Here is a 69,544-nt window from a genome sequence, read left to right as displayed (position 1 = left end):
CAGAACATATAGGTGGGTATACATTGCAGCTTAGATATACTCAGTAGGTATCTGAGTATTTATGCTCGACAACTGGTAGACTCCCCACATTGGTGGCTATGATGAAAGAAGGGGCCAAGCAGAAGACACTAGAACTGTGTCCACATACTAAAATGGTAAACAAAAACCAGGATCACATTTCTGGAAGCACTGAAAAGATTAATGCCACCAATGAGGTCTTGAAAGAAACAGGGGTGGTGATTCCTACCATAGCCCCGCTCAAATCACCTATTTGTCTATCAGAAGTCTGATGGGCCTTGGAGAATGACATGGATTATCGAAAACTTGGTGGTTTTCCAGTTGCAGCTACAGTACTAGCTATGATTTCTTTGCTAAAGCAAATCAACATATCCCATGGCACTTGTTTGCTATGGTCCTGGCTGGTGCTTTTCACTCTATGCCTTTTAGAAAAGACCACTCCATGCCATTTTCTTTTAGTTGGCCAGGCCAGCAATCCACCTTCCCTGATTTACCCCAGGGCTCTATCAACTCCCCAGCCTCCTCATAATCTAACCTTTGCCTTTCACCTGAATGCAAGTTGGTTCTGCTTATTGGCAGGATGTCTCAGTTCTGCAATACATATCACTCTCTACAGAGATGCTTGCATGTCCTTGAAACATTGGGGGGGGGCCGTGTTTCCCAGAGCCATCTAAGAGCAACATGGTCAACGTCTTCTATGATGAAGTCTCAAGGTCACACACTATCACTTCAACATACTGACCTAATACCTATTGGTCCCACAGGTCAGCGCTGTTGAATGGGGGTAGAGACTCCCTAGGGCCATGAATACCTGGAGGCAGAGATTATTGGGGGCCATCCTGGAGGCTGGCTACCATACTCATGAAACCTATGAAAGTTCTTTGTTCTGTCTATCCAACTTTTCACAGTTTGGAATTGTTTCACAATAGGAATGTATTTTTTATATGCTCTATCCAGGCAAATTCTATTATTATTCATATCATTCACTGAGTAGATCAAGTCATAGGCAGAAGACAAGGACCCTGGCTTTAGTTCCTGCATCTGATGCTGCCTCGGGGCGGGTCCTTGAGCATTTTTTTCTCTTCACATCTTTGGACCTTTATTTCTCTGTGGGTAAAATAAAGAACAAATTCCTCCCCTTCCTTCCTCCCCCAAAGAGGTTTGTAAAAGTGCTTTCAGTTGTTAAATTTACCTTAGAGGTCAATCCTATAAAGTCCTTCATTTTTACAATGAAGACCTGTGGAATCTGGTCTCCAGAGAAGCGGAGAGGTTTACCTGGGATCACAAGGCTGGTTAGTGACAGAGCCAGAATTAGAGCCCTGGGCTCTTCAATCTCTAGTGCTGGCCCTGCTATGTTTCCTCTGCCTTAGAAGAAAAGTGCTTGGAAAACTCTGAAAAGAATTTTCACGTTATTTGTGACAACTTATAGAGTAGGGACTGGGCATCAGCCCAGAGGAGTATCTCTAATGTTGTGGTCCTTAACCTTTGTGTTCTCAGGATTCCTTTACACTCTTAAAAATTGTTGAGGACCCTCAAGAACTTTTGTATATGTAGGTCATTTCTATGAACATTTAGTGTATTAGAAATTAAAATTAATAAATATCATAAAAGCCATCTATGAAAAACCCACAGTGAATATCATTCTCAATGGGGAAAAACTGAGAGCTCTCCCCCTACGGTCAGGAATGCAGCAGGGATGTCGACTATCACCACTGCTATTCAACATAGTATTAGAAGTCCTAGGCTCAGCAATCAGACAACAAAAAGAAATAAGAGGCATCCGAATTGGCAAAGAAGAAGCCAAACTCTCACTCTTTGCAGATGATATGATACTTTATATGGAAAACCCAAAAGACTCCACCCCAAAACTGCTAGAACTCATACAGGAATTCAGTAAAGTGGCAGGATATAAAATCAATGCACAGAAATCAGTTGCATTTTTATACACCAACAACAAGACAGGAGAAAGAGAAATTAAGGAGTCAGTCCCATTTACAATTGCACCCAAAACCATAAGATACCTAGAAAAAATCTAACCAAAGAGGCAAAGAATCTGTACTCAGAAAACTATAAAATACTCATGAAAGAATTGAGGAAGACACAAAGAAATGGAAAAATGTTCCATGCTCATGGATTGGAAGAACAAATATTGTGAAGATGTCAATGCTACCTAAAGTAATCTACACATTCAATGCAATCCCCATCAAAATACCATCCACTTTTTTTCAAAGAAATGGAACAAATAATCCTAAAATTTGTTTGGAACCTGAAAAGACCCCGAATAGCCAGAGAAATGTTGAAAAAGAAAAGCAAAGCTGGTGGCATCACAATTCTAGACTTCCAGCCCTATTACAAAGGTGTCATCATCAAGACAGTATGGTACTGGCACAAAAACAGAAACATAGATCAATGGAACAGAATAGAGAGCCCAGAAATGGACCCTCAACTCTATGGTCAACTCATCTTCGACAAAGCAGGAAAGAATGTCCAATGGAAAAAAGACCGTCTCTTCAACAAATGGTGTTGGGAAAATTGGACAGCCACGTGCAGAAGAATGAAACTGGACCATTTCCTTACACCACACACAAAAATAGACTCCAAATGGATGAAAGACCTGAATGTGAGACAGGAGTCCGTCAAAATCCTAGAGGAGAACACAGGCAGCAACCTCTTCGACCTCAGCTGCAGCAACTTCTTCCTAGACGCATTGCCAAAGGGCAGGGGAAGCAAGGGCAAAAATGAACTATTGGGACTTCATCAAGATAAAAAGCTTTTGCACATCAAAGGAAACAGTTAACAAAACCAAAAGACAACCAACAGAATGGGAGAAGATATTTTGCAAATGACATATCAGATAAAGGGCTAGTATCCAAAATCTATAAAGAACTTATTAAACTCAACACCCAAAGAACAAATAATCCAATCAAGAAATGGGCAGAAGACATGAACAGACATTTTTCCAAAGAAGACATCCAAATGGCCAACAGACACATGAAAAAGTGCTCAACATCGCTCGGCATCAGGGAAATCCAAATCAAAACCTCAATGAGATACCACCTCACACCAGTCAGAATGGCTAAAATTAACAAGTCAGGAAACGACAGATGTTGGCAGGGATGCAGAGAAAGGGGAACCCTCCTACACTGTTGGTGGGAATGCACGCTGGTGCGGCCACTCTGGAAAACAGTATGGAGGTTCCTCAAAAAGTTGAAAATAGAGCTACCATACGACCAAGCAATTGCACTACTGGATATTTACCCCAAAGATACAAATGTAGGGATCCCAAGGGGTATGTGCACCCCGATGTTTATAGCAGCAATGTCCACAATAGCCAAACTGTGGAAAGAGCCAAGATGTCCATCAACAGATGAATGGATAAAGAAGATGTGGTATATATATACAATGGAATATTATGCAGCCGTCAAAAGAATGAAATCTTGCCATTTGCAACGACGTGGCTAGAACTGGAGAGTGTTATGCTGAGCGAAATAAGTCAATCAGAGAAAGACATGTATCATATGATCTCACCGATATGAGGAATTCCTAATCTCAGGAAACAAACTGAAGGCTGCTGGAGTGGGAAGGGGTGGGAGGGCTGGGGTGGCTGAGTGATGGACACTGGGGAGGGTATGTGCTATGGTGAGCGCTGTGAATTGTGTAAGACTGATGAATCACAGACCTGTACCTCTGAAACAAATAATACATTATATGTTAAAAAAAGAAAAAAAAAGAAGATAGTAGGAAGGGAAAAGTGAAAGGGGGGAATTGGAGGGGGAGATGAACCCTGAGAGACTATGGACCCTGAGAAACAAACTGAGGGTTTTAGAGGGGAGGAGGGTGGTGGGATGAGTTAGCCCGGTGATGGGTATTAAGGAGGGCACGTTCTGCATGGAGCACTGGGTGTTATACGCAAACAATGAATCATGGAACACTACATCAAAAACTAATGATGTAATGTATGGCGATTAACATAACATAATAAAAAAAAGAAATTAAAATTAATAAAAAAGTTACATGCTTTATTTATTGCTTTAAAAATGCCAGTAATAAACCTATTGCATGTGAACATAACCTTTTTTAATGAAAAATAACTATTTTCCAAAAGGAAAAAAAAGTGGGGGAAAGCATGGCTCTGGTTTATTTTTTTAAAGATTTTATTTATTTTTTGACAGAGAGAGAGAGACAGCGAGAGAGGGAACACAAGCAGGGGGAGTGGGAGAGGGAGAAGCAGGCTTCCCGCCGAGCAGGGAGCCCGATGTGGGGCTCGATCCCAGGACCCTGGGATCATGACCTGAGCCGAAGGCAGACGCTTAACGACTGAGCCACCCAGGCGCCCCTGGTTTCTATTTTTGCAAATCCCTTTAACGTCTGGCTCATAGAAGACAGCTAGTTTCTCATAACTGCTTCTGCATGATCTATTGCAATATCACACATCATGTAGCCTCCGGATAACTCCATAGTTCATTTGTAATAAAACGAGAGTGAAAAAGACATTTTAGCATTATTTTGAAAATAGTTTTCATCTCACAGACCCTCTGAGAGGGTCTCTGGGAACCCTAGGATTCCCAGGCCACACTTTGAGAACCCCTGTTACAGCATTATGCCACAAGGCTCTGTTTTGCCCTACTTCCCATTTTAACTACCAATGAATTTCTGTAGTTATTTTTCACTAACTACAAAGTAATTAGTGCTCATCAGTTTCACAGATGATAGAGAGATAGAAGGGAAAGGATTACAAAGGGTGACAGAATAAAAAACTAACATTACTTCAGCAGACCAGAATCAAACAAAATTACAGGTGGAATGACCTGCACTCACATTTTGCTTTATTTTTAATCGGCTGCACGAGTACTAGGAACAGCCTCGGAAGAAGTGGCCTGACAGCAGTTTGTATGAAAGAGATCTGGCCTGGGGCACCCGGGGTGGCTCAGTTGCTTACGCCTCTGACTCTTGAGCTCAGCTCAGGCCTTGGTCTCAGGGTTGTGAGTTTGGGGCCCCCTGTTGGGCTCCACACTGAATGTAGAGCCCACCTATGAAAAGAAAGAAAGAAAAAGATCTGGCCATCTATGTTAACCACAAGCTAAATAGGTACCAATAGCTCAAACATAACATGAAGGAGCATCAGTAGAAGTGTAAGCACTGAGGGGGGCAGCCAGGCAGGGTTACTGATTTGGAGGAGAGGTGGGAGGGCCCCCACCTGGATTCTCCGGAAGCGCAAGAGGAGTGCATTAGGGGCCATGCATGCAGTGTTCGTGCTCTGCTAACAACTCCACTTGAAAAGTTTAAATAAAAGAAAGCTATGCTGTGCTGCACACCCGAAACCAGTGTAACACTGTGTGTCACCTACACTTCCAAAGCCAGAAGGGAGCTAAATCCACAAACGAAAAGTTCTCTTAAGTCCTAGCGGCGGCCTTCACAGCCAAAAGAACAAGGACATCCTGCTATGTGGAATCGGCAGCTCGTCACTACCGGTGTCCAGCCCCAGTCTGCACCAAGAGGCAGGCCTATCCAGGACAGCGCTGCAGGCTGCCAGCATGGCCTCCTCTCCGATTTCCTCTAGCTCTCCAAACACAGCTTCCCTCAGCAGTTCGCTCTGGCCAGAGGCCTCTGTCCGGTGGGCCGTATGCTTCTTCGAGAAGGTCTGGCTATCTCAGCGTCGCCTGAAAGCCTTCCCCAACATCGCCCCTCTGAACTTGATTTGGTCACCTGGACCTCAACTCTTCCTGGCCTGACCCAGAGGAAAAAAGGGCTTTGGCTCCTTCCTATCGGCTGCACCTTCGTGGCCTCATTGTGAAGCGTTCCATCCATTCTTTCCCCGGTGAAGAAGCAAGTCCCTCCAAAAGTCGGCAAGGATGGCCCCAGTTGGCACATACTTCACAGAAGCTGATGGTTTCTCCTGCTCTGCTCCAGTCTGAGTCAATCTTTTTTTTTTTTTTAAGATTTTATTTATTTATTTGCAAGAGAGAGAATGAGAGACAGAGAGCATGAGAGGGAGGAGGGTCAGAGGGAGAAGCAGACTCCCCGCCGAGCAGGGAGCCCGATGCGGGACTCGATCCCAGGACTCCAGGATCATGACCTGAGCCGAAGGCAGTCGCTTAACCAACTGAGCCACCCAGGCGCCCTCAGTCTGAGTCAATCTTGAGGATGGCCTTCTAGTCTGGGCTCTCCATGTTAGGGGGTCATTAATGACACCTGGAAGAATCCCAGAGGCTGATAGAGGTAGATACAGGCTCTGGAGTCAGTCGTAGGTTCAAATCCCAGCTCTGCCGCTTGCTGTTGGCACCACCTCTGTATAAGTTACTTAAACTCTCAACCTCAGTTTCCCCAGTTATAGAATAAAAATTGTAGGGGCGCCTGGGTGGCTCAGGTGGTTAAGCACCTGCCCTCAGCTCAGGTCACAATCTCAGGGTCCTGGGATCGAGCCCCCCTCTCGGGCTCCCTGTTCAGTGGGGAGTCTGCTTCTTCCTCTCCCTCTGCTGCTCCCCCCACCCTGCCCGTGCTCACGCATGCGCGCGCTCTCTCAAACAAATAAATAAAATCCTTTTTAAAAAAAAAGAATAAAAATTATAATATTGTATATTATGATGATCGAATGAGATAATCCATGTAAAGTCCTTTGCTTAGTACCTGGCACATGATAATTGTTCATTAAATATTATTATATAAAGTGTATTTTATATCAGATTTCTTAAAAGGGAAACAGCATCTGAAGACGACTTTCTGCCTCCAACATAGGCTACTGCCTTGCTTTCACCAGAGGAGGGGAGCTCCTGGGCCACCGGTCATAGGCAGCTCCATTTCAGAAGAGGAGCTCTGCTCTACATTTGCATAACTAAAAGTCCCTTCGAGAGGCTTTTCTAGAATGAAGATGAATTAATGTTTGCTTTGAATGACAGGTGTTTTGTTTTTTGTTTTTTGTTTTTCCATTTCCTCGCCATGCCTATCAAAGCTTCAAAGATGTTCCGGTCAGTTGTCAGCTCCAACGGTCTGTGTGTGTCCTCATGCTCTATCCTATCAGGGGAAGGAGGGCTCAGCCCCCAGGAAGCTCACGATCCATCCATTCAGCCCCGCCTGCCCCTGACAGAGCCAGACCCAGGGCAAGAGTGTAGGTTCAAATCCCAGCTCTGCCACTTGGTATTCGCACTATGTCTGTATAAGTTACTTAAACTCTCCACCTCAGTTTCTCCCTACCCCCCTTCTTGTGCGTGCTCTTTCTCTCTGTCAATAAATAAATAAAATCTTAAAAATAATAATAAAGATTTATTTATTTATTTTAGGGGGAGAGTGGGGGAGAGGGAGAGGGAGTTTTTTTTTTTTTTAAAGATTTTATTTATTCATTTGAGAGAGAGAATGAGATAGAGAGAGAGAGCATGAGAGGGGGGAGGGTCAGAGGGAGAAGCAGACTCCCTGCTGAGCAGGGAGCCCGACGCGGGACTCGATCCTGGGACTGCAGGATCATGACCTGAGCCGAAGGCAGTCGCTTAACCAACTGAGCCACCCAGGCGCCCAAGGGAGAGAGTCTTAAGCAGACTCTGCCCTGAGGGCGGAGCCTGACGTGAGGCTCCATCCCACGACCCTGAGATCATGACCTGAGCTGAAACCAGGAGTCCCACACTCAACCCACTGCGCCACCCAGGGGCCCCATTCAACAAATATTTTGAAGCATCTACTATGTGCCATACATATGGGAGGCACAGGGAAAATGACACATGGTGAATAAAAACACAGTCCCTCTCCTGACTCCTGGAGCTTATTACAAATGCCGAGGTATGCTTCTGGATTGTCTATTTGGCGCCACTGGTGTTTCTACGACTCTGTGTCCCAGGGCCACGGTAGTTATCATTGTACTTGCCATTCAGCTGGTCAGAGCTAGGCATTATGCCAGGCGCTTTACACACAATATTTCATGTTAACACTCGTGACGGGGCCATCAGTGGTATTCTTTTTCCCGCTACTGAATGTGGAATCTGAAGATCTTTCCCAGGGCGACTCTCATCGTCCACTCAGGCCGCCATTACCAAATACCACCGACCATGCGGCCTACGCAGTTGAAATTATTTTCTCACAGTCCTGGAGGCTGGAAAGTCCAAGATCAAGGTTCTGATGTTCCGGAAGGGTTTGGTTTCTGGTGAGAGCTCTGTCCTTGGCTTGTAGATGGTTGCTCTGTGTCTCTGTTCTCACACAGCCTTTCCTTTGCGGTCATGTAGCAAGTGGCGGGGGGGTGTGGGGGGGTGGAGATCCATTTCCAAATACAGTCACACTGAACATGAAGGCTTCAGCATGTAAATCTGGGGGGACACAATTCAGTCTATACCAGTGACATGTCCAGGAAGTAGTGGGGTCACAGTCAAACTTCCTCCAGACCCGAATATTCTAATGTAACACTATTTCTAACAGGGAAAATCCCATCTAATTATGTTTACTTTCTTTAAAAACAACAACATTCTTACCTGTTAATCGTTTCAGATGAACTGTTCACAAATCACCTTGACACGGTCCACTTTGGTGAGAATGGGTGTCTTCACACCACCCATCTGTCCCATCCAAGAACACGCGACACGTGGTCACAAGCCACGTGAGGAAAGTCACCAGCTTCCCCTCATCCGGGTCTCACATACATTTCTTATGAAGGGTTTTCTGAGGTATTTCTTTTAGTTTAGTGCTTCTCAAATTTTAACATACAATCAGCTGGGGATCTTCTTAACAAGCAGACTCAGCCGCCTGGGGTGGAGGCCGGGACCCTGCATTGCTAACCAGCTCTCAGGCTATGGCAATGCTCAGGAGTGCACTTGGAAAAGTAAGCTTGTAGTTGTGCTGGTCTGAATGAGATGGTTTAGTCTAATATTTCAGAACTAGCTATTGTCATTATCTAGAAAAGCTACTCATTTTTATTTGACCAGTTTTGCATACCATTTCCTTCCCGAACCTAGCAGGTTTGCTCGCTGCCGCGGAGACCAGGTGGTGCCGCCAGGACCAGGGTCTGGGGAGAGGGGACGATCATGCAGGTGCTAACGAGGTACTCTGGCATATCCATGCCTAGAAGTCCGGGCAACCAGGGAGTAGCACCCTGCCCACCCTTGCCCTTATGATGTTACCGTTCTGCATGATTTAGACTCAGACCCAGGGCTTTGCACATCTTAGCCTAGAGTAGATGCTCAATAAACACTTGCTGGGTAAATGAGTCTAGAGCAATCCGCCCCCCAACAAATTGTTCTGGCACTTGGGGAAACTGAGGCCCAGAGAGGAAGCCTCTCTGTTGGAACTGAGTTATGGGCCTGGTGGGAATGAGATCGCAGGTTTCCTGCCTTCTACTCATAGGTCCACCTGGTGCTATGCCTTGAGAGAGACATCAAAGGAACACAGCTCAAGATGAGGGAGGCTCCAGAACCACAGAGCATTAGACCCGGGAGGAGACCTTAAGACCACCTTATCCAGGGTTTCTCAACCAAGGTGTGTGCCAGAACTACCATACACATGCCTGGGCCTCACCCTAGAAGAGTCGGATTCGGTAGGTCTGCTGTGGGAGAGGCAGGATCCAAACCACCCCAAGGTGGGTGATTCAGACATGCAGCCAGCTTTGGGCACCACTGTCCTGACCCGATCTGCTTGTTTTACTGAAGACAGAAGTGAGGCTGGGAAGGGTGGCAGCTTGCTGATGGCCACACAGAACCATTCCCCGGGACTAGCTTAAGACCTGAGCTTCCAGAAGTTGGGAATCCCATCTAGTCATGGGCTTCCTGACCAGGAGAGGGGGAAGGAGAGGGGTGGCAGAGGCTGCGTTTGACTTGGCAGCTAGACCTGGCATCCCATCTCTCTGAGCATAGTGACGGGCCAGAAAAGTCTTGTGTGTGAGTAGGAAAGGCAGTTGAATAAGGGCTGTAATTTGAGAGACGTAGCAGGCTTTCTCCCCATCTTTTTTTTTTTTTTAAAGATTTTATTTATTCATTTGAGAGAGAATGAGATAGAGAGAGCATGAGAGGGGGGATGGTCAGAGGGAGAAGCAGACTCCCCGCCGAGCAGGGAGCCCGACGCGGGACTCGATCCCGGGACTCCAGGATCATGACCTGAGCTGAAGGCAGTTGCCCAACCAACTGAGCCACCCAGGCGCCCTTTCTCCCCATCTTTAAAAATGTTGTGCAGGTCACATGGCAGAGTGATTAACAAAGCAGAGACCTCTCAGAGAGTCATCGAGAGAGTTCTCATTCCAGCTCTGCTGCCTAGCAAATTACTTCACCTAAGCCTCAGTTTCCCCACCTGTAAAATGTGGGCAGCAACAGGACTCACCCCTATAACCTAGAGGCAAAGCACATGACACTTGGAGCCAGACTGGCTGGTGCAAATCCCAGTTCTGCTTCTTGTTGGCGATGTGGCTTTTGGCAAGTGAACCTCTTTTCATGCCTCAATTTCATGACTTGTAAGATGAAGACATTAAAAGTAATTTCCTCAGGGCATGAGGTCATGCCTTCGGCTCAGGTCATGATCCTGGAGTCCCAGGATCGAGTCCCGCATCGGGCTCCCTGCTCGGCGGGGAGTCTGCTTCTCCCTCTGACCCTCCCCCCCTCCTGCTCTCTCTCTCTCATTCTCTCTCTCAAATAAATAAATAAATAAAATCTTAAAAAAAAAATTAAAAAAAAAAAAGTAATTTCCTCAGAAGGTTGTTGTAAGCATTAATGAAGGAGGAGAGGTCCTTAACCTCCGAACCCTGGTATGCCTTAGGCCACAGTCTGTCTCCTCTCTTCCTGGGCTGTAAATACCACCTGACTAATGCCATATGTGAATCTTGAGCTCCTTCTTCTCCTCTGAACTCTACATCTGAATATCCAACTGCCTGATAGACAGCTCCTCACTCGGCTCACCTCAGAAGCAAAATTAGATGCATGGAAATTTGTGCAGGCTGGTCTGGGTCTCCTTCTTCCCCATTCCCAGGCACTCCCCAGGCACTCTCTTTCCCCACCCCCCAGCGCTAAGAGTCCTCTCTTTGCAGCTGACCAGGGCTCAGCCCTTCATACCAATCTTCAGGACAGTGTCCAATTTCCACACACTGGGCTGGTTTGTCGGGCTCAGCGTATTGGGGCTTTCTCCCCTCTACCCCAGGCCTGCGAGGGCAAAAAAGCCCCAGTTCATTTCTGGGGCAGCCATCCAGAAAACGATGATAACCTCTCTCTTAACTCTTGCTCTGGGGCACCTCCTTAGCACCCAGCTGAGGGGGCCTGGAGCAGCACGGGGCTGGATCACCTGTCCAGAGGAAGAACATTAGTAAGAGTGACAGCTCATGTTCATTTAGTTTCCAGAGCACCTTGCTTACTTGCAAGTAGGATTTTAAACTCCAGAGACCATTGACTCAATGACCATGCATATGTTCATCCACCCAGTCACCGGACCTCTGTGGATTGCTGACTCTGACCTACGTGCCTGACACCGTGTGAGGTTATAATCTAGCAGGAAGGAATCTACAATGTCTCTACCATGAAGAATAAGGCAAATGCCCACCTGACTTCTGCTCCCACCTAAAATAAAAGGCTAAAACATGACTCTCACTTGGATAACTAGTAAACAAACTTTACTGAGCATTTACTAGGTACTGGGTGTTTTCGATCACATATTGATTCTCACAATAATCTTTTGAGGTAGGTCTTATATAATTCACGCATGAGGAAGAAGACAGAGACTTGCCCAAGGTCACGCAGCTACTGAATACCAAAGCTGAGAGTCAAAGCCTGTGTTCTTTCTCCTGATCTTGCGGGCAGGCCCAGGAGAAGCACTGCATGCTCAGGCCACAGAAAGCCACGAAGGAGAGCCGGATTCCCCTGGGCCTGACCCCAGACTTCCCATCACTTCTCCACTGACCCCTACCCTCATTCCCTCTTCAGTCAGTCAGTCGGTCAGTCAAAGACAATTATCGAGCACCTTCTGGTGCAAAGCTCTTGGGAAAGAATGAATTATGTATGATGATTGTCACGGAAAGCTCTCGGCCTAATAGAGTACATAAGTAACTACAGTGCAAGGTAAAAGTAAGGAATACAGGTAAAGGGCTAGATTAATTCAAGGGCAGAAACAATTACTTTGATTCAGGGGCATCTTGAGGAGGAAGGGGCACCAAGACGGGCCTTGAGAATGTTTAGGTATGGGTCGGGCTGCGATTCAGGGAAAGAGCTGCTGAGGTTCAGGAAAGGTGTCGGGGGGAGTAGGGAAGAGCAGAGGAGTCCCCCGGGTTGGAGGCAAGTGAACCTGAAAGGAAGTAGCAGGAAATTAAGTTTGGAAACACCCGGTGAACATTCTATAAATATTTATCCACCTGGAAAACCAAAACCGTGCATCTGGGCCACATCACAGGGGCCTAAAACACCAAGCTTCGGAGTCTGGCACCTGTTGCCTGGCTTACAGGGAACCACTGGTGTGATTTCCCAATGTCCCCCTTGGGCAGGTAAGGGGAAGTGGCGGCTCCTTATCAGCCTCTCCCGGCCTCCTCTCCAGAGCTGGTCCCACAGTGTCAGCAACCCTGTCCCCCACTGCTGTGTCATCATTTATTCCCTTTCAAGTGCCTGGCCCACACCCAGCAGCCCCCACACTGCAGCCCAGAAAGCTTCCTTCCTGGGGCAGCGCAGCCGAGTCATTTGGAAACCTCTCTCTGATGAGCTTCGTGATCAAGGTGCTGATACGGCAGGTGGGCCGGCCTCACCGTGTCCCCAGTCGCAGAGGTGAATGCGGTGGTGAGTTTCATTGGCCCATCACCTCCGCCTTGGGCCTGGTACACTTTCACTGCCGGAGATGGGTGTGGATGCCTTTGACAAATGTCATGTCACCATCCTGCTTCAGCCGTTTCCTGCCTTTGCCTGTCAAGACTGCTCTGTCCTGTGGGCCCCCCTCTGGGTCATCCAGTGCCAGGCGTCCAACCCATCCCCCTCCCTGCTGACCACAGCTCCTCCCTCAAAGAGGCTCTGAGGACGTGGACATGGAGGAGATGAACTTTTTGCCATTTTACTTGACATCTCGTCTATGACAAGCAGGCTAAGTGGCCCACCAGAGGCCAACTCATCTCTTGTCCGTGGAGGGCAGAGCGCAGGGTCTGGTCTCAGAACTGACTGAGCTTCCTTTCCAACTGGATAGACTCCGGTCGCTTGTACGACCTGCTGAGCCTTGGTTTCCTTATAAATAAAAGAAGCTAAGAAACCCTGGTTGGCTTCCTCCATGGGCTCGAGATGACGTCTTCCTGAGGCAAAGAATGAGAAAGGACTTCATATGCTATAAATTAATCTGGGAGTATTACAGTTGTGGTTATTAGTTTGTAAAGATTGAGTTCACGTTATTATACTCTCTCGGGGCACCCTGTTCTTTTTCTTTGTAGCACTTTCAGATTTTTAGAATTGTGAGGTATCATTATTCCTGGGCACGTAAGCCTGTCTAATGCCTACCTCCCCTCCAGGCTGTAAACTACAAGAGGCCAGCAGTCGTGTTTAGTTTTGCTTCTCGTTGCTTTCCCAGCGTCTAGTTCAGTGCCTGGCATGCAGTGGAGGCTTAAGGAATAATTCACTGGTAAGTTATCTGAGGACCCCCCACCTGTCCTCACTAGAGACATCCACTAGGCTAGCCTGTCTTGTTCACTGCTAAACCCGGGCACGTAGTAGGCGACAGATAAATGTTTTTTGGAAGTTTGAAATGAACAAAACTCCTTAAATACCCATTTCGTGGTGAAGGTCTGTTCATTCTGAGGACTCCGCTGTGTTTTGCAGCGGCTCTGTCTGCAACCCAAAGGCCCAGATGGGCTCTCTGTGCCGCTCGGCACTCGCTGTCCTTGCCTCTTGTCCTCTTCCCACGTTCTCCTCTGCTCCAATCTTCTCCCCAGCAAATATATGCTGGTACCGTCTGCAGGCCTCTGCTAGGCCTGAGGCCTTCCCCTTTTCCTTCCCTCAAAGTTCTGCCTAAACGTCCTTCCTTCCCAAGCCTTTTAAAAAGCACGTGTGTGGGGACCCCTGGGTGGCTCAGTCAGTTAAGCATCTGCCTTCATCTGCCTTTGGCTCAGGTCAGGATCCTCATCGGGCTCCCTGCTCAGCGGGGAGCCTGCTTCTCCCTCTGCCTGCCGCTCCCCCTGCTTGTGCTCGCTCTCTCTCTGCCAAATAAATAAATAAATAAAATCTTTTAAAAATATATATTTTATTTATTTATTTGGCAGAGAGAGGCAGTGAGAGAGGGAACACAAGCAGGCGGAGTGGGAGAGGGAGAAGCAGGCTTCTCGCGGAGCAGGGAGCCCGATGCGGGGCTCAATCCCAGAACCCTGGGATCATGACCTGAGCCGAAGGCAGACGCTTAACGACTGAGCCACCCAGGTGCCCCAATAAATAAAATCTTAAAAAAAAATTAAAAGCAGGTGTGTGTGTGTCTAATCCCACTTTGTAGCCATGGAAGATTTCTATCTGGAAAAGACTTTTGCATGCATGATATCATTCAAGAAGACAAACAGCAGCAAGATTGGCAGTGTAGGCCTCTTATAAGTGTACAGATTAGGAAACTAAAGGCTCAGAGAAGTTTTTAATTTTTGGAGGGGGAGGGGCGGATGGAGAGAAGCAGACTCCCCGCTGAGCGCGGGCCCGATGTGGGGTCCATCCCACGACCCCGAGATCATGACCTGAGTCAAAATCAATAATTGGACGCTCCACCAACCGAGCCACTCAGGCGCCGCCCCTCAAAGAAGCTTTATTTGTAATTTATATAGCTGGGATTGTGACTTATTTGTGGATCCAGGAAAAGAATTTGGTTGAGCGACCTCCATTAAAGAAAGAAACAGACTGGGTGCCTGGGTGGCTCAGTCGTTAAGCGTCTGCCTTTGGCTCAGGTCATGATCCCAGGGTCCTGGGATCGAGTCCCACATCAGGCTCCCTGCCCGGCAGGAAGCCTGTTTCTCCCTCTCCCACTCTCCGGGCTTGTGTTCCTGCTCTGTGTCTCTGTCAAATAAATAAATAAAATCTTTAACAAAAAAAAAAGACAGACTGAGGGAGAGAGAGAGGTAAACGAAGGGTATACAAGATGACTAGTTCACACATACTAGGAGTATTATTTGTGAAATGTGTGTGTGTACACACATGCCAGCAAGGTTGTGATGTAAAACCTCTTTCTTTCTGGGGGCCATGGTCAAAGTGACTGGGTCACAGGGCAGGTGGGAGGTTACCTGGCAGAGCGTAGGCACCGCCGGTCGCAGCAGAAGCCGAGACCAAGCAGAGAGGCGCCAGGGCTGGGAGCCAGCCGAGCAGCCGGATCTAAATCTCAGCAGCCCCAGCGTGGGCCCCAGGGAGGCTGGACGGTCCCGCAGCAGCCGGCTGCGGGTTGCGGTGCGGGCTGTGTGCGGGGTTGTCGGTTGTCCGAGAGAGGCGTCCTCTCGGTAGCATTTGTGGGGAGAGGCTGAGAGCGGTGCAGGCCTGGGTCGGGAGCTCCAGGGTGGGATGCCCGCTGCATCAGGGTGAGCCAGCTCTGCCTACCAATCCTGCGTAGCCTAGGGGATGGTTCTCAAAGTGTGTTCCCAGGTGGGTAACATCAGCATCACCTGGACCCTTGTTAGAGCTGAGAATTCTCAGGTCCCACCCCAGCCCTCCAGAATCAGAAACTCTGAGGGAAGGCCCAGCAACCTGTGTTTAACAAGCCCTCCAGCTGATTCTGAGGCGTAACATCTGAGAACCATTTTCCTAGCGACGCTGTTCCGCATTCTGTGTTTGGCGTGTCTTAAGAGCTAGGCAGGGTCCCGGCTAAAAACAACCTTGTTGGAAAACAGAAGCGCTGGGTCTCCGATTCGGGCTTTTTGGTATAAATCCAGGGTTCTTTCACAGTCTATGTGGCACATTCATGCACTGCACTCGTGTGTGGGGGAACGCTGGGTTTATCCTTTTTTTTTTAAAGATTTTATTTATTTATTTGAGACAGAGCACGAGAGGGGGGAGGGTCAGAGGCAGAAGCAGACCCCCCGCCGAGCAGGGAGCCCGATGCGGGACTCGATCCCCGGACTCCAGGATCACGAGCTGAGCCGAAGGCAGTCGCTTAACCGGCTGAGCCACCCAGGCGCCCCTATCCTTTTTTTTAAATTTGTTTTTTTGGGGTTTATCTGTCTTGCTCAGTTGCTTTCCGCACTGCTGGACGCGGTCCGCACTGGGTTCATTGGTACGGTACGTTCATACCTACCACTTTGAAAATGTTCTCAAGGTGCGTGTGTTTATGAGTGTGCGAACTTGCGCCCATGTATCTGTCCCAGCCTTCTCTCTTAGACAACGTGCTCCCAGGACAGAGCCCGAATCCTGCCACCCTTGATCTTCACGCTTTCCCTCTGGCAGAGGTTCAGCCGCTACTCAGTATGCAAACACCTGATCGAGCACCTGCCTCTCAAACTCTGGCCACACAGCCTACCCCTGCGTCCCCGTTCCCCAGCGCACTCATGGCCCCTATAACCTTGAGGTAACCTTGATGTGCCTACCAGCACCTGCAGCCCATTTCCTCCCTGCAGGGACTCCTACCTATTACCTAATAAGAGAGGAGCTATGCGTGGGTGCCGGCTCCCCGCACTGAGAACCTTTACCACCCCACTTCCTGTGTTGATTTGTATTGTACTTTTGGGTCCCTGGTGCCTGAGTGAGCTGTTAACACTCACAACTACTTCCTACTACTGCCTGAAGCTCAGTTTCCACCTGTGTGATAATGTGATAAAAATACCTAACACAAGACTCTTCAGAGGAAGGAAGGAAATAATGTGTGTGGATTTCGCACACTTCATGGCACGTAGTGAGTACCTGATGAGCAGACCGTGAAGAGCGTAGGCAGTTTTCCCCTTGGATAGCCAGATTGTGTGCCTGTTCTTTGCAAAAACAATCCCTGAGAGAAGGTGGTGTGGTCTGGGAGAGAGATCCTCGGGCTCGCTGTCCACGGAGTTGGCTTCCGACCCTCACTCCGCCAATTACTGTCTCTGTTTCTTCATCCCCCCACCCTGCCCCAAAATATGGTCAGGGATGATGCCAATATCTTCCACGCAAGGTGTTTTGAGGATTAAATAGGATTAAATGTGAAATCAAGTTAAATACAAAGTAAAATTAAATGTCAAAATTGCAGAGCTTTGTACATCAGTAAATGCCATTGTTCTTCTTTGGTGCCTAGAGAGATGCCCAACACCACCCCCCCCCCCCCCCCCCCCCCCCCCCCCCCCCCCGGCCGACTTGCTAGGTGGGGACCTATGGAGCTCTGTTCTGAACAGTTAGGAAAAACTCAGAGAAAGAAGACAAGATCTCTGCCCAGATCAGAATAGAGCATCTCAGGTTAGTGGAAGAACAGGGAAAAAACCCCAACCCATTCCCTGCACCTAGCATTCTGCAGAACAGCTTAATTTTTCTGTGGGATGTGGGAAATGAACTCCAAGACAAGTGATTGTATCTGGTATCCGGAATAAATAGAAATTTAATCTAACCCATGAACTGTGAAGTAAAATTATTGAGAAAATTCACCTGAGCTAATTGATGCTAAGCAGCTACTCCCAAAGGCAGACACAAACCCACTCTTGGCAGAACCACCAGCAGTCATTTCGATGAGAAGCCTGGGAAACAATTCAGCCTCGGGTAGGCTGCCCGTGGTGTGGGGATTGGGAAACCACATAGTAGAAATATAAACAAGTGGCACGTTGAAATAAAATTTGGGCTGCATGATCTGGAAGCTCTCCTCCCCCGCCCCCCCGCCCCCCGCAGCTGATTATCACACACAGTTGGAACCCCTGCTATCTCATCTTTAAAGTCAAGGGATCACAGCCTAGGCATTTACCTCTCTATTGGGGGTGGGATAGTCTGGCTTTATAGGTTTGAAAGTCACAAGATCATCTTTTCTACCAGAGGCAGTTACTCCCTGAACCTTCTAAGGCAACATTAGAATTCATGGTCAGGAGGTATTTATCCATTTAAGGCAAATTGAGTTGACCATCGAAGGTCAGTGGCTGGGACAAGAGGGCCCTGGGGACCTACAGTATGTCTCAGCATCTGGAGAGACGGGAAGGAACATCTGAATGGGTCCATGGTGCCAGAAGCATCAGGAAGTCAAGGGCCGGGAAAGGAGTTTGGGTGACAGTCACAGGTTCCTCTGCTCCATAAAACCCAGGTCAGCCATTGAGAAGCTCGTAGACAGCTCGCTGCCCAGCACCATCATAGCCGTAGCCTGCTGCTACACCTAAGAAGTAGTCCTGAGCCTCCTCCTGGACCCCTCTTCTGGGCCTGCAATGCATCAAGGGAAATGGGCAACTGTGAGAGAAGGCTGCAAGAGCAATTCCTAACTTGTCCAGTGCACACTGCAACTGCCTCCTGCCTCCTCCTGCTGCACCCCAACATCATCATCATCATCATCATCACTACCATAATCACACCCCCGTACATTGAGTAATTCTTTCCACATATTTTTTCATGCAATCCTCATTATCTCGTAACCATGCCTACCATGCACCCTCCCTTCCAGGCACATCAGATCTTCGGTCTACCCAAACCTTTAATGTCCAGCTCATGTCCTACTTCTTCCATGAAGTCTTCCCTGGCCTTTGAGAACAGTGGGTCTCTAACAGCAGGAAGCAGAGCTCTGTTTTTGGCATTGTCCTGCCAATATTTTCCATCAGGACCAGGATAGATTGAAGAATGGCACGCTTATCTAAGTTGTTACCACAGCACAGATGACTGAACCAGGATTTCAGAAGTTCCCCTTCATAGGCTGAGATGATGCTCTAAAACCGTCAGAATGAAGTCTGTTAGGCATGTTGTCAAGGGGAGTGGGAGCCCACAGGAAAGAGCATTTTAATCACAGTTATGTACGTATGGAGTCTTGAACAAGGAAATTCTTATCTTTGTATGTTTTGTCCTAGTCAAAAAATAATTTTGCCCTAGTCAAATAAATAATAGTCAAAAAAATCTGGTTTGTCCTTACCCAGAAGAGGGACTCCTACCCATTGTCCTGAGGTTCTTCCTCCTTGAAAGCCATTGCTGAAGCCAGTGACTGAATGAAGAGGGGAAAGACGGGCCCCGACAGCCCGAACAGAGGCCAAGAACTCCTCAAGTTGTTGAAACCCAAGAAAGCTGTATCTGTTGGGAGTCCAGTGGGGGTTATAAGCAAGGTGTGTAAGAGAGAAAGATGGGGGATGAATATGGAGGAAAAGATGAAGGAAGACACTCGAAAGGGGAGAATCCCAGCAAATGGTAATTTGGCTGGAAGGGAAGATGATGACAAGAGCAAAGAAGCAGCACGTCCCGTGTGGGTGCCCTGGTGTGCTGTCATTATTTTTATGTTGTTGTGGACCAAGAGAGGCCATGCCCTCTCCTGGAAGAAAAGGCACAAAGAGGGGACATGGAAGGGACAGTGATCAATGCCTACAAAGGGGCTTCTTAAAGGAAGGGGTCCTTAGAGAGGATAGAGTTGAGGGAAAGGAGAGGGTTGCATGAGCCCGTGAGAATGGCAGCCTGGTGTGGAGAAAACACTGAATATGCCGTCAGGAAAGCTAGCTTTGAGGCCCAGCTCTGCCACTGGTTAGCTGTGGGTCCTGGGGATGTTCCTCTCCCATTCTGAACCCCGGGGTCCTCCTGAGTAAGACTCTACTCCAGCTGGGTAGTCTCTGATGTTAATAATTAGGTGCCAACCAAGTTCATTTGTAGCTAGAAGATCATTCTTTTTTGAGTCAGAAGATGACTCTGTGACTACTTATATTTTTCTGCTGGTAATTTGGGTAATTTCATTTTTGACTTCCAGTAATGTTTTAGTGTTGTTCCCTTTGAAAATTTCTAACCTTTCTCTCCTGAACTTGAGCTGGAAAGGGAAGGGGTTTTGCCCCTGCCTGGGCAAAAGGATGGTAGCAAGTAGGGTGACCAAGTGTCCCCATTTGCCTGGGAGTGAGGGGTTTCCCAGGACAAGGGACTTTCAGTCTGGGGTGAACCGGATGAGCGATCTCCCTAGTGGTGAGAAAGGTGAAGATTTGAAGGTGGCTTGGAGAAGAGGTCCTGGAAGGGCTCTCCTCCTGTTCCCTTTCTATGCGGAGTTTCCCTTGTTGCCCCACCAACTGGTGTGGTGGTTTTCATTATAAGGTACGACTCCCTTTTGGGGAGGTGCAGGTCGGAGAAGCCAGGGGCAGCCTTCACACCAGTCACAAGCCCCATTGAGACAACCATTGCCAGGAAAGAGGCTGAAATGCTTGACTAGCACTGATGCTGTGGGGATTTTCCCTTTTTCTTCAAAAAAAAAAAAAAAAAAAAACAACAGAAAAGACCCAGTGGAAAAAAAAGTGATGAGCTGTGAGGCAGACAGCGGGTCCTACACAGCCCCAGGAGACAGTGCGCAGCTCATTTGTTTAAATTTGCAGCTGACGGCTGCCACCTCTCTATAGGCACCACAGAGACTCTCAACATCAGTCAGTGACCAGTCTGGTTGACATACGGCTACAAGCATGAACTACCCCCTAACCCTGGACATGGACCTTATGAACTACAACCTGGAAGATGTGGTGAGTAGAGACAGCTGGTCGCCCAGGCCCTCCTTGGAATTCTAGATATTCTGTGCCCAGGGCCCAGGGAAGAGGGGCTAGCTGTGGAGTCCCCTCCCACTGTGGATTGGCAGAATCGAGGCAGACCCAATGGTTCTTGCTTTTTAAGACTGTATTTTCCCATTCCATGGAGGAAGGAGATAAGTAGAGCTGTTGCTTGAAATAGACATTCTTTCGGGGGAATTGGAAGTATGGGTTCCGGTCTGCATCCTCCCTGACTTGCTACGTGACCTGGAACAAGTCACTTTGCCTCTCCATTCTTCAAAAGAAGATCCTCTCCTTATCTCTTCAGGGTGGAATAAGGGCCCAGATGGGAAAATACTTAGGAGGTTTTCTTACTGTTGGGAACCTAGCATTGCTCCAGTATATTTATTCATCTCTGGCTTTACGATTCTATCATTGGGGTACTACATTCTATGTAGGATGGAGAAGTTGAGGCTTTGGTTCTGGCCCTCAAATAGCTTACAGTCTACCCACAAAGGAAAAAAAACCCCACTCACTGGTAGCTCTTAGACAATAATTGTGTGCTGAAGGAATGAAGCATGAGAGCAGGTGGTCAGTAAGGAAGAGGACCACATACTGGGTCAGAGTCCAGGGGCACAGGGATGCCAAGTTGGTGGGAGAACTCTGTGTTAATCCTAGGAATTTTTTAAAGCATGTTGTGATCCCCCTCCAAAGACTGGAATCTCTAGAGATAAGGTATTCTTGGATGGGCTAAGAAAATGGTCCCCAGCATCACACTCTGCCACCCACCCAAGTCCCTCCTGTGAACCAGAGTGGTTCAGTTGACCAGGCTCCCAAAGGATGTGTGTAGGGAACAGCTCACCAGAACCCTGGGGCTCCTGTATATAGGCAGGAGGGGCTGTTTATGAGGATCTTTGGGGAACTTTTTTCCTCCTTTCCTCCTTTTTCCCCATGGCCAATGGTACTTCTAAGGAAAGGACTTCTCTTTCAGCTGCACTCTGGGCTGGATCATAAAGGATCCAAATCCTTTCTCCTGTACCCACTAGCTCTCGACCCTAAACTCACCCTGAGATGTTCCCCAACACCTTCTAGCTCCACCGGCTGGAGTCTCTACTAGAACTCTACCAACCATGTTCTCAGACTTGCTTGGAAAATTCTGCCTCTCGCTTGTCCAGATCCCAAAGCTTGGACCTCTAAGTAGAACAAGGGGAGAAGGAGGGGGGAAGAGCTAATTACCCATAGTCGGGCCTTTCAGATCCAATCCCCAGATAAAAGCAGAGCCAGAACCATCCGTCTAATCAGACCTGCTGCCTCACCTGTGGGACCCAACGCAAAATGAAAATGCAGGGCCCCTTCTTCAAAAATTATTAAGAATTTCAAGACAGCAACAGCAGAGCACTAAACCAAGCATGGAGCTCTTCTAAGTGTAGGGTCATGTGCCCATGAAGTTGACCCTGAGAGTAATCACAGAGTCTGGGCAATACCCTAGACCAGACTAAAACTCCACCGCCCTGACAAGGCACCACGAGCCCACCTTGGCTCCCTGTCCTGGCCCCTGACCTCACCTGATTAGGTCAGTGGGTGTTTTCTTCTGCCCACAGCTTCGAGCTGACCACGAGCCCTGACCCAGTTGGATAACATCATAACCAACCCAAGACCTGGCCGATCCTGGCTTCTGAGAAATCTCAAGAGTTTCCCCTAACTGTATGCCTCACTCTGCTGCGTGACCTACTAGAGACAGGTGGTGGTAGAGGGCAGGGGACAACAGGGTATGTCCCATATATGAAAGAAAACCGGCAGCCCAGGGAGACAGACTTGGCTACTTGTTGCATGTCACAACGCACATAAGTGGTCTTGGGCCAGTCATGCCAGCACGCCCGACCTCCCTCGATCAGAGTCTAGTCGGGAGCCCAGGAGTCCTGGGACCATTCAGGTTCTGGAGTTCTTCTTCCACCAGCTCCCCATGCCTCATCTTGCCCTCCCTTGCTCCCTGTACATGCTCTCTCTCCGGGGCTGTTGCCCCCTCAGGAGCACAGACCCTCTCCCTCCACCCCACTCACTCAGAGCAGGGCTGCGCGCAGTTTTAATAGCGGCCTCGACAGTGTCTCGTGGAACAGAGGCCCTAGGATGGCAGAGTAGAAGAAAGGTCTTGCACGTAGTAGCTTCTCAATACGTATTTATTGACTTGTGATGTATTAAAAGTCCTAGCCCATTTCTCTCTGAAGTTAGTCTCACTTCTATGCTTTTTTACTTCCTATCCCCTTTCTGTCCTTGTCCAAACCAAGTATTGGTTCACTTTCCTAGAAGAAGGGTTTTACACTCTAACGTTAGATTAAGAACTGAGGGCCCTTGGTCATAGTCAAGTGTTGGTCATCCTGTCTTCCCTTCCACCTCCTGAATTCTAAGATCAACTCTAGCCACTTAAAATGCCCATTTTTAAAAGATGAGCTGCTAATTCCCATGAGTGGAGGATCCAAACAAAAACTCTAGATGGCTAAGCACAAGGAATAAGGAGCCAGGTCCCTGGGGTGGGACCCATCCTGCTAGGAAGGCAGATCTAGGCAGACCTAGAGAAGTCTCTGTCCACAGGAACCTTGATCTGGGAGTGCCGAGCCCCCTCTTGACAGCACTGGGGCCTGGGCTGGGGTACCTAGAGGGGCTGGGCAGAAACGGCACCTCCAGCCCCACCCTACACACGAGCCTGGAGAGGAAGCTGCTGGAGAGCAGGGCAAATCTGGTCCGGTCCCAGGACCTGGCTCCCCCTAACTCCTCCTCAGTGATGATCCGCCAAAACCATTTCACTGTGATCAGAGCATCACCATCTCATTTCATCAAGAAGGGGTAAGGAAGAGGAACTAAAACCAGGCCGTTTCTGGGCTATGCCTCGGGGGAGGGAAGGAGCCCCCCTCAAAATAGGTCAAAAGTCCCAGAGGCATCCCAGGGGAGAAGGCCCCAACTGGGGGGTGACCTGAGGGGTGAGAGATGAGGGAGAGACCCAGGGCCAGCCTGGGGAGAGGTCAGTGTTGAGGTGAATCTGGGCTCAGGCGTACGGACCACAGTGTCCATCAGGAATTCTTGCCTTCCTTAAGGACACAGATCCCATCCCTCTGGCAGAATGTCATAAAAAGTGGCCATGGATACGGTGCTGAGAATCAAGAGACAAGACTGAGTAGTCTTTCAGGAATGACAGGACGAAATATTTCAAGTAGGTTCGCTCCTGAAGGGGGGAGGGGAAGCAAGGGGGTGATGTGACAAGTGGCAAGCCAGAGTCTCAGACGGTCTTTTGGGAGTGTGGACCCTCAAAAGGAAGAGTGGGGTTAGGGACACAGACCCCCATTTGCACCCTTAGCCCAGTCTCAATCCTCCAGATGTCCTCCCCCCTCAAGCCCCTGAGGGCTGGAAGGAGAGCCTGCCCGGCTGGCCCCATTCACAGCTCCTGACTCTTGGTTGGGAATGTCCAGACAGGGACCTGAAAGGAGATGGAGCCTGCGTGTGCTTCCTATGGCCAGAGCAACGACCTGCATCTGTGTGCAGAGGCCTCCTACAGCCAGGATGACTCAGGCCCCCGGAGTCCTGGGGTTCTGGCTGAATGAGCTCCACACTCAGCAGCCCTGCCTTCTCCTGGGGGCTGAGCCGCAAGGTCAGTCTGGGGCATTCTCTGGCTACGCCACAGACGAGCTAGGGCAACAAAGCTCCCACGCAGGTGCTGAGCTCGATGAATTTCATGCTGAGAACCGGTTCAGCCCTGGGCAGAGCATGACCGCCAGAGAATCGGAGCATCTGGGAGCTGTGCGTGAGGGGGCATTTGAGGGCAGGGCCCAGCCTCCTGTCCAGGGCAGGAATCCCTCCCCGCACACCTGAGCTCAGACATTCCTCTTCCTCCCAGCGGCCCCCCAACCCCCTGTTGGAGAGTTCTGCCCGGGAGAAGGTTCTTTCTCCTTTGATGGAAACACCCCGTGCCCCAACCTCTGCCCATTCCTCCCAGTCTGCCCTCTAGGGCTTCCCGGTAAGCCGTGCTGCCCTCTTGCCCACGGTAGCTCTTCTAGGCCTCGAAGAAGGCAGCTCTCTTGGACTCCAGTCTTCTTCTGCCTAGACTCCTCGAGCCAGGATCTGAAAACTTCCTCCCAGTGTGGGGATTTCCAGACCCCTCAGCAAACTGGTCACCCTTGTCCAGACCAAACAAACCGGGGTGGTGTCAGCTGCCCACCTACAGGTTTCTGTTCACCTAGGGTATGGTGACAGTAGCCACATCACCCTGTGACTCATCTGAAGCTGGCGATCAACACATTCTCAGGTCTTTTTCTCATCAACTGTCAGTAAGCCAGGTCTTCCCTAACTTGTCCCCAGACGGTTGAAATTTTAAACGCTGGTCTCGGTCTCTCCGTTGTTCCCTACCAATTCCATCTGGTCAGTTTGGGCCTCTAGTTCCAGGCTGTGGGGAACTCTGCATTGTGGACGTGCTCCCCAGCCGTGTCACCCGAGATGGGGTGGAGAGGATCGAAGAGGAGGGGGTCCAGGGCAGACCCCCGAGGAATACCCCTGTCAGCCCCGTCCCACCTGCTCACACAGAACCCCGGTTTGCTGGTCTTCCCACTGGCCAGTGCAGGCCTGTGAGGCCCTGGTCCCCCGCCCCCCGCCCGTCCTCTCTCCTCCTCAATACCGGGACCCGGAATGTTCTCCTTCTCCTCCCCTATCCCCAGTGCTCACAGCAATCTTCTACCTAGATTCCTGGCTCAGCGCTCAGCTGCAACCCACTCGTGTTTGCTTGCCTTCTTTGGGTAACGAGTCCCTGGCTTCTGTGCTTGCTCTTTTCTGCTGGGTACCTGCCTAGGCCGCATGCTGTCGTGACTCGACCTGGGCACGTGGCTGTGTCTATACTGGGTGCCGTCAGAGCAGGTGTGTGCATGAGGGCCTTGGGCCCCTGAGGCTTTTGATGTCAAAGAATGAGTAAGCACTCGGCCAGATCGTCGGCACTGAGCTCCCTGTGGGTATGAGTCTTGGAGGGGTCCCTTTTGCGCCCCACTCCCCACGCTATAGAGGATTCATGATCCCTCCACTTCCCACCAGACCAGAACTAACCTTGCTTCACTACCTCCCTCCACGGTTTGGGGAGGGGTGGAGGTGACTGACCCCCTAGGTATGGGAAGTGGCTTTGACATGTACCACTCCCAAGCCCCCAAAATGTCTGTTTGACACCTCCTGCTGAGACATACTCACAGCTCCCAGCACCCCTCAAACCAGCTTCCTCCCGTGTTCCCCTCCCTGCCTGAGCGCTTTGCCAAACAAATACGTCTTGGCAAGGAGGGAAAGATCGTTTCCCCTCAACCGTCTTCTAAAGCTGGGTTCTCAGGAGATGGGGCTTCAAGGGTCCTGGGGGCATATCCCACTGTGCTGACTTTAAATGAGCGATAAACCAATCAGCCTGGATGGTTTAGAGGGTCAGGACTTGAGTGGCTCTCATAAAGGGCCTTCTGGGCCAGATAGGCTGGCTGTACCTAAGCCCTCCACACAGTGGGACAGCCAGACTCCTCCCAGAGGCAGGTGGAGTCCAGCCCCACTGACGGCCCCCGGCCCCTGCATCTCTTCACCCTGGGTCTGAATTGCTTTGCTCCACATGGAGACTACTCATCTCACTGTTTCCCCATTTACCTCCTGCTGAATTCCAACATGAGTCAAACGACAGTATTGGACATCGCTCCCAATATGGTGAGAGAACGCAAGACAGGCTCTAGGCTGTCGAGGGCATTGGGAGGAGGCAGGAACCAAAGAAGGGGGAGAGGAGTGTCTGAGTCTCCGCAGGGGCCCAGAGAGGGACTTGCCTAAGGTGTCAGAATACAAGGGCGTCTGGTGTCTCTGGGAACCTGCCCTCAGAGCTGCTGGGCACGCATCTGTTGCATGTCTGTCATGCGTGAAACACACGGCCTTGTCAGGGGGACACAAAGGGCTAGCCTTCAGGAGCTCGCCATCTAGTGAGGAAATGCACATGGCAATGCCCAGTGCCGTAATAAAGACTCGCAGACTCCGCAGACTGTGAGAATCTCCTCCCAAGCTAGGAGGGAGGTGGGGAGGTGGGGCTGAGTGGGACCTTGAAGGAAGCGTAGACATTAGCCAGGCAATCACGGGGAGAAAGGAGTGCTCCGCACAAGGCAGAGTTGGAGCAAAGACTCCGAGACAAGGGTGCATTGGGGTGTTGGGGGCAGGCAGCCAGTAGAATGATGAACCTGGAGGACAGGGTGCCTAAAGCAATAAAGTAGAAGATGAGGTTTGAAAAGTCAGGAGGCTATCTCGTAGACATTTCAAGCCCCCCGTAGGGGAGTGCAGACCTCACCCTGCCAGTCCATGGTTTTCAAATGAAAGCCGAGTTGTTTTTCTTAAACAGGAGCTTAGGTGTGAAACACCACAGGAGACAAGAGTGGAGAAGTCTGGTTTGAAGGCAAGGAGAGGAGCCGAGGCCCCAGGAAACCCTGCGAAGAGAGTCCAGGGGATCGTGCTGTGTGGAGTGCCCCGCAATCGGGTCTGAAATGGGGCACTGTGTGTTAACCTTCTTTCCCTAAGACAACATGCAGACAAACCTTTCTTTCTGAGGACTGCATTGTATTCTATTGCGTGAATGCGCTGGGATTGGCTCACTCCAATCTTCTATTGATTAATTTTATCGCACAACTTCTTCTTATAATTGGCTTTGCTATTAAATGTGAAATTGGGTGGGTGGGTGGGGGTAAAGATGAGAAGAAAACCCGTGCTTACAGGTAATGGGGAACCAATGAAGGACTTTACGCAGGACCCTGATGGGATCTGGGACCATCACAGAAAATCCCTCCTGTGTGTAGGGGATGGACAAAGGTGGAGAAGTTGCTGGAATGGGGCCATGGAGAGACAGTAGTCCTGGGCAGTAGGGTGAAGGAGGGCTGGACTGAGGCTCTGGTGGAGGGACGCTGGGGTGGGGGAGGCAGATGGCTGGGTCATCGCACAAATGTAACCCCCACCCCCTTCTCCGACACCCACTTGTCCCTGGGAGAATGGGAGAGGCTGGAGAATGGGTCTGCACACTGAGAGTGAGTGTGTAACCCGCAACCGGGGTCCTTGGGTGGCAGTGCAACCACCCCCTGTTTGTGCAAGCCCCTCGTTCTCCTGGAAGAAGGGCAGCGTGAGACCAGCTAGAGCTTCTGTGCAGAGTATCCTTTCCCATCCTCTCCCTCCCTGGGGCTCATCATTTATACAAGTGTCTTTTTCAACCCACAGAAGTTGGTTATAATTGGTTTTGAAACCTTGGGGAGGGGTCTGGTGGAGGGTGGAGGGGGAGAGCGGGGCTGGGAAGTGAGGAAGAGCAGGTGCAGAGGGACAGCTGTGAGTGAAAGGTATGAAAACAGATACCATGTCTTCCTTTGTGGTTAGCTGGGTAAACAACCTGAGCTCCGGTGGCGAGGGGCAGGGCGGGGAGGAGGAGGAGGAGGAGGAGGAAGAGGAGGCTGAGGAGGAGGAACTTCCGGAGACAAAGTGGGCATAGCACCTTCTCTTGGAAGAGCACCACCCCTTCCTCACTTGCTTCTGAGGCAGAGAAGGAAGCAGAGGAGGGAGGCGGCCGGTGATGGGAAGTAGCAGGGAGGGAACCCCAGACGAAACTGCTTAGTGGTGGAAGGATGGGCTCTGGAGGTGGGTCGACGTGGGTTCAAACGCACCCGACCGTTAGCAAGACACACGGGTAGGATAGGAATATCCCATACCCGAGCTCGTTGCGCACATTAAACAAACCAGGAGGCTGTCACTACCATTTCAGGGGTAATGAAGACATTCAGGAATAGGGAGGCACCCCAAGAGGAAGCCGGGGGGCCACCCCAGCAGCCACCCCCTCAGCAGGATCTTAGGCTTTAGTGCCCACTGCTCTGTTCAGAACTGGACCACATGGCTCCTTGCCCCAACCAGATCCATTCCCCAAACTGAAGCTCTGATTCCAGCCCGGGCGCCCACAGCCTTCCGTGTTTAGGAGGACACCTAAACATAAAGCAACTTACAGGTGCACGGCCCTTCAAAGAAGCCTCTCCCCACTCTATACGCCATGTATCTCCTTCCATCTTCGTCAGGACCCTGCAAGGCATCAGTCCCTCTTACAGACCAAAACGGAAGTGGGAAAGGGCAAAGCGACTGGTTCGTGGACACACAAGGGGAGATTGGGATTTGGTCGGTGGGACGTACTGGGAGCACAGGGAAAAAAGCGGCATGGGGGCGTGGGGGACAGGGGAGTCAGGGTCCCTGTGTGAGGGGGAGAGACGGGTCCTCAGCCCCCCGCCCTGCTGTCTCCCCGCCCTCGCAGTACAGGGAGCTCGGCAACTACAGTGACAGCACCGAGAGCCCCGCGGTGGAAAATCACCTCTGCTCCACAGTCGAGGGGCCCCTCCTGGCCTCCTTCAAGGCTGTGTTCATGCCGGTGGCCTACGGCTTCATCTTCCTCCTGGGTATGATGGGCAACATCCTGGTGCTGGTGATCCTGGAGCGGCACCGACAAACGCGCAGCTCCACCGAGACCTTCCTGTTCCACCTGGCCGTGGCCGACCTCCTGCTGGTCTTCATCCTGCCCTTCGCCGTGGCCGAGGGCTCTGTGGGCTGGCTCCTGGGCACGGTCCTCTGCAAAGCTGTGATCGCCCTGCACAAGATCAACTTCTACTGCAGCAGCCTGCTCCTGGCCTGCATCGCCGTGGACCGCTACCTGGCCATCGTGCACGCCGTCCATGCCTACCGCCACCGCCGCCTCCTCTCCGTCCACATCACCTGCGCCGCCATCTGGCTGGCGGGCTGCTGCTTCGCCTTGCCGGAGATCCTCTTCGCCAAAGTCAGCCAACCGCACCACAACGACTCGCTGCCGCGCTGTACCTTCTCCCAGGAGAACCAGGCCGAAAGCAAGGCCTGGTTCACCTCCCGCTTCCTCTACCACGTCGGGGGCTTCCTGCTGCCCATGCTGGTGATGGGCTGGTGCTACGTCGGGGTGGTGCACCGACTGTGCCAGGCCCAGCGGCGCCCGCAGAGGCAGAAGGCGGTGCGGGTGGCCATCCTGGTGACGAGCGTCTTCTTCCTCTGTTGGTCCCCCTACCACGTCGTCATCTTCCTGGACACCCTGGCGAGGCTGAAGACCGTGGGCTACGGCTGCGAGCTGAACAGTTACCTCTCCGTGGCCATCACCATGAGTGAGTTCCTGGGCCTGGCGCACTGCTGTCTCAATCCCATGCTCTACACTTTCGCGGGTGTCAAGTTCCGGAGCGACCTGTCGCGCCTTCTGACCAAGCTGGGCTGTGCCGGCCCGGCGTCTCTTTGCCAGTTATTCCCCACTTGGCGCAAGAGCAGCCTCTCCGAGTCAGAGAATGCCACCTCCCTCACCACCTTCTAGGTCCCAGCCCCCTCTGTTTCTGCTTTCCTTGGGGGATGCGGTGTCGCTGGAACCCCTTCCAGCAGGAGCTGGGATCCTAAGAGCTCGCCTTGGCCGATACCCTCAGTCGGGGCAGCTAGAGCCACGCCCTCTTTCCAGGACATTCCTGCCTGCTCTTCTTCCAGCCCCTGGGGCTAAGCTGCAATCCAGGGAAGGGAAGCAGCCGGGAGGCAAAGCAAAGGATGCCTGTGCCCATCTGTATCCCCTTCTTTCATCTTCACCGTTGGAAGCTCAAGAAACAACTTTTACTTCCGCCCCTGCCAATTGGGAAAGTCAGTCCCCTCCCAGAATGCACTCCGTCATCTTACGGACCACAGGCCTCCACAACTACCCACCTGTCCTCTCACCCCTCCTGCTGAAAGAAGCCAGAGGCTGAGCACCAGGGGAGAGATGGAGGTCAAGGCTGAGGGAAGGCCAGCTGGCAAAAGAATGTGGCCTTAACATCTCGGTCCCTAACAAACACAGACATCCCGCCAGGCTGCCAGCCCTGCATCTTGACCGAGCGGGAAACTCCGACTGACCCAATCCAGGAAGCTGCTCCTGGCTCTGACCAAAGTGGCACCAGACCCTGGGAGGTCTGCAGACTGAAGGCAGACTCCAGCCACCCTCAGAGATCAGCCAGCATCCTAGGGAAGAACGAAGGAAAGTTCTTCCAGCAGAGGAAAGCCACTGAAAGAAAAGATTCTCCTTCCTCAGCCTCAAGGACGGACAAGGAGAGACCAAAGCCAGCTGTCTCCTCTGCCCAGGGCGGAGAGGTCCCAGTATGGGCCAGGGGCAGTCGGGTCTAGAGCTCTGGTAGGTCTGAGCACTGATAAGGAAGGAGGCAGACTGTTCCTTCCTGCCCCCCTCTCTGCAAGCCACACAACCAGGAGAAACTCGGGCAGCAGAGGGGTCCCAATCATACAGAGGGAGCACTTCGCCAAGAAGTCAGAACAGAGATGCAGACCCCCAGAGGAGAATGACAGACTGGAAAGGGCCTCTGGGGGTCATCTCATCCAGCCCCCTGCCTGCGGGCCAGACCCAGAGCTTGCCACCTCTCCGGGCCTCAGCAAGAGCCACGAGGCATCCCCTCAGGCCAGGCAGGGTGAGAAGCAGGGAAGTCCCCGAGCCCCAGGAAGCCGAGCCCTGCCCTGAGAGGATACCACTCAGATGGAACCAGAGGAAGCCACTCCGTGCCTGCCTGCCTGCCCACCTTCCCCGGGGAGGGCTCTCCCGCCCCTGCTCTGGCTAGGGTGGGAGGTCCGGGACCCCTGCCCTTGCTGAGGGCACATCTGGGGGGCCCGGGCCCCCTCAAGGGCAGCCAGCCAAGCCCCCTAGGCGGCCCCCACGGTGGAAATCAGAACTGTGACCCGGGGGAGGAGGGGGGAGACCGTCTCCTTACTGGGGAACACTGGGAAAGCCCCGGGGTCCCCCTTTTTCCTCCCAGCGCCCAACAGTAAGCTGGGCAGTGGAGGAGCCAGACACGGAAGCAAAAAAGGCAAGAGGTTGGATTTTTAATTTTCTCTTTTTAATAAAAAGGCACCTATAAAACAGGTCAATTACAGTACAGGCAGCACAGAGACCCCCGGAACAAGCCTAAAAATTGTTTCAAAATAAAACCCAAGAAGATGTCTTCACATATTGTATTTATATATTTATATTTATATATATATATTTATATAATGGTACAAAATGGCTGGGGGTATGGCCATGGATGGAGGGACGTAGGCTGGCCTGTGGAGTTCACCTTGGAAAGCTAGTCTGGTGGCGGAGATGGGGCAAGAGGAGAACGGGGAGGACACTGGGCCCTTTGCGGTCTGACCCCTCTCTCCTCTGGGCAGGAAACACTTAAGAGTCAGTTTGGGGAGTCTTGGGTCAGGGGCGGGGGGGCTCCTGGGCCCAGGGCCCAGGTTGAGGCAGGGTGGGCAAAGCGCCTGGCAGGATGGAAGGCGGGTGGCCCCCAAACACAGGTGGTGGGGCCCTGGCCCCGGGGGCCCCAGGGAGGTGCTGGGGGAGGCAGGAGCCTGCAGCCAGCCAGCCCCAGAGGAAGCGCTTGACCTGGCTGACGGTGGACTGAGGACAGCACCAGACTGGGAAAAGTGGGGCAAATTCCCTTTGTATCACAGCTGCCAATGTTAAGGCCAGACCCTGCAGATCAGGAAGCCTGGGGACGGGGCCATGGCAGAAGACACCTTGTCTAGAAATGGCCCTTGGCCCTGGAGGCAGGGCGCAGAGGCCAGGGAACTGCCCTGCCACCTCACGAGGCAGGAAAGGAAGTGAGAAAAGGAGAAGTGTTTTACTCCTGGGGCCAAGGGGGCAAAACACTGAGTCTGTATGGCTTCAGCTCTGACCAGAGGCAGGTGGGGAGTTCTGGGAAAGAGCAGGGCAAGCGAGGGGGGTCGGCAGTGGCTGCACCCGGGCCTGGGCAGGCACAGAGCCCTGAGCCCCGGGCAGTGGGACCTTGCCGGTGAGTGGGCAGGTAGGATGCCCCGTGCTTCTCCATCACTTTCTCTAATCCATCCTCAAAGGGTGGAGGCCGGAGGGAGACAGATCTACTTAGCCAACCCCTTTTCCTTCCGCCTTTGGTGAGAAGTGGGTAGCAGTGCCTGGAAAAGTCAGGGCCTGGGGGTTCCCTGGACCATCTGGGCCGCGGTACGGCGCCTCCCTGGCCCCGCTCAAGGGGCCACACAGCCTCCACCTCTTCCTCCTTTCCCTCATCCCACACTCGGGACGAAGGACTTCAAGTTCTGGCTAAGGTGTAGCAGCAGGGGACGCCAGACATCCATAGCCGGGAAGCCAGGGCCCCGGGTCACGGGTCACCTGCGTGGGGCGAGCATGCATGTCCGAGCACACATTCTCCTGCATTCATTCAGCGGCAGACAGGCTGCTGCTCTGGGGGGGCGGGGGGTGTGTGTCTCAGCCCGGAAGGGGCTCCCCAGGTGGAAGCCTGGGTGGTCTGACCTCAGTCTAGGTGTGGGGTATCTGTCGGTTCCCCATTTGAGGGAGGGACCGGAATGGTGTCCTTTCGGACCCAGAGGCACGGCAAACAGTGGGTGCGTGTGTCGGACTGCGTGGTCCTGAGTCCAGGGGAGTGGAAAGAAGCAATAATTTGAAGAAGGGGCGGGGCGGGGCGGGAAGGGTTTCTTTTCACTTTTCTTTTTTGCGACTTCTATCAAAGCACAGATACAGCACACACACACACCGGCACGAAAGCGCAGTACTCTATTTACAGCTGAGGTTGGCACCTGCCCCCCTGGCCAGCCGCCTGCAGGGAGGGGTGGGAGAGGGGGTCAGCCACATCAGCAGGGAGAGGGGATGAGGCAGGAAAAGACAGAAGGAAAAACGGGTGGGAGCAGAGAAACCAAGAGGAGAGTGAAGCTCCAGCAACACACAGGGCTGAGGAGACAGCCGCAGAAAGGTAAGGGACAGCGTGCGGAGGCCTCTCCTCTCCACCCGCTCTGCCCCCAGGATTCTCCCCACCAGGGTTCCGTAACAGGACTCTGAAAGCGGAGCTGAAGAGGGGGAGGGGTGCCGAGAACCAGGGGAGAGAGAGGCTCCATGGGACTGGGGAGGGGCGGGGGAGGGGCAGTCCCTGTGGCCAAAATGGAACCCCAATCCCAAACCCCCCACCCCGCCCTGCCACTTCCCCCCCCCCCGAAGCTGCCAGCACACCTGGTTTCCACAAATGCCATTCCCCACACAAGTCCCTCCCACCCCCTCCACCCCACCCCCTGACCCAAGGCCATCCCAACACTGGAGGGGAAGAAACTTCTTTTAAGGTTATCATATTTGCAGTATCACCCCAGCTCCAGCACCCCCCCCAGGGGACCGCTAGAAGGGCAGGTTGGCCATGCTGCCCGGCGCCGGGAGGTAGCCCATCTGGCTGTCCAGAGACACGCTGCGCTGCCGCAGCGGGTGGGACACCATGAGGTTCTGCTGGGGCGGGGGGCCCATAAGGGAGCCCTGCGGGGAGAGCATGTGGGGGGCCTGGCTGTAGACCTCACCCCCCACACCCCGTTGCTTCATCAGCATGAAATTCTGCTGGGTCATGAGGCCTTGTGGCGGGGACATGACTCCCTGGTGCAGGCCGTGAGGCACCATGCCCTGCTGTGGGGGCACACCTGTCCTGCCCAGCAAGGACATCTGTCCGGGGTGGCACATGGACATGTTGAGACCCCGCTGGACGCCCTGCTGGCCCGGGAGGTTGGGGGGCCGTGAGGGGGTCTGCTCCGCCATCATATTCTGCAGGTTCATGAGATGCAGATTGGGGGGCTGGGCCTTGGGGGGCTGGTTCTCGCTCTTGGGGAAGTATTGGAGGGTGCTGCTTGGCTTCTCAGAGGGGATGATCCTCGATAAGTCGAACTCAGGGATCCCCGTCGGGGTGGGCCGGATCACCTCGCTCAGCTCGGGGTCGTTCAGCACTGATGCCACCCCAGGGAGCACGCCTGGGGGGTAGGCGTCGCCCATGCGCCCAGCCATGCCTTTGCCCATCAGGTGCTGCTGAGGGGGCATGGGGCCCGGCGGCTGGCTAGGCAGGTCCTCTGGGGGCAGGGGCATGCCCGAAGGGTAGTGCTGCTGCAGGCCAGGCCCCCCGCCCCCACCGCCGCTGGGGGCCATGGCACCATGGGGCTGCTGGAGCCGAGGGGGGAAGGGCATCATCTGGGAGGAGCCGGGCACAGGGCCACAGGGGGCATTCAGGGAGTCTGGGCCCCCTGGAGGCAGCATCATGGAGTTTTGAGGGGGCCCTCCTGTCCCCTGCGCATTGGGGTGCAGTGGAATGTTAGACCCCAGAGGGGTAGGGGAGGGCAACATAGTAGGTGGGGGTTCATGGGACAGGGGCTGCTGGCCTGGCAGGTTCATGCCCATGGGGCTCTGGGCAGCAGCTGAGTTCAGGTGCATCTGGTTGGGCTGGTTATTGCTGATCCCTGTGGGGAGAGAGAAAAGGGGGTCAGGAGCTGTGTGCACCCAGCTGGGGGAGGCTGCAGGACTCAGTTCTTCCCCACTCCCCAGCCAGGCTCATGCCAGGAGGGGTGAGGGCCTCCACCATGGGCCTGTGCTGGCTGCAGGGGCATGGACTTCAGGCATTCAGGTTAGAAGCCAAGAGACCCGAGTTCTGGCCCAGTTTGCCGTAGGCACATCACTCACTGGATGTCAGAAAGGCCACTCGGGTGCCCTGGGCTTGGTTTCGCTACATGAGAAGTGGGAACCTGATGCGGGACATCACACCCCCACTCCCAGGGCCCGCTGGGAGCACATGAGAGCCAGCGTAACCACAGGAGTGACTGCTGGCCGTGGCAACTCTTCTCATGCCCGGTGCCCACACCAGCTCTTCTCCCTGCGGCCCCCTTCCTGCCTCGCACCTGGCCCAGAGCCCTGCGGCGGTGGTGGAGGGGGGAGCAGGGGCCGGTCGGGCAGCAGCTCGTCGTCGGAGGTGGCGATGGTCTTGATGGCGTTGTGGTAGAGCGGGGTGGAGCTGGGCATGGCGTACTTGGACATCTGGGACATCATCAGTGACAGGGGGTTCTGGGAAGGCGTGGGGTCTGGGGAGGAAGTGAATGGCAGGCTGGGGTTCATGAGGCCGCTCGGAGGGTTGGCGGGAGGCGCTGAGGAGCTGCTCCGGGGGCCGCTAGGCGGGAGGGCACCTACAGAAGCGGGGAGACAGAAAGAGCGGGGGGTGACTGGGGAGGGGAAGGCGAGTTTGGCTGCTCACATGGTGGGTTAGGAAGAGGCCAGCTCCCAGATCTCCTGACTCCTCCAGGCACACCTCTACCCCACTGTCCTGCTCAACCCATTATCACTATCGCCCACCCGTCTTTGAGCAGTTCCTGCAGCCTTGGGGCCCCCAGACAGTGGAGAGAGCCCAAGTGTGAACCCCTCCAAATGCCTGGGAGAGCCCCATGGCACTCCCTGTGGGAGCTCACGCTCAGCTGCTGACATGTGCCCCTCAAGCAGAGCCATCCACCTCTGCACCCGGTATGGATGCCTTCACGCGCTCGCCTGCCCCGGCAAGAACACCCCTCCGCATCCCCCTGGAGATTCCCAGTGCCAGAGTCCAGTCTCCACCCCACCCCCCACCGGCCTGGCCCAGCTGACTCACCCTGTTCTATGCTGCCCAGGGTGGTGGAAGAGTTCATGTTGAGAGGCGGCTGCTTGTTCTGGGGGACCCCAGGGCTGGGCATGGCGGTCTTGGGCGAGGCGACCCAGCCGGGAGAAGGCACCGCCACGGAAGGAGACTTGAGCCTGCTGGGCGAGCCAGTGGGCGAACGGACACTGAGGGAGGAGCTGAGGACCTGCGGCGACTTGAGAGGTCCTGGAGGGTTGGCCGAAGGCAAGGGCACCATCTGTGAGGGAGTCTGGGGTGACTTGAGGTTGGCGGAGGGTGAGGTGACCAGGGGCGAGTGCACCTGGCTAAGGGTGGGCGACTTCAGGTGCCCCATGCCTGGCGAGCCCATCTGATTAATACTGATGGTGAGGTCTGAGGGCCGTCTGCCCAGGCCCCGGTTGGGGGCTGAATGCACGGACCCCGGAGGATTAGATGCAGGGGGCAGGGGCATGTGGCTGAGCCGGGTGGTGCCCACGTTGCCCATGGGCATTGAGCTCTGGTCGGGACTGAACATGTCTTGAGTATTGCCCATGTCCTGGGGCATGGCTTGGTAGGGCCCCTGGCCCCCAGAGAATCCCTGCTGGCCCTGGTTGGGGAACTGAGAGGGCATGAGCATCTTCTGTGGGCCACCCATCATGCCACTGCTGTTCTGGGCCCGCACCCGGGCCATCTCTTCAGGACTGAGGCCCTGCGGCCCCATCATGTCCCCTGGGCCCCGCATCTTCTGTGACATCAGCATCTGCTGCTGTGGGGTCATCTGGACGTTCAAGTTCATGTTCATGTTCATGTTCACATTCATGTTCATGTTGAGGTTGCCTGGCCCCATGGGGGGGTCCACCTCTCTCAGCCCAGACTGCCCCATGGGGGGACTCAAGAGGCCCCGGCCTCCACCAAACTCCATGCCCATGGGAGTGCCCGCCAGGCCCTCGCCACCAGCCATCTGCCCAGGAAATATGGCTGGATCCATCTGCCGGTGTGCCTGCATCATCCGCTCCATCTCCATGCCCTGCCCCATGGCACTGCCTGCCATGCCCAGGGGGCGCTGCATGCCCATAGACCGCTTCTCCAGCAGCTGGTGCCGCAGCAGCTCCTCCCGGACCCGAGGGGTCATGAATCGCTCTGCTTCACCCTGCCCGCCCGGGTAGGGCACGGCGTTCTGGGCAAAATTGCTGGGCCCCCCCATGGGGGGTAAGTCTTCGGTCCAGCCCATACCCGGCCTCACGGGCCTCTGCATGGCATTCATGGGCACCTCCATGGTCATACCCTGCATGCCTCCAAACCCAGGCACCCGTTGCATCTGGTTGCCTGGGAAACGGGGGCCGGGAAAAGGAGGTCCGCCCCGGAGCTGCATGGGATCTTGGACATCCATGGGCCCTCGCAGCTGTGCACCCATGCCGGGGGGCCACTGATCCCCAGGCTTGCTGTGGTAGGGAGGCGGGGGCCCCCTCACCATCATGCCCCCCATGCCCATCATGTCCTGCAGAGGGCGGCCCCCGTGCAGGCCGATCTGCTCCTCCTTCCGCCGCTTCTCCTCATAGTACTCTTCCTGCAGCTTGCGCCAGGCCACCTGCTCGGGCGTCAGGCTGTCCTGGCCCAGCCTCTGCATCATCATGTTCATCTGCTGCCCCATGTCCCCGCCTGGGGGGTGCCCAGGCACTTCGTGCTCCAGCGGGGGGCCCCCCAGGCTCTGCGTCTGTGAAATCATAGACTGCAAGGGCTCCTCATACTTTTTCAGCCCACTGGGAGGGGCCGTGGGGGCCTGCTGGGGGGCAGGAGGGGCTTGTGCTGGTGGTCCCCCCTCGCCGGCTCCTCCCGGGGGTCCCTTGAGGAAGGGCTCGGTCTCCCCGCTGCGGAGCAATAGCCGCTCAATGTCTCGAAGCGTCTGGAGGGAACGCTCCCGGTGCTCCAGCTGCTCCTTGGACAGGCCCTCAGAGCCCACCAGGCTCCGCTGCCCGTTTCCTGGGGGGGCAGCGTCCCCGAGCAGGGCAGGGCCGGGGGCACTGCTGGGGTCTCCTCCAGGAGGCAGCGGGTTGGTGGTGGTGGCGGCCGTCGGGGTGTTAGGGTGGGTGCCCCCAGTGCCACCGCCTGTGCTGGCCGCTCCCACCGAGTTGGGGGTCAGGTCCTGACTGGCGTCCTCGGGGGGGCCCTCAGACGGCAGTGCGGGCGGAGCGCTGCCGGGGGCCGGGGGCGGCGGCGGCGGCAGTGGAGGTGGCTGGGACTGCGGGGTGCCTGCTGACGGCGTGCTTAAGGGTAGCGGCTCTGGGGTAGGTGGCACTTTTGGGGCCTGTGGGGGGACAGAGGCAGAGCGTGAGACAGGGAAGGGGAGGCACGGGCCAAGCCACCCTACCGCCCTCGGAGGCGCCACACTCGCCTGGTCCAGCTTGGCCCGGGGCACGTTCTGCTGGTGGTAGGCGAGGATGGAGTCAGCCCGACCCTGCAGCACGGCCTCGGCAGCCCTGCGCAGAAGGGGCAGGCACGAACAGCTCAGGGAGGGGGGCAGGAGGGAACCCTTGCCCTCACCCGACCCACCCCAACTGAGCCCTGGCCCCCTGCCGACGGAACACTCAGGACCCCAGGCTGAGGGGTGCCGGGTAAACGGAGGCCCGCCCTGAGGCACTTACGTGTTGGCCAGGTGGGTGGTGAAGACATACACGTACTGTGAGGGAGGCTTTCCGGGGACACCCCCACCCCCGCCCCCAGGGGCGTCGGGCCGAAGGCCCGGCGGCGGCCCATGGGGGGGTCCCGGAGCGCTGCTCTCGCTGAGGGGCAGTTGGGCGGCTTGGCCAGGACCCAGCTGTGGGGCCGCCATGGCTGGGTCTGCTACATTACAGTCTGCACGGGAGAGGAGAGAAACCCAGTAAGCGGCCCAGATTCAGAAAAGAGAGCCAGCTGGTGCTCCCCACCGCCCCATTCCAGAGATGCCCAGGGATAGACAGGCTCAGGCCGGCCGGGCGATCTGTTGTCCCACTCTGGTGGTATGTGTCTGGTGGCCACACTTACTTGCCCTAGACCAGTCTTCGACCCGGACGGAAATTGTGGGGACCCTAGGGAGATGCAGGAGAGGGGAAATGTGACCCTTACAAACAGGCTCCCCTGTGCCTGGCATCTCGAAGGACACTCATAGACGTGATCCCATCTGACCACAACATCCCTGGGAGGAAGGTGTCCTACACTCTGCTTTAGAGAGGAGGAAACAACTCTGGAAGGGTGCCATTTCTCACCCACGGTGACACAGCCTGTCAGTGCCAAGCCGGGGTTTGAACCTGGGCAGGGACTCCAAAGCCCTGCTTTGAGCCCACGCATGACGGGGTGTGTGTGGGTGTGTGTGTGGGTGTGTGTGTACCCGCGAATGCTCTGACCAGGTGAGGGGAGAAGGCCAAGAGGCTGCACAGATTGATGAGTCAAACGATGAATGGTTTTGCATTCTAGCTCACAACTAACGGACTTTGTGCCCTTATGAACAAGACAGCTCATCGCTTTAAGCCTCTGCTGCTTCGTCTATAAAATGGAAAACACTAACTCCCTGCTCTGCACAGCGGGGCAGGTCAAAGAAATCTATTTTTACAGCAACTTCAGAACTATGTCGCCAACGAAAAAAATCCTTAGAAAACAGAGTTAGAGAAGGCTGGCATAGTGGGTGCCCTCCCAGGATAGACTGACCACCCTGAGCACTGAGTGAAGTTTGTTCCATGGTCAAAAAGTGGATTCTAAGCCCGAGCCTCAAAAAGATCTACGTGCGGTCATTAACGGGACTAGGTAAGTCAGCGGACCCATTCCCACGCCAAGAGAAACAAATTTTACAAAAAATAACAGAGCCAAAAGCTTGGGGGCCGAGGGGGCCTGAGAGCTGGCCTCCGTGCATGAGGGCTGTCCTGGGAAGAGGAAGGTGCATACTCCACACACAGAGCTAGGACTCCCAGGTACAAGTTAGGGGAAGGAGGCAGGCTTTATTCGGATAAGGAACTTTCTAGTACAAGAACAATAATAAAAACTAACAGTGTTCTAAGTGTGACGCGTATGGATTCATTTAGTTCTCACACCAAACCTGTGAAGAAGTCCATTTCTATGGATGAAACTGGGACCCTTTCCCAAGTTCACACAAATAGTAAACGGGAGATCCAGGATATAAACCAGTGGTCTGACTGTAGAGTCCATGCTATGAGCCGCTGCATCGGACTGCCCCAGACTAAGAACTCTTCGAGAACGTAATGGCAAGTACAACGGAAACAGTAGCAATGGATGCCTTAGTGCTGGGGACGGGATGTTAGCACCTTCTCCTTCGTATTTCCCTGTTTCTTCCAATGTTTCTACATCCTGGCGGTCTAATGTTATAAAAGCGAACTGGGGTGGTGGGGGGCTGTGGGTCCTGGGAGGCAGTGACCACCCCCATCTAACACTGACGGGTTCAGTGAGGCTCATGGACCGCCAGTCCCCTGGGGGGGGCACCTGGGACCAGAGGACCTTTAAAGTCCCAGCCTGCGCGCCCCACCTCCAGGGACGTGGTCCGCTCCTCCCACAAACATCTGCTCAGTCGGCTTCCTTCTCTGGCTAGTTCGGTCTGCACTGAGTCGTCTCTCCCCTCCAAGAGATGTAAGCTTTGAGGGAAATCACCCAGTAAATGTGTGTGGGCTTCTCAAGGGCAGGAGAGCGTCAGGTTCTCCCCATCACTTGAGCAAGGCCCAAATACACTCTGATCAATAAAAGAATGAGAGGAGTGGGCATCCACCCACACCCATTCCTCATCCTGGTGAAGCACGCTAGGCACTTGCCAGGAGTCAATTAGAGGTTGGGGAAGGGGGCCAGAGACACAGCCAGGCTTAGCCAGACTTTGCGAGGCTGAGCCAACAGTCTGGCTCCCAGGGATGCAGGACCCTCGCCACCCTCCCTCCACTGACCAGTAGGTGGCAGCAGAGGCCAAGAATTCATGGGAGGAGGTGTAGGCGGTGTGGCCAGGAAGGGCCACCCCACACCACCTCTGTCCCTCGGAAGAGGGGGCCACTGAGCACCTGGAAGGCAGGGGCTAAGCTGTCACGGCACAGGGAGGGACAGAGCGACAGGTGAGACAGGAAAGAAGTAGCCTGGGCTCCTCACCCCTGCTCCTCGCTCAGACTCAGCCCTCTAAAGCCCTAAGTGAGGAGAAGGAGGCTCTCCCAGGGCAGCCATCCCCTGGGGGCACCATGGGCCACAAGATCCTGGCATCAATGGGCACTCACTGTGGGTGGCCCCAATGGGCTTGTCGTCCTCCTCGCTGTCGGGTCCTGAGCACCATTCGTCCCCACTGTAGGGCTGCTTCCGCTCCAGCACACACCGCCGCTTACTCCGGGGAGCCACCTCTGCCCAGCCAGGACAGAGCGGGCAGGGGTCAGAGTGAGTGCCCAGAGGCCCTGTCCTCCTACAGCCAGGGTCTCCACGGGCCCATTCCCTCAGATGCCCCATCCCAAGAGGGCACTGCCCAGGCCACGGCGGGCACTTTGCCAACCCTTGGCCCCCACCACACCATTTGTTTCTGATTTCTCTCTCCAGCCCCGCTGCCTGTCTCCCTTCCCCCACCCAGCACCAAGCACAGCATAATCCCCAACCACAACTGGTTCTAATTAGGGCTGGGGGGGGCAGTGAGGGAGGGGAAGCCACTGCTACCCTTCCAGGCCCCAGAGCATGCTCAAAGGCTCCCACCAGCTGGGACGCCAGGAGGTTCCTAAGAGGTGTGTGGGTCTGCTCCTCACCCCAGAGCACCTCCCTCTCCCCCTCTGGAGAGGAATAAGGCTGACCGGAAGCCCCATCACGCTGTGTGGCCCCTCCGTGGGTGGCACCTAAGGATGAGAAGTCCCCACCCTGGCCACCCCTACTCCTGAGAGAATGACCAAGTCGATGGGTATAATGCGGGTAAGAGAAAGGTGACCCTGCACAAATGCTGGAGAGGAGCAAGGGACACGGATAAGGCAAGAGGGGCAGCAAGCTTGGGCCTTGGACTGGAACATGTCGGGGTCTTGGGGATCAGGAAATGGGGTACCTTTGGCCTCTGAATCCAAGGATGGGGTCCCAGCCTCTCGCTGCTCTCCAGAGTCCACAGACACGCTCCGCTCCCTCTTCACCTTGCCCTTGAGCGAGCTGAAAGGGGGCACCCCTGCCTGGGGGTTCTTCAGACTTGAGTTGCTGGGTGAGATCTGGTTGGCCTTGGCCCCATGGCTCCCCGCCCCCACGCCCTTCGGGCCCAGGTTGCAGGTGGGTCCTTGGTTCACATTCTGGTGCTGGGACTGGGCCCCGCCATTCCCTGTCTTGCCATGATTGGTCAACTTATTTTCTGGGTGCATTGGCTTGGCTGGGGCTGGGGGGCAGTGGCCGCGCGGGGACAGCGGCGGGCTCCCTGGAGCTTCTCTCCTCCTGGGGTGGGGTAACCTGGGACAAGGTGGGAGAAACATGAAAGGTTAATCTTGCTAGGGGCCTAGCGTGCCTGCATTTTAACTGCCCCCACCCTGCCTCACCTAATGGTAGTGGAGGTGGGGGCCAAGGAACATCTTAAGACCACCAGCTATTCCCTATCTCCCTCTGTGGTTCCTCAGACAAGGGCTGATGCCTTTTCTCCACCTTGGGGAGTGAAGATAGGGCAACCCTCTCCACCTCTCAGACCCCACAATTCAAGTGGAAACCAGGTCCTTGGGTGGCAGAATCCACCCCCACCCTCAACATCCATCAGACTGTGTGCCTCCAGGCCAACTCCCCTCCACTAGCACCTGACCAACACTTGAACAACCTCTCTTTTAGGGTTTGCTGTCTCCAGTCTCCTTCCAAGGTCCTAATCCTCAACTTCCATGTGCCCCAACACCAGCAGGTAAGGGGCACAGGACCTGAGGGTCACTGCTCATGCCCCAGCCCCATTCCCCTGGGGACGTGGGGACAAGCACACTGGAGAGTGGTACCCACTGGTCCAGACAGCTCCTCAGAGCAGGAGGGGAAAGCCTGAAGGGGGTCCACCGGCAGGCCTGGCAGGCAGGCAGGAGCAGGAGGAAAGGGGGAGGGGAGCGGTGTGTGGAGCCGACTGGAGCGAAGCTGGAAGCCAAGGATTCCTGCAGCCTAGGCTGCGGGCCCTTTAAGCTCCAGCCCGCTCCCCCCACCGCCTCCCCCTCCCCGGAGACCTATTAATAGCCGCTGGAAAGATCACATCACGGGAGAGGATATTTATCCCCCCTCATTCCACACCAGCTCAGATTTATTTCAGCTCTGCTGTCCTGCGGCTGCCGCCTGGCCCTGCCTGCCGGCTTCTCCTGGGGAAGGGGAGGGAGGCAGGCACCGCCCCTCCCTCCGGCTCCCACCCCCAGCTAGACTGAGGCCAGAGGGCGCCATTGGACCCGACAGTGGGGTGGGCAGGGGTCTGCTCAAACGGTTTTCTAGGAGGCAAGGGCTGGAAGGGACTAGACCAGCAGGCATAGCTGATTGCCAGTGCCCTCTGTCCCCTGGGCCCAGGCATTAAGGCTGTGGGCTCCTGCCTCAGGGCAGGCCTTCCCATCCTGACCCCCCCTTTAGCCCACCGGTGGCCTTGGAAGCCAAGTGCCCATAGGGCTCACTCTCCAAGCCAGCACAGCTCAGCCCCATGATCACTGGGCCCTTCCCTTCCCCGCACTCCACACACACACTTCCCGCCCTCCACGACACCCACACACCTTGTCTTGTTAGCCAGGATCCTCATGGCTCCCACACACAGTGGGGCTACGGCCCCTGTGCGTGCCCAGGGCCCAGCCAGGTACTCGGTACTGGAGCACGGACTGCAGCAACAAGCCCCAAAGAGAAAACTTGTGACTTGGGGAGGGGGTGTAAGACGGGGAGGGGAGAAGGGAGGACCCAACAGCCCTGGGACTAGGGAGCTAGACAGGGTAAGGTGGGAATGGAAAGGGAGGACTACTAGGTGGGGTCTCTATCCTAGAGGCCGACTGTATCCCCATCCCTCCCGCACCGTACCCTCAGGGAGCTTGCAGTCTCTAGCAGGCCCCCCCGCCCCCCCCCCGGCCGCAGAGGCAGAAATCGCTAAAAGGATAGGTTGCAAAGGCGCCCGCGTGGGGCGGCCGTCAGGTCTGCTCTGGCCCCCTGGGGGACTCCCGCTCCCAGGCACGCCCCTCACCCCGGGTGGGGAACTCCTCACGCCCCGCCCCCCGGGCGCCCCCCGGGCGCCCCCCGGCGCGGAGGCGGCCGGGGTAGGGGCAATGCCCCGCCCCGCCCCCAGCTCGAGGCCTAGCCCGTGCCCATTCCAGCAGGCCCGGGCGGGCAGCGAGAGGCCTGGCGGGGCCCCGGGGCTGCAGCTGGGCTCTTCTGGAGACCAGTAACGCTGGCTCAGATTCCTTCCCCGACCGCAAGAATGCAGGAGCCTCCCCTCCCCCCCACCCCTGCACCCCACCCCGCCCCCTTCGGCAGAGCCCGAGCGGAGAGGCAGAGCGAGCGAGGGAGCCAGCGAGCGAGCGAGGAGCGGGAGACGGACAGGACTGCAGCGTGCCTCGCCGGGCCCCGCACGCGCCGCACGGACAGACACCCGGCCAAGTGCGGCGAGGGGCGGGGCGCGGGCGGCGGCGGCGAGCGGAGGTTCGGCCCAGCGCTGGGCGCCGCCTGGCAGGGGCTCCGAGACCCACAAGCACCGAACTCTGACTCACACACACTCACAGCTCACACGTGGACGGGGAGACAAAGACACGCACGGACCCCAGGAAACTAGAGGCGCGCCCACGCCGACCCGCGGAGGTGTGCTGGAGGGCGAGGGAGGCGCTGGCCCAAGCAGGAGCACGGAGTCAGCCTGGGGCCCCCGCAGACGCCCAGGCTGCCCCACGGCAGAGAGGGAGCGCGCCGACTCATTGAGCGGATGAAAAGACTGAGGCCCGGTCACAAGGGAACCGGAGAAAGTTGAGCCTGGTAGTGACAAAGGAACACGCGCGCGCACACACAGACACGCGGGGCCGTAGATACACCAACAGACTCACACAAACACAGAAGCCTCACCCAACCGCCCCCTGCCCTGCCCTCCCCCGCCCCACCGATCGGGGTGGGGGAGGGGAGGAGACTTGGGCCCAGCCTCGCCCTCGTGATCGGCCCAGCCAGACACGGGTGCGCACTCTAGCCGCTCCCAGCAGGGCTGCTGGAGGCTGGGCTGGACCTGGAGGCGAGCTCCCCCCCCCCCCCCGCCCCGGCCCTGTGGAAGTCTAACCCTAAATTAACCTCAGGCATATTGGCCTTCCCTGCTCTAGCTCTGCCTCTGGGAAGAGAGGCTCCTCAGGGGAAGGTTCCAAAGTCCAGGGCCCGGCGGGGAAGCCTCCCTCGGCCAGCCCCCATCTCCTGCAACAGGTTAGAGCAGAAGCAGTTAAGAGCTGGGCTGGAGAGGGACCTGGGCTTAGGGACAGGCCTGTGGCTGACGCGTCTCACTCAAGTTCTCACCTTCACCACCGCGCGGGTCCTCAATACTACCCACCACCTGAAGGGACAGTATTATTATCCCCATTTCACCAGGAAGAAACTGAGGTGTGGGAAAAGGGAGCGACGTGCCCCTGGGTCATGTGACCATTCCTGGGGTGTTTGCCCGCACTGCAGTGTCTCTCATCTGAGCCTGCACCAGAGAGGTGGGCTTCCAGCCACGGGGCCCGCCCCCTGTGGGGCAGAGGGGCAGGGCAAGGGGCACCCACTACCTCCTGTGTTTACAGCTTCAAATCTTGGGACCTGTAATAATTTGGAATGGGGCTGTTAGGAAATTAGTCCTCTCCGGCGTCCCCAGTCTGACCAGGGCTCCTCCCCAGAAGAATCTTGGAGTGGCCCTCCCCTCTCCGACTCCACCCCCTCGCTCCCACCCGGCCGCAGGGCGAGCTGAGTCAAGCACAGATGAGTCAGGACTTTCCCATCTCACACCTCCCCCCTACCCCTCAGAAGTTTGCCCCGGCTCCCAAAGACCCCCTCCTCCTCTACACATTCAGGGCACCCCCGAAGACACCTGGACGGCCTGGGGATGGGGGGGGGCTAATTCCTGGTGGGTGCAGTTTTTCACCAGTGAGTGAAGGGGGCTTCCCAGCACCCGAGCAGGAACCCCTGGGATTAGTGAAAGGAAAGGCATGGGACTCTGGGCCCATTGCTGGGGTTCCCTCTTAGAGAGTAGGGTGGGGAGTGGCGACTTGTGCTCACAAAAAGGCTTTGAGAGTCACCTGAGCAAATGGTCAGGCGTACAGGCCAGGAGGCTGTTGAGACAAGAGCCTGAGATTAGCTGCTTCCCCATGGCCTTCCCTGGGGGGTTTGGGGGGAGCCGGTGGACCTGACCTCGGTGGGGGGAGGGAGATCAGGAAGGCTTCCACGGATGCCTTCAGTGGATGCTCAACAGAGAACCGCCACAGGTGTAACGTGCATTCACACGCCGGTGGCAACCCGCCTATTTCCAGCTGCCCCCGCCCCGGGAGCCCCTGCTTGGTTCACCAGCTGGCTCACCGGCCTCATTGCCTAGCTCAAAACTACCCAGGAGAGGCAGTGAGAAAACGGTTTGGAGGCTCCATGCTCCCCAGTACGGTGGGCAGACACCTCTAGAGAGGAAATGGGCTGCGAGGGCCCTCCTGGAGCCATGGGGGTGGGATTATTGTCCCCTGGCTCAAGGAGATGCAGCTCCCAAGACAACAAGGGCCGGGTCCCTTTTCTCCTGGGTGTCAGGACTCGGTCCCTAGAAGCTCTCCTCTACCACCCAGGTCACTTCCTCTTCCTGAGGTGGTGACTCAGCCCAGCGGGGAGGTCAAGGATTCATAGCCCAGCAGGAAATCTGCTCAAGGACCAAGGTATTGCTCTGGGACCCTCTATGTGGGGACTCACAGGCTCAGAGGCCTTCTCCTCGCCCTGGTTCCTAGCAGCTCTCCCCACTTCCCCCCACCCCACCTCTTGCCAAAGGAGACCATGCAAATCAACAATTTTGTCTCCTTGACAAACCACCTCACCCCACCTGCAGCCCCAGGGTGATGTCAGGCAACCCCAGTCCTGCAGTTATGTGGGGACTCCTAGTCCCAGACTACTCTAGTCTGGGGTCTCTGAACAAGGTGCTTCTGGAGAGAAGGGGGGGTTCTGCCCATTCTGGTGCCCACTGTCCCCTCTGGAGTCTGCAAGACAAGTGACAAGGCCTAGACAAGCTTGAAGTCACCTCACTTGGCTCCCTCAGCCAGTGCCAGTGTGTCCAGGCCTTGGGACACAGTCATGCCTTGGCAGTGGGGTGCCCCCAAAGGCTGCTGCCCAATCCCTGGCTGCTCCCTCCCTCGGGGGGGAGGGGGAAGAGAGGGTGGGGGGCACAAGGAAACAAGACAGGGCAGGAAGCCCAGGCAGGCGGCGGGCACTCTGGGCCAGGCACAAACAGCCAACACAGGAAACCACAGCCCACCCCCGCCCACCCCACCCGCCCAAAGCTCTGGGAGAGAGGAGCTGCCAAGAGCCTGGTACCCCCAACCAGGGCAAGGGCCCAGGGTTAGCCCGGGGCAAGGCAAGAGCCAGAAGTTCTTTTCAGTCCTCTCTCAGCCCCAGACCCTACCTGGGGAGGGGGAGAGGAAGCCAGGCTGGCAGGGATGGTGCTGCCTCTTTAAATCCACCGAAATCCTGAGCTAGGCCCAACCCAGCTCTGGTTTCACAGGAAGGAAAGGCGCTCAGGAGCCAGTAGGGCAGGCGGTGGTGGCTGGAATTAGCCCCACCGGCCCAAATATATCTGGTCTCCGCCTGCCACCCCACTGGCACTTCCTGCCCCTGGCACCTGCATCACGGTGGGGATGGGAGAGGGGCTAGGTGGGAGACCCCAGTCTCTGGAGTGGTCCTGTCGCTGGGTACACGTGGGTGGAACGTGACTTCCCAAAGCCTGGAGTCCCCGCAGGGAGGAATGGGCAGGGTGGCTCCCTGTGGGCCCTCACCTGGCCTGTCCTCCAAGGGGTTAATCTGGCCCCTGTTTGGGGGGGTGGCTAGGGGTGGCCTAGGAACCTCCTCCAAACTGCCTGGCGGCCGGGAACAATGGGGCCATTGTGGGAGGCCTGGAGTTGGGCAGACTGCTGGCAGAGCCCGCCAGCGCACCACGCACCGCGGGGCGGGACCTCACCCAACGCCCGGCCTCCCCCAGGTACCACCAGCGGCAGACACGTCCTCCCAGCCCCCTCACCTTGCCTGCCCGGCCCAGACCCCTGGCACTGGCAGCACCTGGAGGGCCCTCCAGCTCTGCCCACATTGACACGCAGGCGGCCGTGACCCTGCAGGAAGCAGGGGCCTGTGGGCCAGGACGGGGTGGGGGTGGGGGCTGAGAGACAGGATGCGTGCCTGTGATGCTCCCGCAGGGAAGACAGGAAGGCCAAACGGGGTTTCTGGTGTCGATGCTGGCACCCTCAGGCAAGAAGGGCTTAGGGGATTGTGAGACCAGGGACAGGCAGGGTCCCCTGCCCCCAGGCCTCCTTTCCCACACTCATTCCAGAAACCTGCTCCCTGAGGAGATCCTGCCCCAGCAGCCTCACCTCCTGGGGTTGGGACGCGGGCAGCGCAATGAGGGCTGGGTTGGCAGTCAGGCAGACGAGGTGCCAATCATATCCCGCCCTGTCTGAGCTAGGGGACTTGTCCCTCTGAGCCTGTTTCCTCGTCTCCAAAGCGAGGGTAAACGTATAGGGTGAGATACTCAGTGAAACCATCTCACAGAATGCCTACGACATACTCAGCCCTCAAGAAACCACCTCTGGCCATGATGTCCCCTTCTTTACCCCCTGCCTGGGCCCTCCCCCCCCAGATTTGTGGGCATTTGGGAAATAAAGGTGGGCATTTGTCCTTGGAGTATCCAAGGGAATGGGGCCCATGGACATCATATAAGGGGTACCGAGTACAAAGACTTGGCTCTTCCTCTGCCCTCCTAGAAAAGGCCAACTCCCTCAGCTAGCTCTCCCCTGGGCATCACTAACTTTACTGACATACACTTGAACCCAGAGTGTGAACCCAGAAAGCTGGGTTCCACTCTCTTAGCTTCAGGTGTGTGTCTCAAAACCTCAGGAGGCAAGTGAAAGGGGGTTTCCCGTCAACAGTGGCCCGCGTTCCCCCAGCCAGGCAGCCCTCTCCCCGCCTGGCCCCTTGGCAGACTCCTAGAGGGTTTGGGCTGGAGGAAGCTGGAGCCTACTTTCTTGCCACGCACGTTCTTAAAGAGGGAAGGGTCTGAGAGGGCAAGACAAGCTACTGGCGCAGGAAGTTCTAGAAAGCAGGGGTCCAGGGAGAAGACCTATCCTCTTCTCAACTGGAGAGGGCTGTCCCTCTCAGGGTGGCTCCACAAGCCCCCAAAGGGTTAACAAGGCCCTAAAAATAACCTGCTCCCAGCAGGACCCCCCCAGCCATCTGTTCCCATTTTCTCCTGTTCACATTGGAACATCTGAAACCAGCCCCAGAGCCCCAGCCCGATCCCAAAAATAGCCCCAGCCTGCCCAAGGAACAGGCCCCAGGGGCCGGGCCTAGGCGGCATGGCCAGCACAGCAGTGAGGCATGGCCCAGGCCAACCCTGAGCCCTCACTTTCAGGCCCATAGAAGGGAAGTGTCCTCTCTGGTTCCAGAAGGAGAGGATGCATAGAGCCAGGGGCTCCAGCCCACCCATCTTGGTACCAGGCCAGAGAAGCTACCTGCCAGCCAAGCCCAGGTCTCAGACACAGGAGCCCTGGGATCCCAGACACTTCTGCCACATCTTATAATCCACTTTCCCCTGAGATTTGGATACTCACTCCCCAGAAGATCCAAACCACCTGTCTGCAGAGCTCCCCTAGTTGTGGGCATCCCATCCCTGCTGTCCACTCCTGGGCTCCTCATCCAGAGGTTCCCAAGCCTCAGCTCCTGTATTATCCCATCCCCCATGCCAGGACCTTCAGGAGCCCTGCTCACCGGTGTCCCTCGGCACTCACCCTGTCCCAGGGGCACACAGGGCTGAAGCAGAACTCTTTCCAGCACTGCCCACACTTACCATGCCACCCACGAAAAGAGTCCTCTGGCCACTGTGGATGCTGATATGACCCCACCCCTTCTCTGGGCTTCAGGATGCCTCCTCCCTGCCCGTTTGTGTGCGGCAGGTGCCAGGCATGCCCATGTGGGCTTCTATACATATCACAGGTCTGGGCACTGCTCTGCCACCCTCGGGGAAAATGCCCAGGCAGAGGGTACAGGGAATCCAGGGGACCCTGGACCCTGGGGCAACCCTAACAGCTGCCATCCATGTCACAGCTCCACACTGCCACTGTTCTCCCCAAGGAAGGTCCCTGACCCCTTAGGCCAGGAAGGAGAGGAGGCAGCCAGTTAAGCCATTTAAGGACAGAATGTTGCGTTCAGCCTGGTGAAAGAACAGAGCAGCAGGGATGGAATGGTGGGAGGGGTGCTAAAGTTGATCTGAGCCAGCAGCCTGGGGGAGGGAGAGCTCAGCCTGAGAAGTGCCGGCAGACGGGGAGGGACATGTCCTAAGTCCCCCCAAGCCCCTCTGTGGGCCTATGGCTATTTGGTGAACCTGCAACCAAGATGTCAGCTGGCTCCAACAGCGGGGAGACTGAGGCAGCGAGAAAGTGAGTCTGGAAGGGTCTCAGAATCTAGGAGTCTGAAGTACTGGAAAGGTTGTCCCCACCCCACCCCACCCCACCCCCAGTCCTCCCACCGCCATCAGTTCTTCCCTGCCAAAGCCCCCCGGGAGTGGTGTTAGGAGTCCCGGCAGAAAGTGATGGCTAGGAGCGAAGAGGAGGCTCTCTACCTGCTACTGAGCATTTATTCCATCGCATCAGCCTGCCCTGAATGCTACACACGCAGGATCTAATTTAATCCTCACAACAGCTTCTACACGAAAGTACTTTTATGATCCCCCACTTTAAGGCACAGGGAAGTTAAGTAACTTGCCGAAGTTACACAGTCCAGAATGAGAAGAACCGGGATTTGAACCCAGACATGCCAGCAATTGGGTTCCTAACCAGTTTGTGAGACCAGTTCACCCTGAATCAGCCCTCTGTGCTCTGACGGGACAATAGGTGCCCCTCACTCATGCCACATACACTCCCTCCGGCCCGATGTGCCCCAGGTCCTGGCTAGAGGCCAGAGTTCCTGCCCAGGGAAGAGATCAAAGAGAGGGCACCACCCCCCGCCCCCTCAGCACAGATGCCCTGAGAGCAAAGTTCTCCGGGGGAGCCCCCAGTCCTACCCACCCCCAGTCCGCTACGTCCTCACCCATCCTGGTCCCTAATTGTCGGAAGGGAGCCAGGCAAGTTACCATGACAACAACACAGGGCCCCTGCTGAGAGAGACAGTGGGGGGGGCGGCTGCTGGAGAGGAGTCTGCCGCCCCTCTCACTCCCCAGGTGGGGGTCAAAGGTCAAGTGGGACTCACTAGGGAAGGGTGGAGTCCAGCCCCTGCCCCCACACCTGCTCAGCCACACCTGTCACTGCTCCCCACTTTTTTCATTGCCTGAGTTGGAAGCAGGACGACTTCCTCCCCGTCCCTGAGGGGTAGTGGCCTCCGGCCAGGGAAGGAGGGTGGGGGGATTAGAAGCCCCTCCCTCCCGAGGACAGTCTAAGAGACGTGCCTCCTCCCAGTCCTCAGCCTTCGGCAGCTTTCCCTAGTCAGCCCAGGAGCCTACAGGCTTGTTTGTTGTGAATTCAGGGAGTTGTTGCTAAGTAAGGAAGGAGGGGAGGGAGGGAAGGAGGGGGGCGGCAGTAGGGAGAGGGAGAGGGAGAGAGGGAGAAAGGGACAGAGAGAGAGAGAGAGAGTGTGTGTGTGTGTCTAAGGCCAGGGCAGAAACCACATTACGGTGGCTGGTAGCCACCCTGACTTTGACTCAGCCGGCGGAGGCCAAAGCCAGGACAGAGCGGGACAAGTACTTGGGATGACCAGGAAACCGTACCTTGCCCTCCAGGGGTGATTGGGCAGGAGCTCCCCACCTCCCAGCCGGGAAAGATTCCAGCTCAGAAAAGGCCGGGGACTTTCACTGGAGTGGCGCTTTAACCCTTCCTGCCCCACCCCCACACCCCAGGTTGCAGGTTGTAAGGCGGTTAGCTCCCCTCCTCTGGGGGCAGGAGAATGAAAGGAGAAGTGGGGGCAGAAAGCCAGGAGGAGGGCGCCCAAGACAAAAAGCCAAGCAGGAGACTGGCAGATGAGAGCAGCGAGAAGGCTGCGGAGGGCACACAAAAGCACAGGGAGCTCTCACCTCAGGAGTACTGTGTGACGGGCTCAGGCTCAAGGGTGTGGTCTGGGAAGGGGGCTCCCTGTGGAGAGAGGGTCACAACTAGAAGCCCCAAGCCAGCAATCTAGGCCCCTGCTCCTCCCATAACCCCAGTCCCTCCCCCAACATGTACACCACATAAACGTGTACACACACACACACACACACACACACACACACACACAGCCTGCAGCTCCAGGAAGTCTCTGAGCTACTCGGACACCACCCCCCCCAAACACACACTCCAGGACTTCTGTGGATTGGCTGGGAGCCAGGCCTGACCCAGCTGCTGCACCACACTGCTCCCCCTCCCTATCCTGGAAGCAGGAAAGGAGAAGGCACTGGAAGATGCCTGAGAGAGAGAGGGGCGGGGCCAATGACTCCCATGACCTGGCCTGAGGTCCTGGGGGAAGGGATGGATGGGGAGACCGGAGGACCCTGGCTTTCAGTGCCAGCCAGCCCCAGGGTTATCCTCGGTCAGAGAAAAGAATGGTGCCTCTCCCACGTCCCTGTGTGGTCCCTTTGGCTACACCCCTCATCCCCCGAAGACACAGAGTCCCCACCGGCCTGGGGTGAGAGGATCTGGCTTAGCAGTTCAGTAGGACGGGGGGCTGGGTGAAGCTCCCACAGGCAGGCAGGAGGGAGGCTGGTGGCTGGGCTCAGTTTGTACTGGGGGTCAAAGGGGAGTTCTTTTCCGAAGAATTCTGGGAGAGACGCCAACTAGAGCAAGCTGCTAACCACCCCTCCCTCTCTCTCTCTGCACTGGGGGCAGCGGGGTGTCCCTGCCAACCAGACTTAACCCTGTGCAGCCTGTGTTAATCCTGGGCCCAGGATGGGGGAGTTGGGTAGGAGACCTCCAGCTGGGCTCAACTTCCAGTTCAAGGGGGCAGGTGCAGGGTGTCTTCTGCCAGAATGAAGCTGGTTCCACATAGCCCCATCTGGTAGCGCCCTGCCCTACCGCCACTTGGGTGACTTTTCTAGGCTCATCTCCTGAAGGTGTCTGCAGTGACGTGTGTTTGCGTGTCTCAGAGACAGAGATTGAGAAACAAACTGAAAATTCCTTGCCAAAGCCCTCCCCTTGCTGGGTCACTGAGCACTGTACCAACCTGTGCCTCTAGCCCTCCCTTCCTCCCACTGGGACCAGAGGCCACGGGCAGCGGGGCGGGGGGGGTGGGGGGGAGAGGAGGGACAGCTTATCCTCTGCCTGTCTCCTGCTGCTGTCTCCACAGGCCCTGGACTCCTACAAACAGCCCCTGCCCGGGCCCTCTTCTTCTTCTTCACTGATCTGACCCAAGTGCTTCTAGAGGAAAGCATTCAGTTAGAGGCTGAGACCCCAGGATGGGAAACTGAGTCATAGTGAGATTATCAGGGGTCCCAGTGCCCGAATCCCATGCTAACATAACTCTGCTATCACCACCCTCGCTTTGGCAACAAACAAACAAAAAACAAAAATGCCCCCCCCCCCCCAGCATCCTCCCCCACTGCAGAACACTGTCTAACTGCAGAATGAAATTAAACATGAAGGACTTCCCAGGATCCAGGCTACCATGGCAGCTGGCCCCACCCCAAATGCCTCATATTTCTGGGGTGGAACATCACCCCCTTAGGATTCCAGCCCCTTCTGTCTTCTGTGAAGACTGGAAATATGAATGTCTTGTCTTGTTTTGCTGTCTGCCCCTAGCTAGAGAAGTCAACTTTCCTGAATCTTAAATGAGCCGCCAAGCTCCCAGGTCTGATGTGGCTGGCCTGTTCCTCATCCCCAGTGAAGCGTATGACTGGGGTGGAGGGTTAACTCCCTTTCCTTGCCCTTCCTTTAGGGCACTAGCCTCTCTATGGTCAGCCACCACTGTATCATGAGGTCAAGAAGAGGGTATTGGGACCCCTCAAGCTGTTGGGTGTCTGTGAGAGGCAGAGGAAGAGAGCCCAGCCCAGGGGGGACAGTTTATCCCAAAGTCTCCCCCTTCCACCACTTTCTCTCCAAGGACCATGGAACTGCCAGAAGCCTTGGCCCCACTCCAGGAAACCTCCCTATCAAGGGACAGAGGACTCCATGTCCCAGGTTGCTGCAGGGAGACCTATGACTACACACACCAGACATACTCAAAGGGAGGAGGAGAGAAGCAGAAACAGAAGCAGAGCACACACGTGTACACACACACACACACACATAAACTCATCAAAGAGACAAAACCCCAGGCATACACACTCCTCAGAGACATTCCCCGGGATGTGCAACTGAGACACAGACACGATTCCCAAAGATACACATCCAAGATACCTATCTCCTAAAAATAACCCCAAACTCCCTAAGAATGCCTCAAGACCCATAGAGGCTGCCATACTCCCAGAGAATGAGGAGAGCTCCAGAATCACAAAAGACATAGGCCAGTCACACAGAACTGCTCATAGACAGAAGATACACTCACACTGGGATACACATACACACTGGCTTGCACGCGCGCGCACACACACACACACACACAGGCATATGCACGTGGCTGAGTGCTAGCACTCAAACTCACACACACAGACCCTGGCAATGCACAGCGTGAGGTCAGATTAGAGGACTAAGTTCTGGGCTAGTGGGGAGGAGGGGAGTCAGAGGGGGGTGGAGAAGTACTCAGGGATTTCAAAACAATCTTGGTTTCGAAATGCTGGAAATGCTGGATTCAGGGCCATTCCCAGCTGAAGCTGGGGGTGGAGAGTAAGGGGGAGGGGAAGACAGACCAGCACAGGGCCACCAGCCCTTTGGAGGAGGGAGTGGGGCAGAGGGAATCCCAGCCCCCCAGGGAGGGGAGCCTAGAGGAGACACCAAGGTTAGGAGGGGCAGGAGGTCCAGGGCCAAGCAGGAAGGGCCTGGGGTGGAAAGGAGGCAAAGAAGGAGAGGACTCTGCTTTGGCCACTGAATGAAAAAGAAAGAAGGCAGGGGAGGCCGCCCTTCCCCTCAGGAGAGGAAGAGGGAAGCTGCCTGTGCCCGCTTCCCCCATATATGGGCGGTGGTCAATACCTTCTCCCCTACAGAGTAGCACCCCGGCTCCCCTTCTCCACCAGCTAGCAGAGCCCCAAGATGGGCCCCAAACTAAGGGGTCTGAGGGAGTGGGGGGACAGCAAGGGCCCTCAGGGCTCAGAGATCCTCCGTGGGACCCAGGGCTCCCCATACTCAGAGCAAGGTGGGAGACAGCTCCCTGGGAACCAGGGGCTTCCCTCTTCTTCACCTGGGAGGGGGGCCTTTGGGGAGACTGAGGCAGTACAACATACCCCCACACCCAGGAAGTCACCCCTCCCCTCCCAGGGCAGCAGAATGCCCTTACTGCCCCTCCCCCAACCTCCAGGGACAGTCTAGGCAGTTCTCTCCCAGGGAGGGGAGGTCAGGCCAGGCTGGGGGTGGGGCTCTGGAGGCCTGGCCCTGGCACCCAGCAGAGGAAATTCCAGGCTGTAACTCCAGGCTGCCTTTAGGGCCGCCCATCCAAGCGACATGCAGCACCTCAAGAGCACTAATATGGGGGCCTTCTCCACCTAGCCCCTCAGCTCCTAGCCTCCGGCTACCTAGCCCTCCAACTGGCCCCAGCCCAGCTCTGGTAGTTAAGAGGACAGGACCTGAGGAAACTTAGCCCTCTCTGGATGAGCCTCTACCAGACCCATCCTGGCCCCCTGGCCACCCGGAGCCTCCTTTTCCCAGATCCCTGGGGGCAGCCCCTCCAGTGTGGCTATGGTGGGCAGCTGCCAGGGCTGGCAGGCAGGGGCACAGATGCCAAGCTGCAGCAGCGAGGCGCTCAACAGGTTGAGCCAGTCCCTGGAACAGCCAGCCCCACCCCAGGGAGAGCAGGCCTGGCAGAGTCTCCCTGCCCGCGGGACCCAGCCTGTACCCGCTTGGCTCCCACGGCTGCCCACTTTCCCACGCTGCCATCCCCCTCTGTCCCCTCCCCCCAGGTCAGCACCCGGGCAGTGCCCAGGGCTCCTGGCACAAGGAAGGGATGCCATTTCCCCATCACCCCTGGGTACCCAGGCTCTTGGGGGTGCCTCACCACCAGCAACCAAGGAGCCCCAGGTTGAGTAAAGACGGCATCAGGACAAGAACCCAAAGTGCCCCCCACCTCCTTGCAGGCTTTTCTGGGAAGTCCTGGGAAGCCTGGACACTCAGACACCCTGGCTCCCCGCAGATGCCCCATCCTCTGGGCACTGGGGCAGAAGTTCAGCCTGTGGCGCCAGAGCCAGTGTGGGGGTGCCCCCAGCTCGGGTCTTAGACTCCCTGGAGGAGGGGCTGCAGAGCTGGGTGAGTGCTGGCTCCTTCCACTCTTGCCAGAGCGGCTGCTACCTGCAACCCTGGTCCTTTTCTTCCACCCCACTCCTGGGCTACGCGGAGCTCCATCCCAGCCACTCCCCCACAGGCCGGCATCCCCCCCTTTGCAGGCATCTCCTTTAATCTAAAGCAGGTGCCAGGCATTCCAGCCCTTGCTGAGTCGACACTGCCACCCACTAGGTCTCTGCCCAGAAGGCTACTGCCCTGCGCATTCAGCGAAGCTGAGTCTCCAGCCCAGGGCTTCTGCTTAACCCAGGTACCCAGAAGCTTAACCCAGGAAGTACCCAGAGGCATGGGTGCCCAGCACAGATTCAATAAGCAAGTTCACTAGGCCCCACATTACCGCTGTTGTGCTAGTCCCAGATTTCTGTGTACCACCAATCCTTCTTCAGGACTCTGTAATCTCTTCCCACCTTGACCCTCAACTCCAGGAATTAGAGACTCATTTTGAACCTCCACATGGACCTCCAGAACCCATCTCCAGCCATGGGGCCCCTATTATCCCAAGCACAAGAGTTACCCTGGATGGAAGATTATAGGTATTCTACCCCTAACCAGTGCCCTTTCAAACATTAAACCTCCCCCGCACCCCCACCCCTAATCAGGAGCAATACAGGTAAGCAGAGAACCTCTAGAGGGAGGTGGCTAGAACCTGGCCTTCCAGGCGTGGTTCTCCAGGGCCAAGGAGCCTGATCACCTGGGGGAGGCAGCACCTTCCTTCTCCACCAGATTTCCCTTACCCCTCACCTTCTTGGCCCATCCTCACTGCATCCTGAGGCTTCTAGCACCAGGCGCCTTATAGATGGTACCAGAAAGACAGGGCCTGATCATGCTCTTCCCCTGGGGCCATGAAATCGTGGTCCTGACCCAGAGAAGGCAAGACTGTGCTAGGGAGCCACAGATAAGCCAGGCCCCACAGAAGTGGCTGCTCTCTGGAGAGGCTGAGGAGTGGGGAGAACAAGAGGAGTGGAAGCCCACCCACCCTGGAGGTCATAATCAGAGCGCTGCCCAGAGGCATCGGTAGGATTCCAGCAGATACAGTGTGAAGACAGCTTTCCTAAGTAAAACAGGAAACCAAGGCCAAAGATCAAGTGGGCCCTGAGCCCCTATCCCAAGGCTCAGTCACATGCCCAGCTCACCTCTCCCAGAGCAACACTTTTCCTCCCGGCAGCAGAGCCCACCCCCCCCACCCCCGCCCCGGCCCCGACACAGACACACACCCCAAGCAGCAGACAGACTCAAGGAGGCGGGAGGAGGGGTGTCAGAAAAACCCGGAAGGAAGGAGGCTGGACAGACAGACAGAAGCAGATCCTGGCTTCACTGCTCCAGAGAGACACCCTCCAGACTCCCAGACTGTGAGGGACACTCTCGTTCTCAGCAACCCGGAGGGAGAAGGGGAGAGTAGACTTCAGTGTCTCCTGAAACCAAATTCCAGCAGCCCAGGAATAGGACATACTCCAGACAAGCAAGAAGGTTTAAGTCTCACTTCTCTTCCTCATATTCCTCCTCCAAGAGCTCCCCGGGACCAAGGCAGGGGGAGCCTCCCCTTAGCAGTGCAGGGACACCTCCAAGGAACTGTGTGACTGCCCCACCCCCCCAGCCAAGCCCACAGCACTGAGAATCCTTGGCCGCGGAGACTCCTCCAGTCACAGCCCCTCCTGCTCCTAGGCACTGCTTGGGGGCAGAGGGTAACCCCAGCAATCCCCAATCCTAATGCACCTCCTTCTGGAGGCTCCCATTAGCCAGGGAAGGAGTGCTGGGGTGCTGAGACCCAAGAGGTTGGTGAGCCTGGGAGGGGGACTACATCTCCCAGAAGCCCCCAGGGCAGGGTTGCTGCTCCAGCTGGCCCAAGGCCGGCCTTGTTCTCTCTGCTAGGGTGGCAGGGTCCCCTGGCTGCCCCTAAGCCCTCCCCCCTGAGCTCTGGGGCTGCCAACCTGACTGGGGGCCCAAGAGTAGCCACCACTAACCCTGGGGGCGTCCCCCACCCTTTAAACAGCCTGGGGGTGCGTGCCAGAGGGCAACAGACAATCAGACTGTGTTCCCCCTCCCCAGTTCAAACTGGATCTCCCTCCTCGAGCCTCTGCCTGCCTGGCATGACTTTCGCCCTCGGCCCCAGCCCACCCCTCACCTCGCGCGGGTCGGGGGTCCTCACGCCAGGCCGGAGCTGGACGCCATGACCAGGTCAGGGTCGGTGACTGGATTGGGGTCCTCCGGCTTGCCAGTTGGAGGTGCGGAGGGGGGCGGGCAGGCGGTGATCTTTTGATCCTGGACGCCTTGATCTCAATACCAGCCCGGCCCGGGAGAAGGTCTCCGGGGGTCGCTGGGCGCCTGGGTTCCTGCCTCCCAACCGCCGAGCATGGTCGTGGGCGCCGGACAGCGGCGGGAGAGCGTGCACACCCGCCCGGCCCGGGGCTCGGGGCTGGGGTCTCGGCCCCGAACCTCACGGCTCCGGCTCCTGCTCCTCCTCCCTTCCTTCCTTCCTTGCTTCCTTCCTTGCTTCCTTCCTTCCTCCCTTCCTTCGCCTCCTCCTTTCACTTTCTCCGAGGCCCGCGGGGACGGCGGGCGCGGGGCGGGGAGGGGGCTGTCTGGGCGCTTATTGTTGGTCGGACGCCGAGGGTCCGGGTCGCAGCCCCCGGGCGGCGCGGCGCCGGGGGACCCAGGCGTGCGGGCGTCCGGCCGGCTGGCTCCGGGCGGCGGCAGTGGTGCAGCGGCCCCGGGTCCGGGGCATGTCCGGCCACTGGCTCCGCCGCGCGCCGCCGCCTCCCCGGGCTCCCCTGCGCTGCCGGAGCCTCGCTCGCCCCTCCACTCGGCTCCTCTCCCCAGCCTGAATAAGCATCGGGGCTCTCTGGCTGCCTCCTTCTGCCTTCATACCAGAGCCCGGAGAGGCCCCTGTCAAAATAAGAGCTCCCCCATCTCGCTCGCCTCCTCGCCCAACCCGGCTCCCCCAGCCTCCCAGTGGTCTGACTCGGTAAGGCGCCCGGCCGGCTAGCGGGAGGCAGGTTGGCCCGGGGGTTGAGGAGGGGGCTTCTACCCTGCTCTCCTCCCCATTCCTGAGGACTGGGGAAGAGACGCGCCAACAACATCCCAGGCTAGAGAGAGGTTTCACAAACCTACCCTCCAGTCTACACTGATTGGAAGGGGTGGGAGTTGCCTGGACTCCCCTCAGCACACACACACACACACACACACACAACTGGGTCCCCTTTTCACTGTACCCACCCACATTCATTATGCACTGAGCACCTCTTTATTCATCTCTCTTTCCTAGTAGACCATGAGGTCCTTGAGGGCATAGACTGAATTTTTTTCATCTCAGTACCTAGCACAAAGTGGATGCTAAGAAAATGTGGAAGTAACATCTTTGTATTCTCAAAAAAACTCCTAACCTCAAAGTGCTGCACACACACACACTCAAGACCCCATAAGAAGATAGATGCAATGAAGAAGAAATTGTAAAGCACTTTTTAAAAGCATTTCACGAGTGTTATTTCAATGTTTACCACAAACCCGTGAGAAAGAGGTTATGGACCCATTACACTGGTGAGGAAACTGAGCCTTGCAGTAGTTAAGGACCTTCTCGGGGTTATACAGCTAGAAAGTGGTAAGCCCAGGAGAACTTGGGACTCCTTATCCCAGGACACTTCTCCTATATCCTACTGCTCCCACCCAAAATTAATGCCAACAAGTAACAAGACTGCTTCAGAAATGAAGAAGACTAACAAGCCTGTTGGCTCCTGATATTCGGTTCCACTGCCCTCTCCCCTTCCCCTCCTGGGTCCCCGGAGAGCCCTAGCCCTTATAGACCACCCTCTCTTCCGACTACCTATTACGTCTATGCCACCCAATAGAGTACCTACTTATATGTTTTGTTTCATATATATACGTTTGGTTGCCCCAAAAGATTCTTGAGGGCCCAGACTATGCTTCCTATACCTCTATATTCCCCACAGCACTCAAGTGCTGGGTTCATAGTAGAGCTTCTGTAAATACTCACTTGCTGGGGGGGGGGGGGAACCTCACTTGATGAGTTGATAGTGTCAGCAGCTGGGCGCTGGGCAAAGTCTGAGGAGGCACAGGTGGAGATGAGGGACAAACCCTAAAAAAAGATCACATAATAACCCCTGTGTGTGTCTAACATCAGTTTACAAAGCATCTTCATACGCATTATCTCTAGATCATGTTTTGATCCGATCAACACAACTCCCCCAAATGCCTACTAACTGCTGTGCCAAACACCAAGCTGGGTTAGGGGTTGAATCATCACAACCTCATGAGGTAGGTATTCCCACGGAAAACCGAAGCCCAGAAAAGCTGAGCTCTGGTGCAAAAGATCCTAGAGCCTAGGATAGGACCTGACCTGCAGAAGTAGTGTTTAATTTCCTCCCCTCTCTCCAGGGTCCGGTGGATATAGTATGTGCCACAAGGCAAAAGGGCCATTTCTCAAACAGGATGCTTGTTAGGAGGAAGGGGCCACCCCATTTATGTGGATCAGTCTTGCGTTACATACATGACAAACCACATGGGCATGTTATGATCTGTTTGGCACAATGCCCGGTTCACAGAAGGTCCAGAAAACAGTGTTTGCAGGAGTGAATGATGGCTGTGTTGCAAAAGGTCTGTTAAATGCGGTACACAGTAAGTTCAAGCGTATTCGGCATGTCCTGTGGAGCAGCCATGTAGAGCGCTCCCCTGGGTGGGGCTGTGACTCATTCCCCCAGTGTAGGTTCCAGGTTGGGATGCGGAGTTGAGCTCCGGGCAGCCACGAGTTCTGGGTGGAACCCTGGAGTGAGCGAGGAGAGGAGGAGAGGGGCTGGCGCCACTGCTGGAATGGAGCGGCTCCCTCTACTGGCGAACTCGAGGAATCACCGGGTGTTTCCATGTATCTGTGTGTCACTGTGTCACGAGGAGTGTCACAGGTGTGTCTGCGACTGTCGGTGGAAGGTGCCGGCACGGGTATAGGTGTGTGAGGGTGCCTGTTCCTGGCGCAGGGTGGGTGTGCCAGCGCCACGCGGTCCTGGCTCTGGAACCACAGAGTGTACACACACAAGCACATCATGTAATACAATTTACTTTGGGACTGGAGGCGGGGGTGGGGGGTGGGGGGGCGGCGCTAGGGAGGCTGATTATCTGAGATTACTTCGCGAGGTGATTAGGACTCAAGGATCCTCCAGCTGAAACACCTCACCGACCTCATGCAGGTGGGAGGGATTCAGGACTGAAGAACAGTTCCCAGGAAGGGACTCTAATCCCCTAAAGCAACTAAGGACCCAAGAAAGGGTTAACTTTGAGCCCTACAGTGACTTCAATCATTGGCTCAGAGCACCGTCAGTCAGAGTTCTGGGGGCGGGGTTTTCGGGGCCGCCTTCGGACTGCCCAGGGCCCCTCACTTGCCCCTCGACCCCCACATCATTTCACTTCTGGGCTGCGCCCGCACCCCCATCTTGGTGGAGACACCTGCCTGGGCCTGGAGGAGGAGCGGATCCGGGCATCCTGGCTTCCCCACTCACTCCAGCTGCCTGGCTTCCTGATAGATGGTGATTATTATATAATAGACCTGCTGGACAGAACCCTGCCAGCGCTCGGGAACACTTTGCCCCCTCCTCGAAGCGTGCCCCAAAAGACCTGGCACCAGCCGCCCAGAGTCCGCTGTCCAGCTCTGCCGGCGCCCCCAGCACCACCCCCATCCCGGGGCGGGAGACCCCTGGGCCACCTTCACCGGTGGACCCGGGGCCACGTCTTGGGATGGGGCGGGCGCCAGGCTGGGAGTCGGGCGGGCGCCCAGCAGGTCTCAGTGTCGGCCTGCGGAGTTTGGCTTTACCAGCGCCTCGCCAGGAATATGGGACCCACCTGGCCCCTCCAACCTGAACTTGGAACTTGGGAACCAATAGAGGTGGGGATAGGGGGCGCAGGGGCCAGGATCGGAAAGGGAAAGAAGTTTGGGAAAGGTGCGGGGGCAGGAAAAAGGCGGCTGGGAGAGGGGGCCGGCGGGGGCAGTGGGGGAGGGACTCTTATCCTGACAGGGCTCCCGCCTTCCCCGACTGGAGGGTTTGGAAAAACTGAGCAGGCAGCCAAGGCTTGGCTGGAAATCCTGCAGCCCACCCTCCTGGGGACACAAAGCTGGAGGGCGGAGGCAGGGCGGGGGAAGAGAGCACGACCCCGGGGAGGGCAGGGCCTCTTTTGGGGCTGGGGGCCCAGGGGCCAGGTCCCTGGGGAGGGGGTTCCTGGCGCTGTCTCCCTGCAGTCTGCTTCCCCCTTCTTCTCTTTCCCCCCCTCCTCTCCCCCCTCCTCCCCCTCCCCGGCTCCAGTCTTGCAGATTGCGGGCAGACTTAACTCCTTGCGCGCCAGCCTGGTGGACTCCGAGGTGGTGACGCTGGGAGGGAGGGAAGGAGGGAGGGACTCCGGACCCCACTCCCACCACTGTTTAACACCTTGTGGCCCGGACTGCAATCTCGGGATTTGGGCTGGTCAGAGCCCTGGAGGGCTGGCTGCCTCGTACTCGAGGAGAGACGCACAAAACCCGGCACCTGAGAGCGGCGTGGTCCGGCCCATTCTGCTGCCAAATCTTAATTGTCTACGCTCCCGCCACCCCAGTCCTGTGTGTCTCTCCCTCCACTCTTTGGCCACCCTCCCCCCACCACTAGTCGTTACAAAGGTCCCTGCCAGACGGAAGGCTGCGGAGAACCCGGAAGTCTGGCTTCTGCGGCTGCCCCAGCATTCTCTGAGTCCCCCGTGAGGCCCAGCGCAGGTGACCACAACCCTTGCCTCTTTTGCCTCCAGGGGGCTCCTTCACCTTTCTGCGGAGGTGGCTCCCCACCTGAGGCAGGGAACGCTAGCCTCCGCCAGCTCCGGCTAGGACAGGGGCCCGAGTAGCTGGAAACCCTGATTTCGCCTCCACCCTGGCCCCTTTCTTGGGCAACACCTCCTCCACCATCAGATTTGCCTTCCAATTCTCTGAATGACTCCCTGAGGGAAGTAACCCAGGCTGGGCAGGAAGGGGTTAACGGGGCTACCCGACACCGTGGAGAGCCAGGTGAGGCACCGCCCATCTTGGCCTTGGGGGGTGTGGGGGGTGTTTGTGGGGTGTGTGTGTGTGTTGGGGGGGGGGGGGGGGGACACTGACCTGGGGGGCTTTTTTTTTTTTTGCCCCCTGGTGGCTAGATCTGGCGTAGCGGCGCAAGCTATGCTCAGGTGGGGATGGGTGGAAGAAGGACTTTGGAGACAGAGTACTCCTCCGGAAGGAACAGCACTTCCGGAGGTAAAGAGAATCTTCTGGGAAGGCTCGTGGAAGGAGGGAGCTCCCACAATGCCTGCCCTGTCACCCCCACTCAGCAGGCTGCCTCAGCCACTTCCAGATATTTGCCTGAGGGGACTCTACTTGTGGGGCCCAGGTGCCCAGGGGGGCTGGGGTAGGGGGGAGAAAGACCTAGCCCTGTCCTCCCAGGGTCTCAGCCTAACAGAGGGGGTCAATTGGAGGAAGCTGCTCCTCACCTTCTTTTTCTTTCTGTGCCCCCAGCCTTCCCAGAAGGCCCATTCCCTCCAGACCCCAACATCAAATTCAAACCTGTAGCCAGGCTTCAGAGCTCCCGCCAGCTACCCTGCTGCACTTCAGCTTTCCCTCCCTCCAGCCAAGCTGCCCTCTGGTTTCTCCTCATAAAAGAACCCCTCTTGAGGGATTCTAGGTGCTCACAACCACTTCCCTTTCTCCCGCTCAGGGCTGAGACCCTTCTTCCCCTCCACCCGGAAGCCCTCCCAGGTTATTGAAGGCCATGCTCTTGCAGGCTTCCTTCCTTCCTTCTTTGTTTTTCCTTTCAGTGGGCTTACTTCCCTCCCTCTCACCATTTCCCATTAGACTTCCTTTGAGTGTGGGCGGTTCACCCAAACAGGGACAATTCTGTCCTCCTTTCAGGCTGTGACACCTGCCTCAACATTTGCCTTTTCCTCCTGGAATCCTCCTCTGACCAACCCCATCTACTTATTCATTCAAAAACTATTTTTGAGAACCTACTATGCGCCGGGCACTGGACAAAACAGTAGGTATATGTCGGTGAACAAGACAGATGTGGTCCTTGCCCTCAGAGCCTGCAGTCTAGGTGGGGACAGACAAGTGAACAAAGTGATTTCAATTCAGTGTCATGAAGCCTTGGGGAGCACTTCAGAGAGACCCCTATTCTGGACTTGGGAGTCTGGAAAGTTTCCTGCAAACCCCGGGAGCAACATCTGAGCTGAGACTTATGCCCGCCTAAGGTGTGACTGTCCAGGCAGATAGTACATCTCCCTGGAGCCCTAAAGATAGACCAGGATCCCAGCAAGGGACCTCACCAGATGTTACAAGGGAGGAGGGAGGGATCTTTAAGCCTGCTTTCCCAAACAACCCATTTCTTTTCTTTTTGTTTTTTAAAGATTTTATTTTTTAAGTGATCTCTACACCCAACATGGGGCTCAAACCCACAACCCCGAAATCAAGAGTCACATGCTCTGCTGACTGAGCCAGCCAGGTACCGCCCTGCCCCCAAACAATCCATTTCTAATAAATTCCCCAAGCCCCAAAAGAAAGAAGATTGACCTGAGAGTCAAGAGTATGTGACCCTGGCCTAGTCACAGGTGACCCTGGCCTAGTCACACCCTGTCTCGGGGCCCTTAGTTTTTTCAAATGTAAACCAAAAGGGTTGGATGAGTTTTTCTTCAGGCTCTTTATCCGAAAGATAACAATTAAAGAGCAGGCTTGGTTAGTTGAGAGAGAAACACTCACCTCTGTGGTGGGCTTGGGGAGAGGAGAGTGGCATTCAGAAGCCCGGGAGAGGCTACCAGAGGCAGGGGCCCAGAGAAAGCCACATGTCACCTCCTACCCCTCACTGTGCGCATTGCCTGGCAGTTCTGAGTCCTGGGAACATTTTAATTTCTGCCATCAACTGGCCGCAAGAGCCTTTCTGAGGTTGTCCTGGGAGGGGAGAGCATGGGGACAAGCACTCACAGGATACACTTAGTTACTGCACTAATTTGCTCTAATACGGAACACTAGAGAGCTTTTGTTTTTAAGAGAATATTCACAGGTGGGGGCGCCTGGGTGGCTCCGTCGGTTAAGCCTCCCACTCTTGGTTTCTGGCTCAGGTCATGATCTCGGGGTCCTGAGATTGAGCCCCGTGTCAGCTCCCTGCTCAGTGCAGAGTCTGCTTAAGACTCTCTCTCCCTCTCCCTCTGCCCCCCCCCCCCAAAAAAAGACTGTTCACAGGTGAGGAAACTGAGGCCCAGTGTGGTGATAAGATGGTGGCTGGTGAGTGATGGCTGGCAGTGGTGCCCAGGCCTCCTGATTCCCAGTCCAGAACCTTCCCACCACACCACTGCAGTGCTCGCTTCCAACTTTCCATTGGACTTCTTCCTGTGTCTGGCTCATTTCCCTGTGAGGCCACGAGATCTGGGAAGGCAGGCTTGGCCTCCTTATCTGGACATCCCGCAGAGCCTGGTGCAGGGCTCTGAACACAGGGAGAGCTGCTCAGCTGCCCAAGGCCCGTAGGCCGCCCTCTTCTCTCTCATCCGGACTCTCTTTATATGCAGGTAGCTCTCTGGCCCAGTGGAAAAATGGCATCCCTGGATTGTGGACAAATCCCCGAGACTGGCGTAGTCCCAGTCCCAGCCAGGCCTCAAACCTGCTCTGTGACTTCGAGCAAGCTGATGGACCTTCCTGGGGCTCATGTTCCCCATCTGTCAAGACCCATAACCAGTTCTAACGGCTAGGGCATTTGGAACTTGAAGTCCCAGATTAGGAGATGGTTTTACAAGACATACCTCTGAGGTGAGAGAAGAAGCCTAACGTTCCAATCTTTTTGGCAGAATCTCACGGCCTCGGGACCACATCTGCTCCATCTGCTGGGACTGGGGTCCTGCCTCATGGGGTGCCTACACCCTGGCATTATACTGGATCCCGCGGAAGTTGCAGGATATGAAACCTGAATATATTCTGGGATCCCGCGACCCAAATAATTTCCCACCACCAAAAATCATTTCAAAAAGGAATCCCAACGTTTAGTTGTATCTCCTGATGATCCAATTTGTAACCTGCGGCACCACTTGTTAAAATTCCCTTTCCTCTTCTATTCCGCACACCTTGTAGCGGCTGACTCACTCTCCACCCGGCTCTGTCCTCTGTAGTCCACACAGCTCTCATCCCCTTATCATATGGACTGGCTTAGCCTGTCAGGCTTCATTATTTTCCTTTTCCTTTCACCCGTTACCCAGATTCTCCCTAACACACCAGAAAGCTGCCTGGCTCCTGCCTCTTGTCTCTCACCTGCTATTCTCCCAGTTTTGTATCACAAAAGCTCTGGAACTGAGCAAGCCAAGACAAGATTTCCAACAACAGGTGAAGGATAAAATTATCTTGGGGGTGAGGGGAGGGGAGACAGAGGGAGGCTGAGAAGATGAATCAGTGATGAATAAGTTTTGATCCTGTAACAGATACGACAGGCACCTGCCCTCAAGGAGCTCATAAGGTAAAAAAAAAAAATTAAAAAAAAAAGGAGCTCATAAGGTGGCGACAGTTAAAACACAATAAAAGATGCTAAATAATGAAAAGATGTGGACTTGATGTAATCAGTGCAGGTTGAATCCTCAGGGAGCCCTGTGGAGAAAGAGGAGACTGACCTCAGGTTCAGGGGAGCACAAGGGTTTGATGAGGGGCACAGAAAGAACAAAAGCAGGAGGAATCACAAATCTTGGTGGGAAGGGGCCTCAACGAAGACCAACTACCTGTTTCAGGATCTTTCTGCCGCAACCCCCACCGCCCCCACCGTCAACACCCCTGGCAAGCAGTGTGTCACGATCTTTTTGAACACCTTCAGGAGTGGGGAGCTTACCAAACCCCCAAGGCAGCCCGTTCCATTTATGAACATTTGTGGGGGTGTTTTAATTAAAGTTTTATTTAACCTAAGTTCTAGGCCCACCATGGGGCTTGAACTCATGACCCTGAGACCAAGAGTCGCATGTTCTACTGACTCAGCCAGCCAGGTACCCCAATGAATGAACATTTGTTTTTCCTTCCTTTGATCTGACCTCTGTCTCCCAGTGGTCTCCAGTTGTTAGTCCACACACTACCTCCTGGGGTCACACGATGTGAGTCTAATTCTTCCTCCCCATGATAGCCCTTCACATATTTGAGCTTTAATGACTCCTGACTCTTCTCCTCCTCTCCAGCCTAAACATTCCCAGTTCACTAAACAGTCACTGCCGTGACAACACCTGGCCAACTCAGAGTAAAGCAGGACTATCAATCCCCTTCTTTATTCCAAATACTATATCTCTATTAATATGGCCTAAAATTGAATTTACTTTTGGCAACCATATTATGCTGATGACTTGGACTGAACTTACTAAACTCCTTAATTCTGTGATTCTGTTTCACCTGAATTGTTTCTTTCTTTCTTTCTTTCTTTCTTTTTTCTTCACCTGAACTGCTTCTAAGCCATGTCTGGTCCCTTATACATTGCTGAGGTCTTACGTAGACTGCTGATCATTTCATCTTGTTACGTTGGCCTGACATTCTATGCATGGAGATGATTTTGGGATCCTTATCTTGTCCTTCAAAGTGTTTACTATCTCTCCAGGCTTATATGTGTGGAATGGGATACTGTATTTTCATATAAGATAATAAAAAAAGTATTTAACAGGACAGAGATGAAGACAAAACCCTAAAACACACAAATGTTCTCTGGGTTGATACCAATCCATGTCACACTGAGAAGCAAGAAGATACATGGTTTTGTAGGTGGGATGGTGTCACATCATCATGAGCCTCAAAAGCCTAAAGGAAGAATAAGAAAACTCAGAAGGTTTTTGAGTACAAGAGTCTTATGGAAGCATCTTGATATAGCAAAAAATAAAACAGAACACTAACTTTGGAACTTTACAGATCTGATTTTGAGTCCTAGCTCTGTTGCTTTCTAGTTGTAGAACTTTGAGCAAATTACTTTAACCACTTAGGACATCGTTTCTCCTGTAGAATGGGATAATACCTACTCTATAGATTATTGTGGCAATTAAATGAGATGATATATATGAAAAACATCATACCTAATAGGCTCTCAAAAAATTAAGAAGAAAAAGCAGGAGAAAGAAGGAGGAGAGAAAAAAGTTGTGTTTAGGACAGGTTTGGTTTCTGAGGGGAGACTACATTTATGATAGACCCAAGCAAAAAGTCCAAGTGTGAAGTGAGCCTCTAGTGAGGCCCAGATTGACTTGCTGGATGCTTGGTCCCAGGCAACATCTACAAAATGATAGAGGGCTAGAAGCAGATGTGGACGATATTTCAAAAGGAGAATTGATTCACCTTGGATGATGTGGAAAATGACAGAGAAAGGAGACATGGGCAGCAACAGGGAAGTACACAGAGGGGTGATGGATTAGGGAAGAAGGGTTCATATTTATTTATTTTTTTAAAAAGATTTTATTTATTTATTTGAGAGAATGAGAGATAGAGAGCACGAGAGGGAGGAGGGTCAGAGGGAGAAGCAGACCCCCCCGCTGATCAGGGAGCCCGATGCGGGACTCGATCCTGGGACTCCAGGATCATGACCTGAGCCGAAGGCAGTCGCTTAACCAACGGAGCCACCCAGGCACCCAGAAGGGTTCATATTTAGAGTGGTAGAAGTAGGCAGGACAGTAGGACATCCCAGTGGATCTGACTGGTGAGCAGGTGGAGAGATCTAAGTGAAACTGTGGGGAGCAAAAGTCCGAGGGAGAGTTAGGTGTTTGTTTGGGAAGCACCCCGCCCGGGGTAGCTGTATAGCTGTAGGCCTTGGGTCCGGTCTCTGAGGGTGAGGTGGGAAGCCAACCAAGAATAGTACCCTCTAGGACACCCCAGAACCACCCTCATTCTGACTTAGGCCTGGAGGAGAAAGTGCCCAAGAAGGCTTTCCCTCACCACTGCTCCAGGCCGCCTGGTCAGGGCAGAACAGATGAACACGACCTTAGGTTCACCTTGACATCACTTCACCCAAACCCTGTCCCTCCAGGACTCTCTGCTCCTCGGCTCTGATATCAGAAGGACACAAGTTCCTGTCTAGCCAACA

The 69,544-nt window shown here is 55.3% G+C and overlaps 2 protein-coding genes across 6 annotated transcripts; one reads left to right on the top strand and one right to left on the bottom strand.

The window, feature by feature from the left end:
* The first annotated feature begins 20,421 nt into the window (after positions 1 to 20,421).
* On the top strand, positions 20,422 to 29,885 carry CXCR5 (C-X-C motif chemokine receptor 5). 2 transcript variants are annotated; one of them, XM_021696520.1, is made up of 3 exons: positions 20,447 to 20,503; positions 25,644 to 25,652; positions 28,818 to 29,885. In XM_021696520.1, the coding sequence occupies exons 1-3, from the start codon at positions 20,447 to 20,449 to the stop codon at positions 29,883 to 29,885; spliced, it is 1,134 nt and encodes a 377-aa protein (XP_021552195.1). The 2 variants fall into 2 exon arrangements, with proteins under 2 accessions (XP_021552194.1, XP_021552195.1); XM_021696519.1 differs by lacking the exon at positions 25,644 to 25,652 and having other exon boundaries at positions 20,422 to 20,503.
* A 3,753-nt stretch (positions 29,886 to 33,638) lies between these two features.
* On the bottom strand, positions 33,639 to 59,296 carry BCL9L (BCL9 like). 4 transcript variants are annotated; one of them, XM_021696379.1, is made up of 10 exons: positions 58,612 to 59,296; positions 52,169 to 52,226; positions 43,665 to 43,766; positions 42,017 to 42,402; positions 41,220 to 41,339; positions 38,628 to 38,838; positions 38,378 to 38,462; positions 36,001 to 38,290; positions 35,264 to 35,545; positions 33,639 to 34,828 (listed from the first exon to the last, which is right to left on the bottom strand). In XM_021696379.1, exons 3-10 carry the CDS (start codon positions 43,688 to 43,690, stop codon positions 33,735 to 33,737), a joined length of 4,494 nt encoding a protein of 1,497 aa, XP_021552054.1. In that variant the 5' UTR covers positions 43,691 to 43,766; positions 52,169 to 52,226; positions 58,612 to 59,296; the 3' UTR covers positions 33,639 to 33,734. The 4 variants fall into 4 exon arrangements, with proteins under 4 accessions (XP_021552054.1, XP_021552055.1, XP_021552056.1 ...); XM_021696380.2 differs by lacking the exon at positions 52,169 to 52,226; XM_021696381.1 differs by lacking the exons at positions 43,665 to 43,766; positions 52,169 to 52,226.
* Positions 59,297 to 69,544: the final 10,248 nt, after the last annotated feature.

The sequence above is a fragment of the Neomonachus schauinslandi genome, chromosome 11 (genome assembly GCF_002201575.2).
Source record: "Neomonachus schauinslandi chromosome 11, ASM220157v2, whole genome shotgun sequence".
NCBI classification, from domain to species: domain Eukaryota; kingdom Metazoa; phylum Chordata; class Mammalia; order Carnivora; family Phocidae; genus Neomonachus; species Neomonachus schauinslandi.
The sequence above is the reverse complement of the archived record's forward strand: the minus strand, read 5'-3'. Positions and strand labels throughout refer to the sequence as shown.

Bases quoted from the DNA above. Each gene is read 5' to 3' on its own strand.
- BCL9L (XM_021696379.1), bottom strand. From the start codon at position 43,690: ATGAGGATCCTGGCTAACAAGACAAG. The intron at 41,340-42,016 runs GTACCCCATTTC...CTGGCTGGGCAG, and splicing joins CTTGGATTCAGAGGCCAAAG to AGGTGGCTCCCCGGAGTAAG. The intron at 35,546-36,000 runs GTGAGTCAGCTG...CCGCTTCTGTAG, and splicing joins CCTGGGCAGCATAGAACAGG to GTGCCCTCCCGCCTAGCGGC.
- CXCR5 (XM_021696520.1), top strand. From the start codon at position 20,447: ATGAACTACCCCCTAACCCTGGACATGGACCTTATGAACTACAACCTG.